We start from the raw sequence: 72,089 nt of genomic DNA, 5'->3' as shown, positions 1-72,089 counted from the left end.
AACTCTAATGTTTGGTTGATCTTCTCACACTTGTTCTTGCCTCCAAAAGTAGTTTTTAGAAAAACTTAGAACAATCTTGGGCGAGTTTCTAAAGCTTATAAGGGTTTACAAAAGTTTCCCCGAAATTACACTTTGGTCCTCAAACTTCCAGCAGCATGAACAGTGCACCGCGGTCGTAGCCAACCGCGGTCGACCGCGGTGAGAGCTGACCTTTCTGCCTCACGAGTTTAATCTATCGCGGTTCCACCGCAGTCGCGGTGGACTTCTTGCCCAGGCCATTTTCTGCTTCTTAGTGCTCGGGTACTTCTCGAGTGGGTGTTTTCTTCACATTATTACCTCCAAAACACTCCATGTTGCTTCCTCTCATATAATATTCCCTGCGAAACAAAAGAACACTATTCAGAGCAGTTTTGTTGGCAATTTATCTATAAAACAACAACGAAGTATGGTCATATTAAGGTGTAAATATCAACTATATAGCCTACTATCAAACGCTAAACAGAATTAATCAAGTTCTCGGAATACGGAAATGAAGGCAAAAACTCAAAATGACCTATTGGGTCATCACATTAAATTTTCTAGAAACTCACCGACCGCTGGCTATTAAACTCAAGCGTGGTTCATTATGAAACTCGATTTAGGAAAATCTCACTTTGGGATGGAAGGGAAAGCTTGGGGCTACATAACTACAGGTTCAGAATCATCTATCGATGCGTCTTTTGGATTAAAGCCTAAAAGCCTTGAGGTGGCCCAAATGAGTATTATATGAAATACTATGACTTTTGAGATGACTTTTTGTGGCGACGCATATAAGTTGCCACAAAATAAGAGATTTGCTAGTGACTCGAAAACATTGCCACAATAGTTGCCAAACACTCTAGGTCGCCAAAAATGTAGTACGTAATAATTTTTTTAATATGGCGGGAAAAGTATTTTTGGCTACCTTTAAGCAATTGCCACAAAAAAAGGTCGTGTCTTGCGGTTGAAGAAAACAACTAGGCAGTTGAAGCCTAGACCCTTGGCACATTTAATTTAGCGGTATAGGAACAAATATACCCCCTTCTCTCTGTCCGATGAGCTAGCTAGGCACAACTTGATCATGTGCTTGTCTTATTTAAGCTACCAAAAACTGAAAAGAAAGCATAAGACACCTCTATGCATCCAGGGGCGGATGTACGTACATCGAAGCGGTGTCACGTGACACCGCTTCGCCGGAAATTTTGATTAAAACTGTCGCTGTAAATGGCATGTGAATAGTAAATTTGTACATATTGTCTAAAGTGACACTACTTGACAAACATTTAGGTGTTAATTCAATGGTTAAGCCTTTGGTTAAGGTAGTAAAGGTCCAGGAATCGATTCCTGCATATGTTACCTTTTGTTTTTCTGAGCTTGCCTCTCTAAAAAAGAAGGGCTGGGGTTGCGAACCTCTGACGGTCTGACCTCCCCGATAAAATAAGGAGTACAAACCAAAGTAGAACAACAATAATAATTTTATTAACACCTTTTAAACGTTCAATTCAGAATAATTACTTCATGAATTTGTAATATTTATTTGTGCTAGCTTGTTATTACTGTACTCAGCTTCTTAATCTCGTCATCTCCCTGAACTCCTTTGGGTTATCGGCCATCAATTAATTGTGACACCGCTTACTGAAAGTTCTGTGTACGCTCCTGTATGCATCACGCTTTTCGGTTTAGAAACTTGTAAGAATTTCCTTGTGCGTCAAGTGTGAATACCACTTGACAGTCTGGGGATGAACGTTCATAGTGGTGGAGAATTGTCCTAAGTCTTAAATACTCTTTGTGTTTCAATTTATGTGACTTAATTTGACACAATATAAAGTTTAATAAAATAAAAAAATTAAAAATTGTGGTCTTAAAAGCTTAACGTGTAAAACTTGTGGGGCTACAACATTGTGTAGCTATAGAAACTTTTTATTAAAGGAAAAATAGGTAAATGAAAAATATAAATTAAAATGGAAAGAGTAATACATGTTTATTTATCTATAGGTATATTTAATTTATATAATTATAAGTTTGTTGAGCCATACAGTTTCTGAAAGAAATACTCCATATCATCAAGAAGAGCAGTCTGGGTAAACTTTCTTATATACAATGGCCAGGATTAGGGGTGTCAATAGTTCGGTTCGGACAGTTATTTTATAAAATTTGTACCATATCAATTTTTCGGTTATTCTATTATGTATAATCAAAATTAGGCTTTTCGAAACCATCCCAATCATGTCGGTTTCACTTCGGTATCGGTACGGTTCGGTTAATTTTCGGTATTTTTTTAAATATCATATAAAATTCACCAGTAGAAGTAGAATGCAATAACATATGTTTTTTTACAGGACTTAGCAAAACATTCTAGACTTTTTTATTATTTAAAGGTGATGAAGTAAAATAAACATGAAAGATAGCTGGAGTATATCAACTATTCGACAGCAACGTAAAAGAAATCAAGTAAAAGTAAAGAAAATATAAATCACACGAGTGGAAAGATATTAACCAAGCCGGGACTCAAGAATAATGTTTATATTAAATATTCAAAAAGATAAATCTAAATTGTATAAAAGGAAACATATTCAATACATTGTAGTTTGCTATTCATAATCGCTAGAACACTTTGTGTCTTGCTAATAAAGATACTTGAAATAACTTAGTCTAAGTATAAGTAGCACAATAGATTTTAGGAATTACTACTTTGAGTTTAATTACTTGTTGACTTGTAATAATTTTCATAATTCCAATACCCAATGAAAAATTTAATGCTTTATTAGTTTTAAACTTACTATATAAATATCTTTTCCACATATAAAATTATTCGGTACGGTTCGTTATTTTTTCGGTTTATTTTTATAAAATAAAAAACCTACCCTAATTATCGGTACGTTTATAGATTTATATAAAAATCTACGATTTCTTTAAAAGAAACTTAAAAATCGGTTCGGTGCGATATGGTTCGATCGGTTTAGTCGATTTTCGAATATCCATTGACACACCTAGCCGGCATTAATAATATTATATACAATAACTATTCATACACTACTAGAAAATGACTAAAATGACTAAATTCCGACTGATAATTTCGAAATGAAAAAAGAGGTCTGAAATTTATGACTGTTTCAGCCGGAAATAGCAAAAAAAAAATATTTAAAAAAAAAAAAACTATTTCAGACCTTGTTCCAACAATTTTGGTCTCTAATTTTGGCGCAAAATTACAGGAATTAAATTTTCGACCGATTTAGTAAGTCAGTAAAGTCAAAATTCCAGAGTTTAACTTGCTTTACTTTTTGGCAAAATAGCCTCCTGACCAATTAAACTTGCATCCAACTATTAACCCGGTAAATAAACTTATATTTTTCTCATTTGAACATCTTAACTTGATGGAATAAATACTACTTGATGGAATAAATACTAATAAATCACTTTAACCGTGGACTATACTTACGTGACAGTGAAATAGGTAATATGGACAAAATACCTACCAATCACGCAAAACAGGCGCGTGAGTACAATATTTGATTTTAAAAAAAAAAACATACTAAAATCAAAAGAAAAATTAAAAAATGAAAAAGAAAAGGGAAAGAGAACCCCAAGGCCACCCATCACTGCTCGCCTCTCATCTCTTCTTCTTTTCACCAGTAACCCCACCCAGTTATCCCCCATCAGTCCACTCCATTTTTTATCCAGTTTCTTTTCATTATCTTTCAAATATTTCTCATCTCGTTTTCTCATTCTTTCTCAAGTATAGTGAGTAGTTTGAGTAAAGAAATGCTATGACTTTTGAACTTAAGCGAGGACAGAGAGCAATTGAAAGTTTTCCGGCCAGATTCGATCTGAAGGTGTGTGGTTTTACTTATCTCTTATAATTTGGGACTTTTTAGAAAAGAGATGCGGTTCTGTGGTTGGTCGTCGGCGAACTGGAGATGGCAGCCATTGAGATTTTTTGGTTGTCAAAAAAACAAAATAAAATTTTGATAAATTAATTTTAAAAGTGGGGCCCACAAATAACACAAGTGAAGCAATAAATGGTCTAGCATATGCCGCGTTTGACATGTCAGCGCAATTGATATACACGCTCGGTTGGATGTGTTTATTAGTATTCATTCCGTCAAGTTAAGGTGTTCAAATGAAAAAATTGTAAGTCCATTTACCGGATTAACAACTGGCTGCAAGTTTAATTGGCCACGAGACCATTTTTCGTTACTTTTTTCGACTGACTAGCTATACTTTTTTAAGGTGAACTTATGCACGTGCAGTATAGGAACAAATATATGTCTTCTCTTTGTCCGTTGAGCTAGCTACTAGCTAGGCACAACTTTTTTTTGATCAATCAAAGTGACATATATTATATATTAAGTGACATTACAAGGAGCAATAGGTGGTGGTGTTACAGTATTACAAAAAAAATATTTGATCACTCCCACCAACGTGTACTACATTATCCATACAAGGGCTCATCAAACTTTCAAGACAAAAGAGATGGGTTCCACTTGCAGAGTTGTACATAGAGGGCGTCTGTGAAGCGTGCCCCATTGGTCTGCTAGGAATTCTTTCATTGCAAAAGGAGGTGGTTGCACAAAAACAGTTGTGGAGGCATTGTATGCTAATGTGGTCTCATATTTGGCAAGCGTGTCTGCTACTTGATTTTGCTCCCTGTAAGTGTGCATCACCCATGGTCTATCCAGCTCGTATAGTAGGTACCTGTATTCATGCAGTAAGGATGAGTATTGTGAATTTATGTAGCGGAATAGAGAAATTACCTCAGTGGAATCCACATTAACTTCCAATGGTGTGAGTTTGTATTGGAGAGCAAGTCATAAACCTTCTTGTAGGCCAGTGAGTTCCATGTAGTGATGATTTCCTGTTGGCCTTGTACCCGTATAACCTAGTAACCAATTGCCCATTGAATCTCTAATTACACCCCCAAACCTTCTTTTTTGGTCCGTTAAACTATAGTCTCCATCTAAATTTAATTTATAATACTTATTTGTAGGAGGATTCCACTTAACATCTATGTAAGTAGGATTGTGAGTGTGTGTGCTATGTTTAATACCCAAGTGAAAATACTCAGCATCTTGACTTAAGATGTGTTAAATATTTGGAGGATGATTGATGTTTTCAAATGCAAGGCGATTGCGACTTTTCCATATGTGTCATAAGGCATAAGGAATGATAGTATGAGAGTTTGTTAGAGTGGTAGCAGAGTTATTGTGGAGTATAAAACGTGAAAGTTTTAATTGAGTTTGTTCGTGGAATGTGTTGAGATTATATTGAGATACTGAATGCCTAGTTATTGTCATACTATTTGTGCTTGGTGGCATTCAAAAAACAGATGTGCAATAGTTTTTTCAGTGAGTTAGCAGACCGGGCACAATGAATTTTGGGCAACATCAATAGTGTAAAGATAACTAGTCGTTGGTAATCGATGATGGCACATTAGCCAAAGGAAATGTTTTATTTTGTGATGTAGTTATAGGTTCCATAACCATTGGAAAGAGGTGTTGTCTGAGTTGACACGTAATTGTCTATAGAGGAATTTTACTTTGAAAAGCCCGTTAGGTGTGAGACCCCAATAAATGTGACCATGTGATTGATGATTAGTGATGATAGGGATATATTGACTATTGATTTGGTCATGTAGATCTTGAGGGAGCTCGAAAGGTATTTTTAGAATATTTAGAAAGTTCCCTTATATATAGGACGCTAGAGTGGAGGAGTAGTCATTGTGGGGTAAAGGCCCTTCAATTAAGTTTCTAAGTATTAGGTTGGTTCCCACCCAAGTTTCTGTCCAAAATTTGATGTGATTTCCATTGACAACATGCCAGCGGATGCCAAATTGGCATGAAGCCCATCCTTGGTTGATGGCTTTCCAAGTGGAGGAAATATTAGTAGAAGTGGTGGTGTGTGAGTATTTTGAAAGGAGAATTGAAGCCCAGCGGGATGAAGATGATTGAAACAATCTCCAGGCTAAGGAGCCTAGTAAAGCTTTATTTTTATCGGCTAGATTATGTATTCCCGGGCCTCCACTAGGTTTTGGTTGTTGGATGGTTTCCCAGTTAATAAGGTGGAGTTTGTGTTTTTTAGTTGTGGATCCCAAAGAAAATTACGTTGATATCGTTCTAACTTATAGGTAATATGAGCGGGGAGCGTGACCATTTGCATTACATGATTTGGTAGGCAGTTTAGGGTTGCTTTTATAAGAGTTGTCCTGCCTACCATAGTAAGGCAATTTGTTTTCCATCCGACTAGTCTATTCTTAAAGTTATCAAGCAAGAATTGAAAGTCAGAAGTTTTAGGTTTCTTCGTGAAAATAGGATATCCTAAATATTTTCCAAAATTGGATCCTTGCTTCATGTTAAAAGAATTAATCATTGTTGCTTTAGTGATTGGGGAGTTGTTTTTTGAGAAGAAATTTTTTGATTTATTATAATTTATATTGAGGCCTGAAACTTGAGTAAAAAAGTTTAGGGTATCTATGATAGTATTAATGCTTTTTGTAGTGTTTTTAGAAAGTATAGTAATGTCATCGGCAAATAAAAGGTGAGAAAGTGGTGGTCCTTGTCTGGATAATTTGAGTGGTTGCCATTGTTGGTAGTCCACTTGCATGTGTATTTTACGTGAGAGCATTTCCATACATAGTATGAATATGTATGGTGATAGAGGATTCCCTTGGCGAACGTGATAAGTAGGGATTTTAACGAGTTTCATGCTCCTTCTTGCCTATGCTTTGATTATAAATTGTTACAAAATAGTCCAAAAGGCTCGTAAGTTGTGCTTGATTGCAGGTTTGATTGATAAAGTGACGAAATGTAAAAGATCGGCTCAAAAGGAGTGAAACCTGCTCAAGTATCAAAGACAAAGTAACCTGAGGGCAAACAAGCCTAGTGCGGACCGCACAAAGTCGAATGCGGCCGCACTAGGTGATTCATAGAGATGGCAAAACCAGGCTTCAGGCAACGCGGCCGCAGTACACGTTGCGCCATCCGCGGTGAAGGTTCCGCGGCCGCCGGAAGAGAGATTCAGAGAGATGGAAAATGCCAAAGTTCAAGCCATGCGGTCCGCGGTCATGATTGTGCGGACCGCACCAGCTGCCTCCGCGGCCGCGGTCCATTCTACGCGGTCCGCGGAGTCCAAGTTCAGAGAGCCCAAAATTGAAGTCCAAGAGCCTAGTGCGGCCGCGGTCCATTTTATGTGGCCCGCACTGACGCCGCAGGGGTATTTTTGTCCAGTTTTTCCAGCCTAGTATAAATAGAACATTTTATCATTTTTTAGGTTATCTGATATATCTAAAACTGAGCTGCGCTCGTGGGATCCTCATCTGTAGCCATTTTTGGCATCTTAGCTTCAAATTAACGATAGATTCTTGTATTTTAATTTAGCATTTAATTAATATGCCTTGTTCTTCATCTATTTCTCTATTTTCTCCTTCAAGCATGAGTAGCTAAACCCATTAGCTAGGGTTGTGGCTCAATCCTAGTGTGGGTAATTGATGGGTGTTGTCATCTATTGTTAGATTGACTATGGGTGTTTGTTATTTGGGTCAATTTTATGTTTTAATCTATGAATTGGTGATTGCAAACACTGGTTTGTGCTAAGTTGACTTGGCTCTTCTTGAGAAAGAGAGCCTAAGTCTCCAAAATTGAACCAACAAGGAATTGGGATGGACTCAAGAGAATTGATAGTCCCAATTAAAGAGTTAAACCTCTAGAGAGTAATTGCCCAACTTGAACCCTAGTTGTTTCAGCTAATTTGCCTACCATTTGGTCTCGAGAGAGTCAATTGGACAAAATCACTCTCTCTACCGAGAGGTATGAGAGTGGGTAAAATTGTGCAACAGTTATAGCATAAGCCCCAATTATGTCAATCAAACCTTAGTAACATCTACCCGTCAATTAGCCACTTAGGTAATGTCACAACCCTAGTGCCCTTCTTCCCATTAGATACAACTTAGCAATTATCCCGTAGCATAATCTAGTTTCAATTAATAGTTTGATAATAGTAGTTTATAATCAAAAACCCAAAAATGTATGGAAGTGACATTTGGAACAATTACACAACTCTAGTCTAGATAGATACTCGACTCCATTCTTAGCTTCCTGTGGAAATCGATCTGATCCTCATATCGAGTAAAAGCTATTGCGACCCTCTCTTCCTACTTTTTAGTAGTGTGGAGTTGGCAGTGATCACGTTTTGGCGCCGTTGCCGGGGAGCTAAGGTTTTGGCTATCTATTTAGTTAGTTTCATGTATTGTTCTTCTTTCCTTCTTTGTTACTTACTTGTTTGTGTCATTACTCAGGTACCGACATGGATTTAAACAATGCTAATGATCCTCTTGGAAACATGATAACGGGGGAGGAGGTAGATGATCTTGAGCAAGATGAGGTGCCTCTTGCACCTCAAGGTCAACGGAGAGGCCGGAATGCCAATGCTAATCCAAATGACAATATTCCAGACCCTCCCCGGTTCCTCCAAGAGTGGCTCCCAGAGTATTACCGAACCAGGGCTACGCAAGTGCTATTGTCCCACCCCGAATCCGGGCGGGCAACTTTCAGATAACCAATATGATGTTGACCTTACTTGAGTAGCGTGGGTACTTCACGGGCGCTGCAATCAAAATGCCTACAAACATCTCAAGGGGTTCGTAGATACATGCTGGGGGAGCAAACAGACGAATGTATCCAAGGATGCGTTGAGATTGAGACTTTTCTCGTTCTCACTTTGGGGAAAGGCATTGGATTGGCTCGAGAGACTCCCCAACCATTCCATCACAACTTGGGATGAGTTGGCGGATAGGTTTATTGCCAAATTCTTCTCTCCTAGTCATATGGCGTCACTTCGAGATGAAATATTAGCCTTCAAGCAAGAGCTAACGGAACCTTTGCATGAGATTTGGGAGCAGTATAGAACGATGGTGAAGGAGTGCACAAATAATGATATGACCGAGGTCATGATCCAACAAACCTTCTACCAGGGCATAAATACTACAAATTAATGCATTGTTAACCAATTGGCCGGGGGAAATTTTATGAAGCTTTCTTATGAGGAGGCATGTGATGTACTTGATGAAATGGCGGACACTTCTTCAGCATGGCAGAGTAGATCAAATGTGCCTCAAGGTGACCCTACAGTTATCCATCTGCACAAGGAATTACATGATCACGGGCAAGCAATAGCTGAGCTTACTACTACGATGAATCAATTGGCTAAGGCACAGTCGCAACAAGTTTAGAATCCTCACCAAGTGAATGTCATGGAGGGTGTTAATATGCTTGTCAACAAGAGAAGGCAAAGAAGGCAACAAAATCAACGAAATTCTAAGCAATTTGTTGATGAATATGATGGATGTCAAAATGATAGTTATGATGACCAAAGTGAAGAGGTACAATATGTCAACAACTATCAAGGCAATAGAGGCAACTCTTCAAACCAACAATGGCGACACCAAGGAAATTGGGGCAATCAACAACAAAGTGGTAGCAATTGGAACAACAACCAAAACAACAATTGGGGTAATCAGAACAACAACCAAGGGCAATTGGAATGGAAATAACAACAACTAGGGCAACAACAACAATCAAGGTGGGTGGAACAACAATGGAAACCAAGGCAACCGGGGGCAAGGCTTTCAAAGGCCCCCAATGTACCAACAACCGAACAATCCACCCCATTTCCCTTCTCAAGGTCCTAGTTCTTCTGGTAATGATATGGTAGAATTGAAATAATGTTCGAGCAGATGATGAAGAGGAATGCGGATTCGGATGCACAGTTAGCTTCTCACAACACCTCTATCCGAAACTTGGAGGTGCAATTAGGCCAAATCTCTCAGTCATTGAATACTCGCTCGAAGGGTACTCTACCAAGTGATACGGTAGTGAACCCAAAAGGTGGTAACAATTATGTTATGGCGGTCACAACAAGAAGTGGGAGAGGCGGTGATGTTAATGCCTCTAAGCAAAAACAAGTCGTGGATGATGATGTTGAGTTGCAAGATGACGAAGTACCTTTGGTAGTTGAAGATGTGGTTGATGAAAATGTAAACAATGAAGTGAGGATTGATATTCAAGAAGTCGAGGTGGAAACCCAAAATAATGTGAACCCGTTTAGGGAACACATAATTGACATGCCGGAGCCGGTTGTGCCAAATGCCAAGTCTCCTTTGCCAAGACCACCTCCACCTTATCCTCAAAGACTCGCGAAGCAAAGAAATGATAATCAGTTTAAAAAGTTCATTGACATGATGAAGAGCTTATCTATTAATGTACCTCTGGTGGAGGCACTTGAACAAATGCTGGGTTATGCAAAATTCATGAAAGACTTGGTTACAAAGAAGCGTTCTATGGACTATGAAACTATAAAGATGACTCACCAAGTTAGTGCTATAGTGCATTCAATGGACCCGAAGCTTGAAGATCCCGGCGCTTTCACCATTCCTTGCACCATTGGAAGTGCGGATTTTGCCAAAGCTCTTTGTGACTTGGGAGCTAGTATCAATTTGATGCCCTACTCGTTTTTTAAAACTTTGGGTATCGGGCAACCTAGGCCAACTTCAATGAGACTTCAAATGGCGGATCGATCGATGAAGCGACCTTTGGGAATTATTGATGATGTGCTTGTCCGGGTGGACAAATTCATATTGCCGGCCGACTTTGTGATTTTGGATTATGAGGTGGACTATAGGGTTCATATTATCTTGGGAAGACCTTCCCTTGCAACGTGGAAGGCATTGGTTGATGTTGAAGCGGGTGAGCTCACTTTCCGAGTGGGAGATGAAAAGGTCGTTTTCCATGTTTGCAAATCTATGAAGCAACCCAATAGCACCGAGGTGTGCTCATTTGTAGACCTTGTCACAAGAGTGATTGTGGATGATACCAGTGCTATGATCAACGTGGAAGATCCTCTTGAAGCAATGCTCTTGAACATGGATGTCAATGATGATGCTAGTAGAGTGGAATGTGCCAATGCCCTACATGGGATGGGCTCTTATTCTTATGAGCCGAGGAAGCTATCTTTGGATCTTGAAAATCGGAAAACTCCACCAACAAAACCATCAATTGAGGAGCCACCAGTGTTAGAGTTGAAGCCACTTCCTCCACACCTCAGGTATGAATTTTTGGGTTCAAATTCTACTTTACCAGTTATTCTTTCTTCTTGCCTTACAAACATGCAGGTTAAGGCCTCTTTGGCGGTGCTTCAAAAGCTAAAAAGGGCAATTAGATGGACTCTAGCTGACATTCGGGGAATACGCCCCGCATTTTGCATGCATAAAATCATCTTGGAGGAGGATGCAAAGCCTTCCTTGGAGCATCAAAGAAGATTAAATGAGGCGATGCAAGAAGTGGTGAAGAAAGAGGTTATCAAGTGGTTAGACGCCGGTGTGGTTTATCCTATTTCTGACAGTTCTTGGACTTCTCTGGTGCAATGTGTGCCGAAGAAGGGTGGTATTACTGTGGTGACCAATGACAACAATGAACTCATTCCTACTCGCACGGTCACCGGGTGGAAAGTATGTATGGATTACCGGAAGCTAAACAAGGTGACCCGAAAAGATCATTTCCCATTGCCATTCCTTGACCAAATGCTAGATCGTCTTGCGGGGCATGCTTTCTACTGCTTTTTGGATGGTTACTCAGGGTACAATCAAATTGTAATTACCCCGGAGGACCAAGAGAAGACAACTTTTACATGTCCTTATGGCACATTCGCTTTCTTTCGAATGCTGTTCGGATTGTATAATGCTCCGGCGACCTTCCAACATTGGATGATGGCTATTTTCACCGACATGGTGGAAGATATCTTGGAGGTTTTCATGGATGATTTTAGCGTGGTTGGGGATTCTTTTGATGAGTGTCTGAAAAATTTGGATAGAGTATTGGCCCGGTGTGAAGACACCAACCTTGTTCTCAATTAGGAAAAATGTCATTTCATGGTAGAAGAGGGTATAGTGTTGGGTCACAAAATCTCGAAGTGAGTAATTGAAGTGGATAAAGCCAAGATAGAGGTGATTTCGAGGCTTCCTCCCCCTACTTCTGTCAAAGGGATGAGGAGTTTTTCTTCGGCACGTGGGTTTTTACCGAAGGTTTATAAAAGATTTTTCAAAAGTGGTACACCCCTTGTGCAAGTTGCTAGAAAATGATGTAAAGTCCTTGTACGATGAGAGTTGTATGCAAGCATTCGAGCTTCTCAAGCTCAAGTTGACTTCTACCCCCATCATTACCGCACCAAATTGGAGCTTGCCTTTCGAGCTCATGTGCGATGCTAGTGACGTTGCTGTTGGGGCTGTTTTGGGCCAAAGGATCAACAAGATGTTTCAACCGGTGTACTATGCAAGCAAGACCATGAATGAGGGTCAAAGGAACTATACAGTCACCGAGAAAGAGTTGTTGGCTATTGTATTTGCTATGGAAAAATTCCGACCTTACCTTATGGGGGCCAAAGTTATAGTACACACCGATCATGTTGCCCTTAGGTATTTGATGAACAAGAAAGACTCCAAGGCGAGATTGATGAGATGGGTGTTACTTCTTCAAGAGTTTGATCTAGAAATTATAGACCAGAAAGGTAGTGAGAATCAAGTGGCGGACCACTTGTCCCGTTTGGAGGAGGAGGGGAGGCCTTGTGATGGCCTTGAAATCAATGATTCATTTCCCGACGAACAACTCCTTGCGGTGTCAATGAAGGATATGTCATGGTTTGCTGATGTTGCCAATTACCTTGTGACCGTAATAATCCCGAATGAGCTCTCTTCTAACCAAAGGAAGAAGCTTAAGCAGGATAGTTTGAATTTCTATTGGGATGAACCATACTTGTTCAAGATTTGCACGGATGGTGTGATTCGTAGATGTGTTTTGGAGGAAGAAAAATTGAGTATCTTAGAGGCTTGCCATTCTTCACCCTATGGTGGCCATCATGGTGGGGTGAGGACCGCCTCGAAAGTTCTTAATTGTGAATTATATTGGCCCACCTTGTTCAAAGATGCGGGGGATTTGGTGAAGAGGTGTGATGAGTGCCAAAGAGCGGGCGAAATTTCAAAAAGGGATGAGATGCCTCCCAATACGATTCTAGAAGTGGATATCTTTGATGTTTGGGGCATCGATTTCATGGGTCCATTTGTTAGCTCATGTGGGAACACTTACATTCTCGTGGCGGTTGATTACATCTCGAAATGGGTTGAAGCCGTGGCTTTTCCAAACAATGAAGCCCGGAGTGTTGTGGCATTTCCTAAAAAGAGCATCTTCACAAGGTTTGGCACTCCTCGTGCGATTATCAGTGATGGGGGGTCTCACTTTTGCAACAAGGCTTTCGACACGTTGCTTTCCAAGTACGGTATCAATCATAAGGTTTTTATCCCCTATCATCCTCAAGCTAGTGGTCAAGTGAAAGTCTACAACAGAGAAATTAAGAGCATCTTGTCAAAAACTGTCAATGCTAATAGGACCGATTGGTCGAAAAAGTTGGATGACGCTCTATGGGCTTATCGGACGGCTTACAAAACTCCGATCGGTATGTCTCCATATCGGTTGGTGTTTGGAAAAGCTTGTCATCTTCCGATTGAGTTAGAGCACAAGGCCATGTGGACTTTGAGGAAGTTGAATTTGGAATGGGATGTTGCGGCAGATCTTCGTGTTGAACAACTCAATGAGCTCGATGAGTTTAGATTCCATACCTACTCAAGTTCATCCTTATATAAGGACAAAATGAAGTACCTTCACGACAAATATTCTCGGGGTAAGGAGTTCAAGGTTGGAGATATGATTCTCTTGTTCAATTCCCGGTTACGTCTATTTCCGGGTAAGCCCAAGTCAAAGTGGAGTGGGCCATTTGAAGTTGTGTTCGTGACCCCATTTGGTTCTCTTGATCTAAGGAACAAAAATGGTGAAGTTTTCAGAGTTAATGGGCATCGGGTCAAGCATTACCTTGGGAAGTTTGATGGCAGCCACATGGTGGCGCTTCTTCATCTAAAGTGATGTAATGGTAACATGCGTCGTGCCGCGACGTTAAATCAGGCGCTTCTTGGGAGGCAACCCATGTCTTTTTCTTCTTGTTTTCTTTGATTTTCTTTGTAGTGTAGGATTGATTTTTGAGCTAATTGGTTGTGAGATATTGCAGGGATTGTGTTGATACAGTGCAAAACATGATGAACAAATTGAACAGTCTCTAAAGTTGCCAGTGCGGCCGCATTGCACTTTATGTGGTCCGCACTGGTATGAACCAAGTGAGGAACTCTCTGAAGTTTGCCACCGCGGCCGCATGCCATTTAGTGCGGACCGCGGTGGACCTCCGCGGTCGCGGTCTATTTTGTGTAGACCGCGGAGGTTGCCTTCTCAAACTTCTTCTAAACAAACCCAGCGCGGTCCGCGATCCGTTTTGTGCGGCCGCGCTAGTAGATAAGACTGGGTCCCACATATTTTTTTATAAATAGACCACAGGGGTCACCGGTTACCCTTTTCAAAAAAATTGATTCTTAGAGACCTAAAAATTACTATTCATCTTCCCTCTTCTTCGTACTAGCTTGTTTTCATTGTGTTTCTTCACTTCTTCTCAATATCTAGTAACAATTCAACCACTTCTTGTTATTTAATTATTTAATTTCATTTTATGTCCTTTTCTATTAACTGTGTAGTCTCCCCCCCCCCCGGTAATTCTTCAATTTTGATGTTAGTTTAGTTTAAGTGTTAAGTTTTGTGTGCCTGAGGAGTATTATTAACTGGTTAAATTGAGTAAGGACAAAGTTAGATGAAAACTTGAACATAAAGGCAAAACCCATGAACCCTGCCTCAGTGCCTTGACTAAGCACCCTCTGCGGACTGCGATCCCTTTTGTGCGGTCTGCGGTGCTCTGATGTGGTCCATGGTACCACTTTGTGCGGACCGCGGTGCTTATGTTCTGAAAGATTGACTTGTTGCCCAGCGCGGCCGCACTACATTTTGTGTGGTCCATGCTGGCCTACCGCGGCCGCAATGCTACTTTGTGCGGGCCGCGGTGGTTAGATTCAGAGAAGTGGATTTTTAGACCTTACCTCAATGCAGACCGCGGTTGCTTTTATGCGGTCCGCGGTGCCCCCAGTGCGGCCGCACTCCTTTTTGTGCGGTCCGCGGTGCATTATGTCTGCAACATTTTCTGCAACTTTTGGGCTTCTGTTCTGCAATTCATTTTCCACAACTGATTCACTGCCTGTGCTGATACTAACAAAGCTAGATATTTGTGCTTGCAGGCAATGGGCAAACAAAGAGGTAGAGGCGCAAAACAACCCGACCGAGGTGATTCCTCCCGGGGAGGCAAGGGCAAGAATATGATCCGACGCACTCCCTAAGTGAGAGAAAGTATTAAAAGGATGCGGAAAGCAATTAAAGCTGTTGATAGAGCTTGTGACCAGTCGGAGAGTGAGTACATGCCTTCCTAGGATATTTCCTCTAATTTTGTGCCTGAATATGTCCCTGACTGGCCCGGGAGAATGAGATTGACTGATGATACTCCTCCACTCACACCTACTGCCCAAGCAGCAGATCATGTCTCCATTGAGTCATCTGAGGGCTCAGCAGCCGGCAGTGGCGAGTACTCCACCTCCCTCACAACTTCATTATCCGGGAAGGATGCAGACGGAGGGGATGTAAGAGATGAGGAGGTACCTGGGGGTGGTGTTCCTCAGGTTGGGGGTGTTTACCGGACTAGAAATCCCGCAGTTTGGGAGGATAGATTTGTCAGTCAGGTGGCATTCCACAATTAGGGAATGGTGGCCACTACGGAAGTTGATTCTTGAGAGGAATTTTATTGACAAAGACCTGCTTCCCCTACACCCCAATGTGCATAGACAGTTTTGAGCTCGAGTGGGTTGGGAGCATTTTCGGGATGATTGTGTGAAGGCGAATGAGCACATGGTCAAGGAGTTCTATAGCAATGTGGCCCACATCTTGAAGGGCACTAAAGTGACCAAAGTTCGAAAGAAAAATGTGGTATTTACAGGGAAGGCACTAAATGAATACCTAGGGTTCAATGAAGAAGATGAGTCCCTTTACAATGAAAAGTTGGCAATGGGCGAGGAGGTTCGTCCGTGGTTAGCTTCATACCTGGCAATCCCGGGTACTGTTCTAGAGTGGTTGACAATAGGGGCCAAAATCCTTCGGAGGACCTTTAACTTTGAGGCTAGGGGTGGTTGACTTTTGTGTGCCGTCGGCTTGACCCCACTAACCATGATCAGACTATTCCACTTGCCCGGGCTTTTCTTGTTGCATCTATTATGGCGAGATACCCTATCAATGTGGGCAATATGATGTCCCGCGTCATTTCTTCAGTGGGGGTTGAGCATGACCGGAACTACCCTTTTCCCAACACCCTCACTATGTATTTCCGGGACCTGGAGGTGGAGAAGAGACCTTTTGACATCAAGGTCAAACCTGTGGCTCCGTTTTTCTGGTATAGTTTGAAGGGGTCAGACAACCCCAAGGACAAGAATTACAAGCCGCCTACCCCTGCCCCAACTAGCCAGTCTGAAGAGCCGGTTGCGGTAGAGCCCTCCCCTGAGCCTATCTCCACTGAGCCTGCCTCCACAGTTGCTGACATGCCTCCCGGACCTTCCACTACTGCTGGTCCCTCTACTTCAGCTGGCCCTGGGATTCCATCTTCCCGAGCCCATCCTATCACTGCCCACCAACTGAGCTAGACACTTCATAGCTTGAACAATTGGATGTCAGCTACGTCATCCAAGTTGTCCACCTTGACTTCTACCATTGCGGCTCATTCGGCACCGCAGCCAGCACAGATTCCACAGTCCATTGAGGATACATTGAAGAAGATCCTGGAGAACCAGGAAAAGATCATCAATACTCAGGGTGCCTTGGCTAAGGCAGTGGATTCACATGGTAATGCCCTGAAGGAGCTTGTCAGGGAGCATAAGAAGTTGCGCAAAACACGGGCTTCCAAGGAGTCTGTGAAGGAGCTTAGAGCGGATGTGGACAAACTGAAGGCAGACCAGCTGCCTTTAGATTTTCTATTTGAGGATCCAGCTCCAGCAGCAGAGTCACAGCAGGAGCAGACATAGAGGCTTCCAAAGAAGAAGAGGAAGCTCCCTAGTTCAGGTGAGGCGATCATCCAGTTGGCAGACCTACCGGAGGTTTCCTCCAGTCAGCCACAGAATGTTACTAATATTCAGCCCATCCAGGTCCAGGCCCCAGTCCTAGCAGCTGAACAGCAGGAGGTCGGGAACCAGTATGAGGTTCCCGCGCATACAGAGGCCCCGGGGACCACTGATGATCCCATGCAGACGGACACGGCTTAGGGAGTTCCCATATCCTTTCCTTATACTTTTTGGTGCTTATTTGTTTAGTTGGCATTGGAGACAATGCCAGCTTTTATTTGAGGGGGTGCGACCTACATTTTTGGATGACTGTATATATATTGTACATTTTATGTCTCCTTGATTTTCATCTTTGGTCTGTATATAATTTTACATTTAGTTGCTTTTATCGCACTTTTTATCTTTCATTTGGTCTGTATATAAAGTTACATTATTGTATATATTCATCACCCGATGTATATTCAAATCCCCTATTGTACATATTCATTCTATTTTCTATTTTCATAAAAAAAATTCGTTTTTAGCTTCTTATATAGGCTCGCAGCTTCTTGTTTCATTTTTGGCGCTTTCAATAAGCCTTTGGTTTTCTTAATGCCACGGTTCTTTCCAAAAGTGGAGTATTGTGTGAACCGGGTGGCTCTTCCCGATGATGGAGGGCGTGACAACCTTCTTAAGGGTTTGAGTACGTTTTTGTTTTTTTTATTTTTGGTAGCTTGTAGTTAAGGGTACCTCAAACAAAGCTTCACTTGGGCCTAATACATTAGGCCTAATACATTTGCCCCCGACTCTATGTCTTTAGCAATCCTTGAGCTTGTGTGGTGAAAAATTGAATTGTGAGTCTAAGTCCCGAGCCAATGGTCTAGAACTTGCCCTGAATGTCTGTTGAGGCGAAATCTTGAGTGAAATTTGTCTTGAGAAGTGATTATAGGCTCTCCTTGATCCAAATGATAGTTGAACAATTCCATAGCCCACCAATGATATAATCCCTAGTTAACCCTTTTGAGCCTTAAACCTTTTTCTTTCAAGAACCAATAATATAAGCCTATACCTGTTATAAAATATACCTTCTCTTGGCACCCGATCTTTCCTTGAGCAAGGGCAAAAGTCTAAGTTTGGGGGGAGAGACGAGAAAGAGAACAAAGTGGTAAAAGGTACAAAAAAAAGAAAGAAAGGCAATGAAAAAGAAAAGAAAAGAAAAAAAGACAAAAAGAAAGCCCAATGTGAAAAAGAATAAAAAGGGATTCAAGAAAAACAAAAGAGAAAAAGGTGTAGAAAAAATTGAGAAAGGAGAAACGCTTTGAAGTGCATAAGAAGGAGTGACATTATGTCTCTCTAACCCCTTAAAAAGAAGTGATATACTCAAAGAGTCAAGAGAATTGTGTCAAATGAATCAAAAGAAGTGCTTAAGGGAAGATGGAACCCATTTAGACCAAAAACTTTTCCTACCCTGAACCAAAAAAATTCACATTGACTTCTCAAAAGCCCTATATGATCTTGAGTCGAATGACGCTTACATTAGTGGATACTTACATGAGGGGCAAGCATATGGTATTTAGAGCCGGACTTGTGGCCTTTCCTTGAGAGAGATGAGTGAATTCCCATTAACCTCGGTTTGTGTGCTAATACTCTAAAAGGTGAGGTTTGCTTAGGGAGAGTTGAGGATGTGTGAGTTTGGGTCCACAATGACCAAAGTAATTGAGAGAGTTCTTTGATGTAATGAGTCAACTCTTGATGCTCTTGTGTCACACTTGATCCATAGTTTTTCAAAGTTTAAATTTTGTTAATGATTCATTCGTATTGAGGGAAATTGTTAGTCCCAATTGATGTTTGTTGAGGTTACTTTAGGATAGTTGAAAATACTTGGATTTTCCCTTAAGGGGTGGGTCTTATTTTGTTTGCTTGAGGACAAGCAAAGGCTTAAGTTTGGGGAGTTGATAAGTAGGGATTTTAATGAGTTTCATGCTTCTTCTTGCCTATGCTTTGATTATAAATTATTACAAAATAATCCCAAAAGGTTCATAAGTTGTGCTTGATTGTAGGTTTGATTGACAAAGTGACGAAATGTCAAAGAACGGCTCAAAAGGAGTGAAACCTGCTCAAGTATCAAAGACAAAGTAACTTGAGGGCAAACAAGCCTAGTGCGGACCGCACAAAGTCGAATGCGGCCGCACTAGGTGATTCAGAGAGATGGAAAAACTAGGCTTCAGGCAACGCGGCTGCAGTACACGTTGCGCGGTCCGCGGTGAAGGTTCCGCGGACGCACTACCTTTTTGTGCAGTCCACAGAAGAGAGATTCAGAGAGATGGAAAATGCCAAAGTTCAAGCCACGCGATCTGCGGTCATGATTGTGCGGACCGCGCCAGCTGCCTCCGCGGCCGCGGTCCATTCTACGCGGTCTGCGGAGCCCAAGATCAGAGAGCCCAGAATTGAAGTCCAAGAGCCTAGTGCGGTCGCGCTCCATTTTATGCGGCCCACACTGTCCCCGCAGGGGTATTTTTGTCTATTTTTTCTAGGCTAGTATAAATAGATTATTTTACCATTTTTTAGGTTATCTGATATATCTAGAACTAAGTTGCGCTCGTGGGATCCTCATCTGTAGCCATTTTTGGCATCTTAGCTTCAAATTAATGATAGATTCTTGTATTTCAATTTAGCATTTAATTAATATACTTGTTCTTCATCTATTTCTCTATTTTCTCCTTCAAGCATGAGTAGCTAAACCCATTAGCTAGGGTTGTGGCTCAACCCTAGTGTGGATAATTGATGGGTGTTGCCATCTATTGTTATATTGACTATGGGTGTTTGTTATTTGGGTCAATTTTATGGTTTAATCTATGAATTGGTGGTTACAAACACTGGTTTGTGCTAAGTTGACTTGGCTCTTCTTGAGAAAGAAAGCCTAAGTCTCCAAAATTGACCCAACAAGGAATTGGGATGGACTCAAGAGAATTGATAGTCCCAATTAAAGGGTTAAACCTCGAGAGAGTAATTGTCCAACTTGAACCCTAGTTGCTTGAGCTAATTTGCCTACCCATTTGGTCTCGAGAGAGTCAATTGGGCAAAATCACTCTCTCTACGAGAGGTGTGAGAGTGGGTAAAATTATGCAACGGTTATAGCATAAGCCTCAATTATGTCAATCGAACCTTAGTAACATTTACCCGTCAATTAGCCACCTAGGTAATGTCACGACCCTAGTGCCCTTCTTCCTATTAGATACAACTTAGCAATTATCTCGTAGCATAATCTAGTTTCAATTAATAGTTTAATAATAGTAATTTATAATCAAAAACTCAAAAATGTATGGAAGTGACATTTGGAACAATTACACAACTCTAGTCTAGATAGATACTCGACTCCATTCCTAGCTCCCTATGGAAACCGATCCCGACCCTCATATCGGGTAAAAGCTATTGCGACCCTCTCTTCCTACTTTTTAGTAGTGTGGAGTTGGCAGCAATCAGAATACCTCTTGAAGGGGAGAAAAAGGATGAGGGTTGTCCATTAATGAGGATGGATATTGAGGAAGTTGTTATACAAGACATGATTAATTTTATCAACTTAGGGGGAAAATTGAAGTAATGGAGGGGTTCGTGGATGAATCCCCATTCTAATTTATCAAAAGCCTTTTCGAGGTCCAATTTAAGTAAAAAATAAATCTAAGCACCTCTTTTTTTCTTGAAGTGGTGCATAATTTCTTGTACAATAAGCGCATTATCAGAAGACCTACGGTTAGGCAAGAAAGCTGATTGTTCCGGACTGATTATAGTAGATAAGATTGATTTGATAGGAAATACAATAATTTTAGTAATTAACTTATAAATAGTGTTACAAAGATTTATGAGCCGATATTGGGTGATGAGGGTAGGTTGTTGTGTTTTGGGGATGAGGCATAGATAAGTTTTATTTGTTTCAGGGGGTAATTGTTGTGTATTAAATATTTCCTTACAAAAAGAAATAACAGAGTGATTTATATGAGGCCAATAGATTTGGAAGAAATATGGGTGTAGTTCATCCGGTCTAGGGGCTTTAAACGGTTGGAAAGTTTTTATTGCATTAGTGATTCCTAAAGATGTAAGTGGTGAATCAAGTTTTGAATAGTCAGTAGGATTGATGGTATGATGTGTAGCTTTAAATTGAGTAAGAGTATTATGGGTGTGATTAGTGGTGAATAAATCATGGTAATGGTCCTCTATATAGTGGTTGATGTCGCATTGGTCTAATATCCAATTGCCTACTGAATCTTGAAGAATAGTATAATGCGGATACGCCTACGTCATTTTAAAGTTGTACGGTGAAAATTTTTGGTATTGGCATCTCCTTCTTGTAGCCAACTTATTCTAGACTTTAATTTCCAAAAATCCTCTTCAAGATTTAGTAGGTCATTGTATTGAGCTATTAGGTCAGTTTCTAGGTGTTGTAAAAATTGGCTATTGATGTACTTGGGAGAAGTTTGTATTCCTTGAAGTCGTGTGAGAAGGATTTTTTTTTATGAAAAATGTTTCCAAAGGTAGTTTTATTCCATTCTTGGATATGAGTGGTAAAATCTTTAATGGCAGTTAGTAGGGACTTATTTAGAGTGCAATTATGGGTAATTATTAAAGTGAATTGAGGGTGGGTGGTCCACATTGTTTCAAAACGAAATATTTTGTCATTAGGCACTTTGTGTTTTTTTAGATTTAGGAGTAACGGGCCATGATCGGAATGTGTTCATGAAAGATGATGAACTGAAGATTCAGGGAAGATGTTTAACCACTCGTAATTTGCTAAACATCTATGTAATCTTTCCAAGATACGATGAGAGATATGTCTATTATTGGACCAAGTATATTTACCACATGTATAGCCTAGATCAATTAAATTACAGTGATTAAGACAATCCTTATGAATTTGTCACTCCTCCTGTTATTAATATGTAGACCACCAATTTTTTTTGTTGAATTAGGAATTTCATTAAAATCTCCACCAATTAACCAATGTAAATTAATTTGAGCATGTAAAATATGGAGATTGTCCCAAGAACTATACGTGCATGAATATTATATTTTGCGTAAATAACATATAACAACCAAGGATTGTGGTGGGGTGTACTTGAACAATGGAGTGAATTTTTTGGCTCTTGGCAGCTACTTGGTCTAGTTGGAGTTCATCAGCCTTCCATAGTAAAGCAATACCTCCAGAAGCTCCTTGAGCTGGTGACTAATCCAAGTGTGAAAACAAAACTCATGTTTAAGTGACTCATGGTCTTGCATGTGAGTTTCTAGCAGTGCTACCAACGTAGGCTTATGATAGTTAAGCATGGAGCGGAAATTACGTTTGAAATCAAATGACTGTGCTCCTTTACAATTCCAAATGACAAATTGCATGGATTGATTAGTGAGTGGGTTGGTTGGAGAGTCCCTCTCCAATGTGGAGGATTGGTTCATCAGTGCTGGGAGTAGTACTATAGCAAATTTTCCCACCTTTGGGGTTTTTGTTGGACGGATGTTTAGTGAGACACTTAAGAGTTCTGGTGGACAAATGATGATCACCTTTCGTTCGTACTGTTCTTTTAGGACGTAAGTTTTGTTGCCATTGAGATAACATAGGATTGGGAGAGTTTTCCATATCTCCGCCATGGTGGCTGGCACCTCCAATTGAGCTATTTCGTCGAGTTCGTGTAAATGTGGACTAGGGGATTGGACTAGACTCGTTGGTGGGGTGAGAGGCTGATATGGTGAGGCATGGGCATGTAGTGGTATTATTGGAGCTATGGACGTGCGGGGTTGGATCCAGGGGACAAAGGCTTAAGGTGGTTGCTGGGGTGGGTAGAAGGGTAACTCTAGTATGTTGACTGCTGGTGGTGGTGGAGCATTCATTGTGGTGGTATTGGTATGGCCATTTATGGTTGTTGGTGGAGAGTTGATAGTAGGTGCATGGCCTAGAGAAATTGGTTGTATAGCATCACCCCCATGCACATCCCTTTTGTGACTATTTGTGCTATGTCCGTCGGATTCTGGATCATCACTATGACATCCTGGTTGTCGATTTCCATGGTGAAGGTCAATGCATGGTCTTGTAAACTCATCTCGAGCCAGGACTGTGGATACGTTTGTATGGGTAGGTATTGAGTTATGTATATGGGTGTGGGTTGGGGAGTGGGTTCGTTGGGTGGTGGCATGGTGATTGTGTTGAGGAATACTGGGTGTTGGAGAAGGTTGGTGTTTGTGAAGGAGATGGTTCTCCGATGACAGAAGTTGAGGTGTTATCTGTTCATGGGGATATTGTGTGTGTTGGGAAATAGTGTGATGTGTAGTAGTAGGGATATAAGGGGTTAATGTTGATGTTACTGGTTGTGCTTGTGCATGAGAGGGTGAGTGAGTCAGTTAATTTGATAGAGGAAATTGAGCATCATTAATTTCGTGTGAATTACTGTAGCGTGAAGGGCTAGGGTTGGTTTCTTGTATTGGGTGTTGGGCTGCACCAGACATTAGTGTAGTTGTTTGGGTGGAAATAGTGGTTATTAGGCCGGGGTGATGTAAGTTATTATGGGTTATTGGGGAGAGGTTATGTTCTGTAACATAAGCCTTTACTTGAGAGCCTATAGAAAGAGGTGAGGTGGTATTACATGGGTTGGGATTGGATGGAGTGTCAGGCATATCTGCCACATGGAGGGTAAGTGGGGAATGTAGAGTGGTTTCAGCAGATGAGTCATGAATTTTGGTCGGTGGTGTTGTGTTTTGGGTTTGCATGTGATTTGGGCTGGGTGCAGGCTGGGTAGTTTCAAGGGCCTTGTCATTTGGGCCTAATGAACTGCCCGGTTGGTCCATGAGGTGAGGATTCATTAATAGTTCAAAGGATGTTTCATTAAATAATTTTGGATTAGTATTACAACTAGAAGGGTTTAGTTTGTTAATTAATGATTTGTTATTGTTTGTGGCATGGTTAGCCGTGTGAGGGAGAGTAGGGTTAGAAGTCATAGCTGAGAATCCTCTGCTAGCGTATGTCTTGGTGGTTGATGATGCATGTTGTGGTAGGGGTGATTTCTCTTTTGATCTATTCTTGGATGGGAATGTGACTGTTTGCCATTCAGTGGTGACAACATCTGGATCAGAATTTATGGTAGAAGGTGGTTGTTTTGGTTGGAGGTTAGTGAGAGCTGTATGAGATGTAGTAGTGGTAGGATGTGCTGTTGGGGTAGTGGTTGCCATGGAAGACGGTGAGGAGGATGGGCAGAAGAGTTTTGTGTGATCAATACGACCACATAATGTGCAGAGCATATTAAGGCCCTCATACAGTATTTGTTGTCTATGTGTACCAATGTACACATGTATTTTAAGGGGCATTTCCAAAGGAACTTCTATGCATATTCATGCATAACATCCTCTGGTGGTGGCCGACTTGCAGGTATCCACCTTGAGTAAGGATCCAATCTTTTCCCCTACTCTTTGGAGTATTTCAAAATCATAAAACTCCATAGGTAGTTCTAGCAATCTTAACCAGATTGCTATGTATGTGAGTTGGGTGTTGGAGGCTATATTTGGGTTCCCATTTGCGAACGGATAAGAAATGGTTGAGAACGAACCAGGGCCCATTGTGTAAAGCATTAAGCATATTTTCTTCTTTTTGAAACTTGATTAAGTAAAAGTGGCATCCTAAATCTATTAATGGTAGGTCCTTTGTGGGTTTTCATAGTGCTTGGAGTTTAGCTCGGAGAGTTTGGTGCCCAACCTTCCTGCCAAACACTTTGATAATGACAGAGAATTTTCATAGTGAGTAAAGGCGGGATTTGTCTGCTGAGGTGATTGGTATGAAGGTGTCTTGATTGAAATTATTGTTGGATTCGTCTGAGAAATTTATGTGTGAGTGTGTTTGGTGACATGTATTTGGATAGGAGTTGAATTGGTTGTTAAATAGTAAGGTTTGGGCGAAGGGTAGGGAATCGATAGAGACAATGACAGTGCTGGAATTTGGAGATGGAGATATAGGGGGATCAAGATGCATGGAGCTGATATCCGATAGTTTCGATGGTGGTACGGCGAGGCGTTGTTCATATCTTATATTTCTAGAGAGAAACTTTTCCTTCCTGTGACAAGGCAGCTAGACACAACTTGATCATGTGCTTGTCTTATTCAAACCTGTACGAACGAATACTAAGACATTTATTTTCTTTTTTATTCATGGAAAGAAAAGACAAGACTATCTTAATTATTTAATCAACTTATATTACGCCAGAAATTCTCTAATTCATCAATCAAGGTAGACTTGAGACCTAAAGCAATTTTAGAACTACCTTTATCACTGTGATGAAAACTTCCCGTATATGACGGAGATTCAAAAGCTTTTATATATATATATAAGGGACAATGTAAAAAGTTTTGTAGTCCTTAGCTACATTGTAACTATTTTGTTAGCTTGCCAATCAAAAGGGTTTGCCCTTTCAAATATGTCTTTGTATTTGCTATTTATTACTTTATATACTAAAATATGTTCAATAAATCAAGATACTTTCAAACCCTTTTTGGTAATACATAGCTCCTTAACCTAACTTTTTGCGGGTGAAGTATGTACCATAAGTCTTTTGCCCCTACCTTTTTTTTTTGCTTAGGTTCCTATATTTAATTTGTAAATATATTAAACTTTGAGCCCTTCAAAAATGCTTGAAAAGTTGTGAATGATGATGAATAATTATGCATAAAGATAAATCAAACTGATAACAATAACCTTGAAGAACTCATTTGATACTGGGAGAGTATTCTGTTGATCAAATTTTCTTAGTAATTCTATAATTATAATTAAATATCTCTTTGATCTTATTTTGAAATATAAATTTAGTATAATTGAAAATAAATTTCAAAACTTTTTAAAAATTAATAGATTAGAATCTTGAAAATAAAATAAAAAATATTTAAATTTTATCCAATTTACTTAATTAAGTGGAGATAAAATAGAGGAAAAGGGAGAGATGCTTAGCAAGTGATCAACTTGTAATCTCATATTTATTAAATATGGTTGATGGTCACATGCTATTGAAACAAAGATAGTTTTTGTTTCTTAAAACAATTTAATTTGTCAAAAATCATATAATCTTTAATTGGTTGGGTAGCGGAATTTTCTTTTTAAAATAAAGCATTAATGAGTTAATGACAAACTAAGTTAATTCTTGGACTTTGTTTTAATGAATTTGGGTCTTTCTGAATTTCATCTAAACCTAGACTTTAATCACCATATTTTTTCTAGCATAAACTATGGTCATATGAAATTATGAGTAGTTAATCAATAAATACCAAACTAATCTATTAAAATATCTTCTTTATTTCTACCTCTAATTAGAAATTATATGCCCACAAATTCATCAAATATTAAAATATCTTCTTTGATTTATGATTATAGTCCATTTGGAATCATTTTGCATACTTTAAATTATGTTATTAAATATCAAGTTACCTTTTGTCCCTTTGATATCTGCTTATTTCTTAGTACATTTGTTTTCTTATAAATATTTCTTTTAATAAATTATCTAATGATATGATTAGAAAACATAAATAATGAATAATAAATGATTAAGCGGTGATTTTAAAAAAGTTATGCCTAAAAACGTAACACAAATTATTATTATTATTATTATTATTATTATTATTATTATTATTATTATTATTATTATTATTAACTTTATTGCCTTGATTTTCAGCCCGAATTTCGCACGGGCTTTGTAGAACTAGTATATATATATATAGGACGAAGAGAATAAAGATCTTCCAACAAAGAGGATTGAATTAAACTTCCTTCATAGGATGTGGCTCAGCCGTCCTTTCTTTTATTAAAATTCAAAACGTGCTCTTGTCAAATGTCAACTTATTAAGAATTACAATAAAAATTTATCTGATCTGTTTTATGTTGTAAATGAGCTGTATATCGGTTGTCGAATTAGCACTACTTCTAATAATTATGGATGCTTAAATTTCCAGTTTATCACTGGACATGACCTTTTTCCTTGGGGTTGCGTGTGAATACCACTTACGTTTAACAAAAAAGACTTTTAAAAATTGTGACATAAGTTTAAAGTGTAAAAATTTTGTAGGGCTATAACATTTTTGTGTGACTATAAGAACTTCTTATTAAGGATAAAATAGATAAAATAAAAGATATAAACTGAAACCGAATGAAGGAGTAATACGGACTGCCTAGAGTGTGCCTGTAGCTGTAGCAATGCATCCGTCATTAGAAAAAATGTTATCCATAGAAAAGATGTAGTTTCAGCTTTAAAATTTCTAAAATCGTTCTCCCTCTCCTAATCCTGTATTTTTAAAACATAGGTATATTCTTCAAAAAGTATTCCTGTATATTTTTTGGTATTATTATATTTCCTTCAAAAACTTACCTTCATTATATTGTCTACTGAAAAATGTCAACTATAATGGATTGCAACATCAGCAAAATTAACTTTTGATATAGCTAGATTTCAGTATGCAAATGATTCGGGGACGGCCTTTCAATGTGGAATACTTTGAAGCAAACTTTGTAGGCGTTTGGACATAAAAATTGTATATTTTAAAAAAAATAGTTTTTGGAGTTAAGTTGAAAAATGGTATTCGAAATTTGGAATTATGTTTGGACATGCATTTCACTTGAAAAAATATTGCAGTTTTGTGAGTGGGGAAAAAAGTTTTTCTGAAAATTTTGAAAAAATGGTCTTTAAAAATTTCCAAAAACTTGCAAAATTTCATAAGCAAACACATTTTTAAAAAAAGGAAAAAAAAACTTATGGACAAACGGGACCTTAATATACAGATCGAGAGTCAAGTATTTCGCTCAATAGATGTTATCCTAAAGCTAAAAAAGAAATTGACGACATTAAGTTTTAATAAAGCTTTTTTCTTATCAGTTTGATTTGCAAGTTTCATGTAGTATTGTTGTTTGACCAAAAAGTGTTTAGCTTTTTGTTAAACTAATTAATAAAGGAATAGAGGGTGAATCCTAGTTAAATACAATAAGTTCTAGATCTAAAATTGGAGAATATCATGGGATGAGATCATATTCAAGAATAAAAATATCTAATATATTACCAATGATTGTCAATGAATGTAGTAATAGAAGCATGCAATAAATGTAGATAATGGCAGCTAGCAAACGTAATAAGAAAGAATCTATCACCCAATGTTAGATGACTTGGATGATTTTCAACAACATGGGGTAATAGAGATTGGAGATGGATAAGGAATCTTTGGATCTTGTGAATGAACGACGTAAATCCAACAATACAATCAGTGAATTGACCATTGTTACTTATCCTACCGTTACTTTCATACGACCTATTATTCGACCTCGGCGCTAATCTCTCTTAAGACGACTCCTCGCCCTTATGCCGTGGTCGGTTTAATCCTCGACTACGTCCATTTGCAACTGTTAAGTTTAATCCAAATTTTGAGCAATACAATTGTGGGTTAATTGACCATTTCCTTACACCTAGTTTTTCTGTTTTTTATTCATTTATAGGTATATTTATGTAATTATATATTAGTTGAGCCATACAGTTTCTGAAAGAAACACTCCATATCATCAAGAAGACTTTCATACAATGGCCAGCACTAATATCAATATTATTTCTTCTTCAGAAAACGATAGCAAAATTAATGGCATCGAATTGTTGTTGTGGTGATGGTACCCTTTCCAGCACAAGGACATCTCAATCAACTCCTCCATCTCTGGCGCGTCGTTTCATCCTACAATATATATATCGGTTTTAGTACCAACATTAGCCAGGCCAAAGATCGCGTCCACGGCTGGGATCCTCTTACCACTCCTAACATCCATTTCCAAGAATTCCCAACAAATGCCTTGTGGTCATCTACGACTCTCTGATGGCTTGGGTTGTTCAGGACATAGTTACCATAACAAATGCCGAGGCCTATTGTTTTCATGCTTTTGCCACAAGTTCCATATATTGGCAAATCGCCCTAAAACGACTCCGATCCACCATTTCCCTGCATTTCTTGGCAAATATTTTGGTTCTGGGGCTGAATTTTTAAACCAAGCTAAGGCCTTCCATCCCTTCAATAAGCATTGGGAGGCAATACAATATGTCGTTGTATTTCATTGGGAGGCAATACAAGAAGCATAACATATAGGTTTTGCTCGATCAGGAAATCTATACGATGCGTGCAATATAGTCGAGGGGCCATACCTCAATGTGCTTGCAAAGTTGGATAGGTTACTAAGAAGAGGCAGGCAATGGGCGCTATTATATTGGTCCCATTAACCCAACGACATTACCAGAGAGCAAACAATCCACGTCACAAATTGGCTAGACAAACAAGAAGCAAACTCGGTACTATTAGTTTCATTCGGAACAACAGGTTCCTTATCTACTGAGCAAATCAAAGAGCTCGCAATAGGGTTGAAAATTAAAGAGTCTCAACAAAAGTTCATTTGGATAGTGAGAGACGCTTTGTTACCAGAAGGTGAAGAAATCCAAATTCCAAAAGATTACGAAGAGAAATTAGAAGGAAAAGGACTCCTAGTTAAAGATTGGGCACCCCAACTGGAAATCTTAGGGCACTCGTCGACGGGAGGTTTCATGAGTCATTGCGGGTGGAAGTAGTCTTGCATGGAAAATATAACTATGGGATCGTGCCATTAGCTACATGGCCCATGTTGTTTGACCAGCCAAGAAATGCACTACTTGTGACAAAAGCGCTGAAAATTGGCATCCCTGTGAAAGATTAATTGGGAACGACGCGATGAGTTAATTACATGCATCAACAATCAAATCAAATTTGGTGTCATTGGATCCTAAAAATAAATAATTCATATTTATGGAAAAACAATCAAATGTTGAGACAATGAATGACTCTTTTGATAAAACCTAACTCTTTTGCTACTACTTGGACTCTATTTGGTGTGTTGATATCTCTTAAAAATATTTCTTTCTTAAAATTTCAGTAATAATAATTATTTTATAATAATGTAATTGAAAATATTATTCTTAATTCAAAATTCATTTTAATTGGCTATCTAAAAATATAAAAAATTCTTTATCTAGTGAATTTTTTTACTCCATTTTGATATTTGACATTAACCATGTTAAATATCTGAGTTATTTGAATTATATGTAAATAACCTTACCATTTAAACTTTCTAAATAATAGATAATCGTCACATATTAATTAAGAAATACTACATGAAAAAAGACTAACATTTTCTCAATTCCCGTAATGATAATTTTTTTTTTGCACTATTCTCGTAGGTGTCTTTGGAACCTAAAAATAGTCACAAAGCGAAATAATAACTTATATTTATGGCAAAGCACAAAGGTTGACACGATATAAACGATTCTTTGATTACGACGTGACTCTTATACTACGACTTGAACTCTTATTTGGTATGATATTATCTTTCAAAAAATATTGCTTTTTTGAAATTTCAATTTCTAAAATTTAATATATATTATAATAATGATTATCTTTATAATGATGCAAGTGAAGATATTATCCTTAATTTAAAATTCACTTTAATAGGCTATCTAAAATTTAAATGATACTTTGGCCGGATTTATTTCAGTATGACTCCACTTTAAGTTTATCGATATCTCTAGCCCTAGAATTTGCTATATATACAAAAAATTTATTCTTTGAATCATTAAATGTTAAATTAGTTGATTATATTATAAAATATTGCATATATTGTCTTAAAATTATCAAGTAGCTTATTTTTCGACACCGTACTTGGCTTAACCTCAATGCAAACTACTCAAATTGCATTCCAATTCAAATTCAAATATCATATCAGTTTGTTAGTAATAGTGATTTTTTAAAAATAACACATAATGTAAATTAGAAAAAATATTCTAAGATATCCTTATCTTATAATCTATGTATTTGAATTGAAAAAAAAATATATTTGAAATCGATGCGATTAACTTTCAAATTTTTTATACTCAACAAAGATGAAACATAAGAAGAAATTTGTTGTCATCTTTTATTTCTGGTTTTTAGATCTTTCTAATATTTTTTTCAACATTTATTTTCTTTTATCTTATTTTTTATGTTTTTATTTCTTTTGTTACAAGAAATTAATTTATTTCACTATAAAAGGATGAGTTTTAATAAATATTGTCTACATATGAACTTTAATTATATTTTTAGTCTTTGGTTGAAATTATTTCATATTTTTCTTTTGGCTTTATCTAATCAGCCTAAATAGGTGCTCACCCGACCACCTAAATTAAAAAATTAAACGATGTGTAATTTATATATAATCCATATATAATATGTTTATAATCGTGTGTTGTTGGTATATCATCTATTTATATTAGCTATAAAAAGTAAACAATAAATATGGCCGAAAATTATGTAAATATTCCATAAAATTTCGATTTTTTGAATTTATCCATGATATAACTTCTATTATAATAATTTTAAAACTCTCTACTAATGTTCAAAAATATCTTATATTTTTATTATCTTTGAATTAAAAAAAGTAAAGAGTTTTTTCGAAATAATTTGTTTACATTTTTAAAAAAAATATTTCACGTCATACCAATTTTATCTTTATATATACTTTTTGTTACACTTAAAAGTTACTATAGAAACTATCAATTAGAAACTAATTTCCCTCTTATTGAGTTTGAAAAAAAAAACCTTTCACATAATCTAATGATTCAAAACTAATATTCTTCAACGAAAAAAATATTACACCCTTGCAATATTGGCTTGACTACAGCTAAATGTAGCTTATACCCTTCAATTCCTTGAATGTGCTAAATTGAAATTAATGATAGCAATTGTATAGCCAAAGTTTTGTTATTTGTTTGATGTTCATTATGCAAATTGACTCTTCAAACAAATATTTTTCAAGAAGAAAAAGGAAACAACTTTTTTTTTTTTAATATTGATTGATTTTGTGATGTTTCTTTCTCTAGCATGTATGTTTATTTTATTATATATGTAAGTAAACTTTTATTTGGTTTTGTAAACTCTTTTTTGTTATTTAGATAAACATAGACGTGTACTCTATATATTATATTTATTTTAAAAGAATTTCGTTTTATTCAAATCTAGCTACAGTGTTTCAAAGAACTATACTTATAGGATTTTAAATGTGAAAGAGTTTTATAGTTATATGGAATAGCTTTTTTTGTTGCTAGAGGCGAAGTAGTATTTAAATAATTTAAAAAAATAACAAAAGTTTCTAACATGATTGCATATGATCATTAACCGAAATAAGTATGATAACATGATAACAAAAATTTATTTTTAATTTAAATTCAAAATTTAGAACTTTATCTATAAATTCAAAATTATCTTTTAATTCAAATTCCGTATATATATATATATATATATATATATATATATATATATATATATATATATATATATATATATATTTAACTAAAATAGTCAAATATAGAATAAAATTACCATATACTATTGATATTTATTAGCTCCCCACTTGGCTTAACCATAATGTCATAATGTCAATTATATATAGTATATATATATTTCTAAATATATTAAACATAATTGAACAAGATTTAACGGAATCCAATAACAACTGCAAGCAAATACAGATACATATGACAATTATAAATTTATTTCAATAATATTATCAGTTTGTTGCACAGTTATTGAATAATATAGTCTAAAACTTTCCCAAAATAGAGGTCATTGTACCCCTGCCAGCACTTACATTCATCAAATTAACTAACTTTTTAAATAAAAAAAAAATACAAAGCAAAACTTATGTGCGGCTGTTGAGTTAGTATTTGATATGTTATTACACATCACGGATCAGCTAAATCATACTTACTTGTCATTCTTCCATACCAGTTCAATAATATATATGACAAAGCAGAACTTATGTGTCACTCGTTCAATTATATGTTTTTCTAGTCAAATAATTTAAAACTCAATCGTGCAAAGCATAATTTGACCTTTCGTGCTTCGTTATATATCTACTTCAAACAAATTAAAAGATACACCTTATTCTCAGCTTTGTTGGAGGAACAAATTAAAGATACAGATCATGAATATGGCTGAAAACATCAGATCAGAAGACCTAATTAAGGCAGAGGAAAAGAAAGAGACAAGCATTAACACCATTCCTTTCTACAAACTCTTCTCATTTGCTGATGCTACTGATAAAATATTGATGTTCTTTGGCACAGCAGGTGCTACAGGGAATGGACTTTGTCAGGTTCTTGTGGCTGTACTGTTTGGAGATTTGATTGATTCCTTTGGATTAAACAAAACTTCAGACGTGCTTCAAGCAGTTTCCAAGGTAAGTATCACAACTTCTTTTTTGGTTTTCCACCCGGACACTAGGGCCTGACTAAATTCGGATTCGCGCTGGAAAGTTTCACATTGGGGGTAAAGCGCTCCCTAATAAAGGCGTGTATCACAACTTCTATGTCTTGTTGATCGCCTATTGTCCTTTAGCTTCATTTTCGATTCTTGATTTATTGCTGATAGCTATTTAGGTTAATATTATGGCATGCATGTTTAAAGTTGCAAACTTTCAAAAGTTTTTAGTTCTTTCTTAAATTTCGTGTCAGTGACAACTATGTTACATAAACTGAAAATTTTATGTTGCATACTAGTTTGCATGAGCACAAACTTAAGAAAGAAATAAAAACTTTTGATGAAACTTTTGAGTGGTGGAAAATATATATGAAGAAAGAACACAAAAGATAAAAGGCTTGACAATATGAACTACGAACACAGAATTGAAGGCTTGAAACACGTCCGAAATGCTTTCCTAAAAAAGTATTTAATTGCTTATTGTCCTCAACAAGATTGCTATGGATTGTATACAAATAATTTAGTAGATAAGACAAGTCTTTATACACTAAGCAAATAGTGAAAAAATTCGTCTAGGAAAGTAAAAACTAAAATTTGATCAGCTTTGGACAAGAAAGAGAGAATAGAAACAACTAGGGATGGCAAACAGGTAGGCCAGGTCGGATATGGGCTGGTCAAAATTGGCTAATGCAAAAATGGATAAATTATCCGATCGACCCGGCCCATATTTAATATGGGTAAAAAATGGTTAACCAGCGGATAATATGGATATCCTTATTATCCATGACTTATTGAGTATGATCACTTTTGGGAGAATTCCTAGTCTTCCAAACTTGATGAACCCAAAATTTGAAGCTTTATAAATGTAAACTTTAAATCCATTGTTTATCCATTGGTTATCTATTTTCTAAGTGGATAATATGGTTCTTATCCATATTTAACCAGTTTTTAAATAGTTCATTATACAAACTATTTTTCTAATGAATAATATGACTGGATAATTGTTTTCTTTTAACCATTTTGCCACCACTAGAAACAATTGTGAAAATGAGAAGTTTTCCGGCCAAAAGTAACGTTACAACTAGAGGTGGCAATTTGAGCTCAAACCCATCTAACCCGCCCAACTCGCCTAGAGATTAATGGGTTTGGTTACAAACATTTTAGCTCATGGGTCAATTTGGGTTGAGCCCAAGTTAACCCATTATGTTTTATAGCTCATTCTGACTCATTAAGCAGCCCAAATACAACCCATGAAATTCATCCAAAACAAAAGGTATCTCAACCCAAATTATATAGAAATTTATTTACTTGCCCCAATTTTACTATTTTTTTGTATTTTTAATTTTATGTTCTTTTATTTTTCTGCACCATCCACCCACCCTGCCTCCCCCCCGGCAAAACCTGCCTCCCCTCAAAAAGAATTTTTTTACTTTTTTTTTTGTATTTTTAGTTTTCTGTTTTTTTTTCTGCACCACAAACCCCCCTCCCCCATCCCCTAAAATAAAAAAGAATTTACTTTTTTTTTGTATTTTCAATTTTTTGTTTTTTTTCTGCACCACCACTCCCCCTCCCCCCAAACCAAACCCCCCTCCCCCAAAAAAATTTACTTTTATTTTTTGTATTTTAAAAAAAATTACGTTTTTTTTTTAATTTTCTATTTTCTATTTTTTTTCGTTTTTCTGCATCACCCACTCGCCCCACCCGCCACTACCACCCCCACCCCCAAAATATTTTTCGACTTACACATTTTAAGGTAAAAGACTTTTTTATGCAAGATGAGCATGGTTCTAAAATATGGGTCAAGTTGGGCGGGTTGGGTTATGACCTATTGTTTATCCCATCTTGACCTAGCCCATCTTAGCTCAAGTACACTTTGGGCTGGGTTGGCCAATGACCCATTTTTGACCTACCTCATCTTGACCCGCCCATTTGCCACCCCTAGTTACAACTACTCGAAATGCAAGACTAGTTGTCTTTAATTTGACAAGGGAAGTTACAAAAGTTTGAGTTTACGCTTGTTTGCAACAAATTTGTGCAGAAATATAAATCTGCAATCACAAACAACTATAAAAAAAAGATTTTATTGATAAACTGTCACGACCCAAATCCCGAACCTGGCCGTGATGGCGCCTCTCGTGAAGACAAGGCCAGCCAGTCTAACCAAATTCGTCCTTTAAATAGTAAGTTAACACAAATAAAGTATAATCATGGTTTAAGAATACCAAGTAGCGGAAAGTATAGATAAAATGCGGAAATCCAAACCCGACACAGCCCTAACCGGGGTGTCACAAGTCATGAGCAACTAATGAATCCTGATACAAGTCTACTAAATACGAAATCTGATACAATAGTTCGATTAACATGGAAATGATAAGATAAGGGAGGCACGGGGCTGCGGACGCCAGCAGCTACCTCGTAGTCTCCGAATCTGCACACACGGTGCAGGGAGTAATGTGAGTACTCTGACCTAGTGAGTAACAAATATAAATAACGGCTGAAAGTAAGAAAACACGTGAAGGCACAAAACATTCTATACAGAAGCAGTAAATCACTTAAAATAGTAAATCAGTGAAATATCAATCTAAATCTCTTTTAAAACAAGTAAAACAGGTAATTTGGCGGTAAATAACAAGTAGAAATCCGCCCCTCGGGCACAGTATCAATCACTCAGTATAGTATCAGCCCCTCGGGCTCACTCTCAGAACAGTATCAGCCCCTCGGGCACAGTATCAATCACTCAGTATAGTATCAGCCCCTCAGGCTACCTCACAATCACTCATATCAGCCCCTCGGGCTCAGAATAGTATCAATCACTCAGAACAATGGGTACCCGCGCTCACTGTGGGTGTGCAGACTCCAGAGGGGCCCCTTACGGCCCAAGTGTTATATCAAGTCACCTCGTGGCATCACCACTTAGCATATCCTGACATCTCTCAAGCCACTGAAAATAGTGATAATTGGCACGAAGCCCAAATATAGCAATCAGCCCAAATCATGATGATAACAAATCAATTTCAGTCAAATATACAGTAAAATCATCAATCGGGACGGGCCAAGTCACAATCCCCAGTAGTAAAAGACCCAGCACTCATTATCCAGCGCGTGTCTCACCTCAATATAGCACTACGATATGCAATCCGGGGTTTCAAACCCTCAGGACATCATTTACAATCATTACTCACCTCAATCCGAGCAAAATACTACTCCACAATGCCTTTGTCTCTCAAATCGGCCTCCGAATGTCTCGAATCTAGTCACAATAATTCGATTCAGTTAATAAAAATTATAGGAATTAACTCCATATAAATTTCTACATTTTCCATTAAAAGATCTGAAATTGTACTCAAAATTCGCTCGTGGGGCCCACATCTTGGAACCCGACAAAAACTACGAAATATTAAACCTCACCCAACCACGAATCCAACCATATAAATTTTTCCAAACTTTCCAGATCACTCCTATAATTCATTATTTAAATTCTGGAGGTCTCGAAATCAAATTTCAATCTCTAGAACTAAAAAATGGACCTTTGGATCATTACATGCTTATGCTCAAAACGGCAAAAATCTTCCAAAAACTCTTCCAAAACTTATCCGAGCCTCATGGGACCCCGACCAAATATGCAACACACCCCATAACATAATTCAAACTTGTTCCAACCTTCGAAATGCTCAAAGCAACATCAAATCACTCTCGGATTCAAGCCTAAGAATTCCAAAACTTTCGAATTCGGAATTTGATCAAAAGGTCTATCAAACCTCGTCCGAATGACCTGAACTTTTGCACACATATCACAAATGATACAACGAAGCTACATCAACTCTTGAAATTCCATTCTGACCCTCGGATCAAAATCTCACCTATCAACAGGAATTTGTCAAAATACTAACTTCGCCAATTCAAGCCTAATTCTACACTGGACCTCCAAAACCACTTCCGATAACACTCCTAAGCCACAAATCACCTCTCAAAGCTAACCGAACCATCGGAACTCACATCCGAGCCCTCTAACTCATAAGTCAATATCCGGTTGACTTTTCCAACCTAACCCTTCTTAAAAGAGATTTAGCATCCCATTTCTTACCAAATTCCACTCCAACGCAAACCAAATCAACACGACCACATAAAACACGGATAACGAAGCATAAAGAAGTAGAAATGGGTAAAACGGAGCGGTAACTCATGAGACGACGAGTCAGGTCGTTACATCTTCCCCAACTTAAACAAACGCTCGTCCTCGAGCGAGTCAAGAAACATACCTGAAGCCTCAAACAGGTGAGGATATATGCTCCGCATCTCCCGCTCGGTCTCCCAGGTAGCCTCCTCCACTAGCCGACCTCTTCACTGCACTTTCACTGAAGCTATATCCTTCGACCTCAACTTTCGAACCTGACGACCCAAAATAGCCACTGGCTCTACCTCAAAGGTCAAATCATCATCCATCTGAACCGTGTTGAAGTCCAAAACATGAAACGGGTCCCCAGCATACTTTCAGAGCATAGAAACATGAAATACCGGATGCACACTCGACAAGCTGGGTGGCAAAGCAATCATATAAGCCACCTCCTCAATCCTCTGAAGCACCTCAAAAGGCCCAATGAATCGCAGACTCAACTTCCCTTTTTTCCGAATCTCATAAAACCCTTCGTGGGCGAAACCTTCAACAGGACTTTCTCACCAACCACATAGGACACATCTCGAACCTTCTGGTCCGCATAACTCTTCTGCCTCGACTGCGCCGTATGAAGTGTCTCCTGAATTACCTTCACTTTATCTAAGGCATCCTGAACCAAATCTGTCCCCAATAGCCTAGCCTCACCGGGCTCGAACCAACCAACTGGAGATCTACACCGCCTCCCGTACAACGCCTCATATGGGGCCATCTGAATACTCGACTGGTAGTTGTTGTTATAAGCAAACTCTGCAAGCGGTAGAAATTGATCTCATGACCCTCCGAAATCAATAATACAGCCGCGTAGCATATCCTCCAATATCTGAATAGTGTGCTCGGACTGCCCGTCCGTCTGAAGGTGAAAGGTTGTGCTCAACTGCACCTGAGTACCCAACTCTCACTGAACAGACTTCCAAAATTGGGGAGTAAACTGAGTGCCCTAATCTGATATGATTGAAACTGGGACGCCATGCAACTGAACAATCTCCCGAATATATAACTCTGCCAACCACTCTACAGAATGAGTAGTACATATAGGAATGAAGTGCGCGGACTTGGTCAGCCTGTCTACAATCACCCAAATAACATCGAACTTCTTCAAAGTCCGAGGAAGTCCCACAACAAAATCCATAGTGATCCTCTCCCACTTCCACTCGGGAATAACCATCTGCTGAAGCAATCCACCCGGTCTCTGATGTTCATATTTCACCTGCTAACAATTGAGACACCGAGCTACAAACTCCACAATATCTTTCTTCATTCTCCGCCACCAATAATATTGTCTAAGATCCTAATACATCTTCGCGGCACCCGGATGAATGGAATACCGCGAGCTATGGGCCTCCTCCAATATCAACTCCCGAAGCCCACCCATATTGGGCACGCAAATCCGGCCCTGCATCTTCAACACTCCATTATCACCAATGGTCACCTCTCTGGCATCATCATGCTGACTCTATCCTTAAGGACAAGCAAATGTGGATCATCATACTGGCACTCTCTGATGCGATCATATAAAGAAGATCGAGAAACCACGCAGGACAACACCGGACTGGGCTCCGAAATATCTAATCTCACGAACCGATTGGCCAAGGCCTGAACATCAACTGCAAAAGGTCTCTCCCCAACTGGAATATACGCCAAACACCCCATACTCACTGCCTTTCGGCTCAGAGCATCGGCCACTACATTGGCCTTTCCTGGATGATACAGAATAGTAATATAATAATCCTTAAACAACTCTAGCCATCTCCGCTGCCTCAAATTAAGATCTTTCTGCTTGAACAAATGCTGAAGACTGCGATGATCAGTGAATACCTCACAAGATACGCCATACAAGTAGTGCCTCCAAATCTTCAATGCATGAACTATGGCAACCAACTCCAAATCGTGAACATGGTAGTTCTTCTCATGGGGCTTCAATTGACGAGAAGCATAAGCAATAACTCTACCCTTCAGCATCAATACACAACCAATCCCAACTCTTGAAGCATCACAATATACGGTATAGGAACCTGAAGCTAATGGCAAAACCAATACTAGAGCTGTGGTCAAAGCTGTCTTGAGCTTCTGAAAGCTCTCCTCGCACTCGTCCAACCATACAAATGGAGCACCCTTCTAAGTCAACTTGGTCAAGGGCGATGCGATAGATGAAAATCCCTAAACAAACCGACGATAATAGTCTACTAACCAAGAAAACTGCGAATCTCTATGGCTGAGGATGGTCTAGGCCAACTCTAAACCGCCTCTATCTTCTTTGGATCAACCTGAATACCCTCGCTCGACACCACGTGCCCCAAGAAAGCCACTAAACTAAGCCAGAACTCACATTTAGAGAATTTAACATAAAGTTTCTCCTCCCTCAATCTCTGCAACACAACTCTCAAATGCTCCGTGTGCTCCTCCTGACTACGCGAATACACCAGAATATCATCAATGAAGACTACGACAAATGAATCGAGATAAGGCCGGAACACATTGTTCATCAGATGCATGAACGCTGCTAGGGCATTGGTTAGCACAAAAGGCATAACAAGAAACTCATAATGACCGTATCTGGTCCTGAAAGCTGTCTTAAGAATATCTGAATCCCTGATCTTCAACTGGTGATAGCCTGAATGACGGTCAATCTTGGAAAACACATTCGTTCCCTGAAGCTGATCAAATAAATCATCAATGCGAGGCAAAGGATACTTGTTCTTCACTGTTACTTTATTCAACTGCCTGTAATCAATGCACATTCTCATTGTGCCATCCTTCTTCTTCACAAATAAAATTGGCGCACCCTAAGGTGACACACTAGGCCGAATGAATCCCTTTTCTAGGAGTTCCTGAAGCTGCTCTTTCAATTCCTTCAACTCTGCTGGTGCCATACGACACGATGGAATAGAAATGGGTTGAGTGCCTGGCACCAAGTCGATACTAAAATCAATATCCCTGTCCGGTGGCATGCCCGGTAGGTCTGCAGGAAATACATCGGGAAAATCCCGCACAACTGGGACATAATCAATACTAGGAGTCTCAGCTCCAATATCCCTCACAAATGCAAGATATGAAAGACAACCTTTCCCAACCATACGCTGGGCTTTCAGGAAAGAAATCACTCTACTGGGAACATAATCAATCATACCACGCAACTCGATCCGCGGTGCACCCGGCATAGCCAATATAACTGTCTTAGCATGACAGTCTAGAATAGTATGACACGGAGATAACCAATCCATGCCCAAAATAACATCAAAGTCCACCATGCTCAATAGCAATAGATCAATTTGGGTCTCCAGACCCCCAATAGTCACAACACATGACCGGTACACACAGTCCACAATAACAGTATTGCCCATCGGGGTAGATACATGAACAGGTAAGGAAAGAAACTCCCGGGGCGTACCCAAATAATGAGCAAAATATGAAGACACATAAGAATAGGTGGAACCGGGATCGAATAATACAGAGGCATCTCTGTGGCAGACTGGAACAATACCTATAATGACAGCATCTGAAGCAATAGCATCTGTCCTGCCTGGAATAGCATAGAAACGAGCCTGGCCACCGCCTGATCGACCTCCCCCTCTGGGGCAACCCTTGGATGCCTGACCTCCACCCCTGGCTGGCTAGGCGAGTGGTGAAGTAACTGGAGCAGAAGTCGAGGGCTGACCCCTCTGCTGGGACAAACTAGCAACACGACGAGGACATTGCCTCCACACATGCCCAAACTCTCCACACTCAAAACAACTCCCAGGTGTGGAGAAGGCTGAAGGGAACCCCTCACACCAGAGTGACTAGCTGATACACTCGGCATAGAAGAACCCTGAGCTGACGGAGCACGAGATGAGGTCTAAGATGGAAGGGCGCTAAGTAAAGGCTGACCCTACTGAGAACCATGATAACCACGACCTGAAGATCCCCGTGATACTCTGGACGGGCCGATTGAGCAGGCCTGAAAGAATGACCTCTACCATGCTGGAACTGGCTCCTCGAAGGAGAAGCACTGTAACTGCCTAGACCTCAAGGCCTTTTAGCCTCCCTCTCCTCTCTATCCTGGCGGCGAGCCGTCTCAATCTCACGAGCGATATATACCACCTCCTCAAATGAAATACCCAATACTCTCTCTCTAGTCATCAGAATACGGAGATAGTAATTAAGGCCATCCACAAACCTCTTGATCCTTTCACGATCTTTCGGAACCATCCACCCGGCATGACGAGCCAACTCAGAATTCCTTGCCTCATACTACGATACAGTCATATCTCCATACTTCAGCACTGTCTACGTAGCTCCTCCCCGCGGGACTGCAGTACATAATTCTCCAAGAAGAGAGTGGAGAACTCCTGCCAAGTAAGGGGCGCTGCACCAACCGGCCTACGTCTTTCATACGCCTCCCACCAAGTGACGGCAGCCCCAGTAAACTGGAAGGTGGTAAATGATACACCACTAGTCTCAAGTATCCCTACTGTACAAAGCATCCGCTGACACTTGTCAAGAAAACCCTGGGCATCCTCGCCCTCAGCACCACTGAATGATGGAGGCTGGAGTCTACCAAACCTCTCAAGTTGACGCTGCTCATCATCTGGCATAACTGGTACTATAAACCACTGAGCTGGTGCAACTGGCTGGGCTGGAGGTGCCTCTGGGGTCTGAAGTCCCTACACTACCTGCTCAGGTGCGCGATTAACAGGAGTCCGGGTGCCTTCCCTGACCTGTGAAGTAGTTGCGGCTGTAGTGGCTGAAACCGCCTGAGCCAAGCTAGTGCAAACTGATAAGATCTGTGCCAAAGCCTCCTGAAAACTCGGAATCACAATGGGCACAGCTGGTGTCTGATCTTGGGCTAGGGCAGCTGGTGGATCAATAGGTGCTGCTCCCGCTGCCCTACCCCTACCACGACCGCGTCCTCGACCTCTGGTGGTCGCAGCTAGTGGCACTGGTGGTCGTCCACCTCATCCGGTAGCACGAGTCCTCACCATCTGCGAGAGAATAGAATACAGAAGTTTAGTTCTCGGATCAAAAAAGTCGCACGACAAGAATTTCAAGAATATGATTTTTTTTCCTAAAGGTTCTGCAGCCTCTCGAGGATAAATACAGACGTCTCCGTACCGATCCGCGAGACTCTACTAAACCTGCTCATGACTCGCGAGACCTATGTAACCTAGGTTCTGATACCAACTTGTCACGATCCCGAACCTGATCGTGATCGCACCTCTCGTGAAGACAAGGCCAGCCAGTCTAACCCAATTCGTTCTTTAAAACAGTAAGTTAACACAAATAAAGTATAATCATGGTTTAAGAATATCAAGTAGCGTAAAGTATAAATAAAATGCGGAAATCTAAACCCGACACAGCCCTAACCAGGGTGTCACAAGTCATGAGCAACTAATGAATCCTGATACAAGTCTACTAAATACGAAATCTGATACAATAGTTCGATTAACATGGAAATGATAAGATAAGGGAGGCACGGGGCTGCGGACGCCAGCAGCTACCTCGTAGTCTCCGAAACACCACCTGGACCGGAAGGATCAGCTCTCAGGAGTGGAAATCTGCTATGCCTGAATCTGCACACACGGTGCAGGGAGTAATGTGAGTATTCTGACCTAGTGAGTAACAAATATAAATAATGGCTGAAAGCAAGAAAACACGTGAAGGCACAAAGCATTCTATACAGAAGCAGTAAATCACTTAAAACAATAAATCAGTGAAATATCAATCTAAATCTCTTTTAAAACAAGTAAAACAGGTAATTTGGCGGTAAATAACAAGTAGAAATCCGCCCCTCGGGCACAATGTCAATTACTTAGTATAGTATCAGCCCCTCGGGCACAGTATCAATCACTTAGTATAGTATCAGCCCCTCGGGCTACCTTACAATCACTCATATCAGCCCCTCGGGCTCAGAATAGTATCAATCACTCAGAACAATGGGTACCCGCGCTCACCGTGGGTGTACAGACTCCGGAGGGGCCCCTTACGGCCCAAGCGCTATATCAAGCCACCTCGTGGCATCATCACTCAGCATATCCTCACATCACTCAAGCCACCACGTGGCATAAATAGTAACTCAGGCCCTCGGCCTCACTCAGTCCGAAATCATCATAAGCCCCTCGGGCATTTGTAAAACAGTAGTTCTCAGCCCAAAATATCATTTAGTAATGTCATTTGAGTTTCAAATCTGTATAAAATCAGCTGAGTTTGTAAAACAATAATTATCAACAGGACTGAGTTTAAATATAAGTCAAAACAGTGAGGAAATAGTGATAAAAATCTCCGAAGGGTTCAAATAATTGGCACGAAGCCCAAATATAGCAATCAGCCCAAATCATGATGATAACAAATCAATTTCAGTCAAATATGCAGTAAAATCATCAATCGGGACGGACCAAGTCACAATCCCCAGTAGTAAAAGACCTCGCACTCATCATCCAGCGCGTGTCTCACCTCAATATAGCACTACGATGTGCAATCCGGGGTTTCAAATCCTTAGGACATCTATTACAATCATTACTCACCTCAATCCGAGCAAAATACTACTCCACAATGCATTTGTATCTCAAATCGACCTCCGAATGTCTCGAATCTAGTCACAATAATTCGATTCAGTTAATAAAAATTATAGGAATTAATTCCATATGAAATTCTACATTTTTCATTAAAAAAACCGAAATTGTACTCAAAAGTTCGCCTGTGGGTCCCACATCTCGGAACCCGACAAAAATTACGAAATATGAAACCTCACCCAACCACGAGTCCAACCATACAAATTTTTCCAAACTCCGACAACAATTTGGCCTCCAAACCATCAAATCTTATTTTCAAATCTCTAGGCCTAAATTTCCGATTTACACCTCAAAAACACGTAATATAGCCAGAATATTCAATGATAATTCAATAATATTGACTAACAATGATCATAAGGGACTTACCTCAAGAATTTCCGTGATTTTTCGCTCAAAATTGCCCAAAATCCGAGCTTGGAACTAAGAAAAAAATGGAAAAAAATGGACTGCCCCTTTAACTGCTCAAAAATTTTCGGGGTACTGTTCACGCGTCACTGTTTAAGCTGCTAAAAAAATCCAGCAGTTGTCTAAGGCAATTGCTACAGCTTATCTTTTCACTAAAAAGGCTTTAACTCCATCATACGAACCCGGAATTCGATGATTCTTGTTCCTATGAGTCACAAATAATAATACGAACATAGTTCTTCAATCAAAACTCAATTCGGAGTTCATTTGCTCAATTCAATACTCATTTCGCTCGTTAAACAATTAACTCATGTTTCATGTCAAAAACTCAATCGCGACTAGATGAAATTAGACCAAACTTTCTAGATCACTCCTATAATTCATTATTTAAATTCTGGAGGTCTCAAAATCAAATTCCGATCTCTAGACTAAAAATGGACCTTTGGATCATTACATGCTTATGCTCAAAACGGCAAAAATCTTCCAAAAACTCTTCCAAAACTTATCTGAGCCTCATGGGACTCCAACCAAATATGCCAACACACCCCATAACATAATTCAAACTTGTTCCAACCTTCGGAATGCTCAAAGCAATATCAAAACATCAAATCACCCTCGGATTCAAGCCTAAGAATTCCAAAACTTCCGAATTCAGAATTAGATCAAAGTCTATCAAATATCAAGAAATTTCTATGTTAATACTCTCTTTAGTCTACTTTAAGTGATTTTTTGGCTTTTTTTTTTTGTGGTCCACAATATTTGATTTTTTCAAATATCAAGAAGGAATTAACTTTTTCTTTCCAAAGTTGCCCTTGGAGTAAAGAGCTCAGGAGTAGTCTGTTATATATTTAATGAGCAAATTAAGGTTAATATGGTCAATTTCATTGTTAATTAATGCTAAAAGATAAATTTTTTAATATGCGTGAAAAAAGCCAAAAAATCATTTAAAGAGGACCGGAGAGAGTAAATCTTAGCGTGAATTCGAATTAATCAGACAAGTAGGTATAGGAGCAATACGTACTTACATATATATACCAATTAATAAAATGAGTTAATTAGGATGTAGTTGTTTGATTCTTGAAATAATGAACAGGAAATGATGAACAAGATGGGGATATATCTAATTCAATATGATCGATCTGGATATGGGGAAAGTGATCCAAACCCAAAACGATCCCTAAGGAGTGAAGCATCTGACATTGAGGAATTGGCTGATAACTTGCAATTAGGATCAAAGTTCTATATTATTTGTAGCTCAATGGGATGTTACCCAACTTGGGGTTGCATCAAACACATTCCCCACAGGTAAGATTAACTCTTTTGCATTCTTAACCAGAGGTTTCATGAAATTCAAGAATATACCATAAAAACGAAAGTGCCGTTGGAAAGATGTAGTAGGCGTTTGGACATAAAAATTGTAATTTTTGGATAAAAAATAGTAATTGGAGTTAAGTTGAAAAAATGACATTTGGAATTTGAAATTATATTTTGACATGCTTTTCACTTGAAAAAATGTTACAGTTTTACGAGTGGGACAAAAAAAATCTGAATTTTTTTTCTCATTTTCAATTTTTTTCAAGAACTTGCAAAATTTCATGGACAAACATATTTTTAAAATTTCTTTTTTAGAAAAAAAAAAAAGAAAAAAAATTATGGACAGTAGACGATAGGACTTGAACTTGGAGATATTTGAATAAAGTAATATTTAAGTTAAGTTGAAAAAAAGTATTTGAAAATTGAGATTCACTACCTATAAGGTGACACCTACGATCCAAGATTTAAACATACGGGTTCAACTTTTAAGGTTTTTAGCATCGAACTCATTATATTTTAAAGTTATGGGTTCATATCTACTTTTTTACAATTTAATGAATTTTTATGTATAAATTGTTACTCCGCATTGAATCCGTCGCTAAAACACTACAACCCCTAGACACCTACTATCCAACTTGATATTTGTGTATATGTGTATATATACCTACATACATACACACCTAAGTTTTACTTTGTAACACTAACTTCGCATTATAATTTATAAATATTACGCTTACATTCCTTGTTTTAATTTCTTTGTGACCGTTCATTTTTCTATAATATAAAACTATTTTTTCCTTTTAATATTTTAATGTTACAGGTTAGCCGGGGTAGCGTTTGTTGTTCCCATTGTGAATTACCAATGGCCATCCCTTCCTCACAATCTCACAAAGGATGATCAAAGGAAGAAAGACTATTGGTTGATGACTATGACTGCTAAATATATTCCTAAATTATTACAGTGGTGGGCCATTCGAAAAACTTCTACCAATGATCCAAAAACTACATACTTTACTTCCAAGGATTTAGAGATTATAAAGAATCTACCAGGATTTCAAGGTTTTAGTCCGGTAAAATTTAATTCAAATTCGCAGTTATCTCAATGTTTTATGTACTAGTTTTTATATATGTCCAAATTGTCTTTTGCATTGTGAAGGGGGGCCCTTGGACGTTATCTTCGTGGCCACTAATACCTGCATTAGGTTAGGTTGTCTACATCACACCCCTTGGGATGCGATGACCCTTCCTCAAACCCTTTAAGGTGTTGCATTAGGTTAGGTTGTCTACATCATACCCTTTGGGATGCTGCATTAGGTTAGATTGCCTACATCATACCCCTTAAGGTGGGACGGCCCTTCCTCGGTCCCGTTAAGGTGCTACATTAGGTTAGGTTGTCTACATCATACCCCTTGGGATGCTGCATTAGGTTGTCTACATCACACCCCTTAAGATGCGACTGCCATTCCCCGGACCCCTTAAGGTGTTGCATCTGCATTAGGTTAGGTTGTCTACATCACACCCTTAAGGTGCGACTGCCCTTCCCCAGACCCCTTAAGTGTTGCATCTGCATTAGGTTAGGCTGTCTACATCATACCCCTTGGGGTGCTGCATTAGGTTAGGTTGTCTACATCATACCCCTTGGGGTGCTGCATTAGGTTAGCTGTCTACATCACACCCCTTAAAGTGCGATTGCTCTTCCGTGGACCCCTTAAGGTGCTGCATTAGGTTAGGTTGTCTACATAATATCCCTTGGGATGCTGCATTAGGTTAGGCTGTTTACATCACGCCCCTTAAGGTGTGATTGTCCTTCCCCGGATCCTGCGTGAATGCGGGATGGTTTGTGTACCGGCTGCATTTTTAATGCCAAATTGGACTTAGATACATAAATCATCTTAAATATAACTTCTTGAGAGTAAGGTGGGATTTTCTACTTGCCATGGTACAGGAAAAACTAAGGAACAGAAGTATTTTCAACAACCTTTGCAGTGATTTCCTTGTGGCTTTTAGTAGTTGGGATTTTGATCCTTCGGAGCTAAGCAATCCTTTTCCTGAAAATGGTCAGAGTTGTGTTCACATTTGGCAAGGCAGTGAGGATAAAGTTATTAATCTGAAAATACAAAGGCATATTGCAGAAAGGTTACCTTGGATTCAATATCATGAAGTTCCTAATAATGGACATCTATTGATCTATGATACTACAGTTTGTGAAGCCATTTTAAGGTCTCTTTTGATTGGGTAAACTCCACCATACAAACCTATATTATCCAATTAAGTCATAGCTTATAGTCATCACTTTCACATAACAATGTTCAGATGTTACATATTGAATTTCCTTTTTTCCCCTTTTTTTGTACTTATTGGATGATGTATTTCATAGTGCCGGGCCTTATTTACTGGTTATTGTTTTTGTTTTTCATCTATTTTCTGATTCTTATGATGTTGTTATTATTTCTATAGTTTCTGTTGATGGTACTGATATATTGTCTCTTTTCGTCTTCTCGAGCCGAGTGTCTATCGGAAATAGCCTTGACATGTTACAAAAATTAAAACAAAACTCTGTTATTAGCATATAATAGCACTTGAAAGCCAATGTTCCTATGGCATGATACCAATATATGTAATAATGTTCCTTCCTAATGTACCTAAAACATGTTAATTGTTTTACAGAACAACCAGAAATTGAACACAATAATCTAAGAGCAAAGCTCAAGGGTGGATAAGAGAGCCTTAGCTGAAACAGTACATAATGGTAAACTTTTACCTAAGATTTATTACAAAAGCTAATAAAGTTCACAATTATTGCTTAAGCTGCTAATCACAGGTTCGCTCGTGGAAGTTACCATCTTACTCACAAATACATGACGCTAAACTTACATCATACAGTTTCTCACTCAACTAGTCAAAAGTTTCCTCAAGATGGTTTCACAAAAACTAGCATTGTAAATTAACAAATGTCCAGCATTAGGAACCTCATGATATTGAATCCACGGAAGCTTCTCTGCCAGATAACGGTTGAGTTCACGTGGGATAATTCTGTCATCGTGGCCTTGCCAAAGATGGACAGAACCTTCGTTATTTGGAAAAGGATTTGTGATCTCTGTTGGAGCAAAGTCCCAGTTTCCAAATGCTATTATCATGTCCCGATACAAACATTCAAACTCGCCCTGCTGTCGAACCTTTTCCTGGAAAAATATAGTTCCAGAATTATGACAACCTTAACAGTAAGCAAATAGCTAGTACAGCATTACATGTCTTCCTCACTTATTTCATCAACAACATCATCCGTTAAGAATAGACTAGAGAAAAATTAGCATTATGACGGTTTCTGCCAATGGAAGAGCATAACTATCAAAATGTTAATCTTTTCATAAATACCTAGAGAAGAGAACACGCAACCAAAGACCACATCTTGATATGATCTCATCGAAATGTTTATTTGGCTAGGTATTTAAAAACTTCGCTGATATTTTCATATCACCGTGATGTTACTTGAAAGGAAGGAACACAACAGCTTCCCGAATAGGAAACATCATGATGTTTCTTCGTTTACTTTTGGCATAAGTATTGGGATCCCTATATCTGTAGACAACGTCTTTTGTAGAAAGGACTAAGTTTATATAGCTCTTTGCATTGTATACTTCTTTTATAACGGGGAAATTCTCTTTCTTTAATTAATATAATCTTCTCTCTCATCGAAAACGAAAGTGAGAATCATTTACCTGACCAGGACTAGGGGCACCTGATAACTTTTTCACTATTTCTAGATCTGGAGGACTAAATATGGCCATATTCCCTTCGGTAATACTTAAAGCACGGAACCACTTTTGGTTCATCCACCAATGAACCAGCCATGGGGCATAATGTACAACCCGAAATGTTCGCTGATCTTGAGGAAGCATCTTTCCCAAGGCTTCTTTTGATAGTTTTGCAGGATAACAGGACCACCAGTAATTTACAAATGGAACAACAAGGGCAACTCCAGCCAGCCTGCGTGGACATTCAATTTGTCGAATAAAAGGACTGAAAATGGAAATTCTCCGAGTTTCTAATTTTAAAAATTAGGAAAATCAAAGGAACGTAAAAAGATGAAAATGATACCTATGTGGTATGTACTTTAGGCAACTCCACAGAGGATAGGCTCCCATGGACAAGCCAAGCACATAGAACTTGGGTCCTAGTTGCAACTTATCAGCTAGCTCCTCAATGTCAAATGCTTCACTCTTTACTGAGCGCTTTGGATGTGGATCACTCTCTCCATAACCAGCACGATCATATTGTAGGAGATATATTTGGAGCTCTTGTATGAGGTCCTGGGTACTTAAAAACAGAATCAGCAAAATGAAACACAAAGTTCAAGTACCAAAGGTTTATTAAAGACGATCTCCAATTCTAAGGATAGAGAGAAAAACTATATTGATGTTTCAAATCCAAATCCCATCAGAAGTTTATAAGTTTCTCCATCTTCTCAACATGAGGTATAAGAAATAATAGACGAACTCTTCTTCTCATATGTAATAGCTACTAAAATGAAAACGCTAAATATTCAGTTTTATAAACTTTCATCTGCTAAATTTCATATATACCTGAGAAATAGGTAACTTCAAGTCTTTAGAACTATCAAAGCCATGAACAATAATGATCTTGTACTTTGCCTTCTCCTTGTCAATGCCCTCCTCTTTGTAGGCTAAATATCGCCCATCGCTGAGTTGGACCCTTGGCGAAGTCACCGGAGGGCCACCCGGTGAGCCACAAACTTTTGGAGGAGGAGGCTTAAGTAAGGCCAAATAAGCCCATCCCAACACTCCAACTGTTGTTGCTACTGCTATTTGTGCAATCATAACTGAAATGAGAAGGACTGAATAAGTGAATAGAGGAACAGGATGCAAAAACTAATGTAGACAAAAAATAGTAGCAATACTAATGAGGAGACTCAAATACAGATGACATTGGAATAGTGATAACACATGACAGGTAATGGCCACAGCTTTCCCATTACCATACTTAGCATCTAAGTTGCTCCGACATGGCAGTTTAGGTGCCGTACCCCTGTCGACACAACACTAGCATGAGTGTGGGAATGGGATCCTACCGGATCTGGTCAAACAATTTCGGGTACTTTCACCACGACGGACGGAAAATTCGAAACGAGATACAATTTGGTTCCTGAAATCAGAATCCTAATAATTAGGGTAAAGTTGAAGAAAATAACATACATTATCTAAGAAATCAATTATTTACTTATCTACAACTTGAGAATAAAAAAGAAATCCACACTTTACAATCTATAGTTAAGTATTTCACATAATTTCTCATAATTCAGAGACATGTTTTATATTTTTGTTTTTTTGAATTATTTTTAGCCGGATTCCCGCACCCGTATCCGTACTAGGATCCGTATCCCCGAATCTTATACATCTCGAAGGATCCGACCTATAGATCCGTACCCATGTCGGACACCCGTACCCGTGTCCGAGCAACTTAGCTTAGCATAACCACAGCCAATAATCTATCCTGTTTTATAAAACATATCAAACAATTTTTTGACAGTAGAATTCAAAGCTCTAATCAGAACTTTGTAAGGCACTTGCCATTAAAAGGTACACAACAAGAACAGACATGAGAAAAGTGTATAGGTAGCTAAAGCAGAAATGCAGCTTGGCCGCGATAAGGCATCAAAACTTCAACACAAAAAAGCCATGTTGCAATTTTTGTGACAGGTCTTCGTGTTCACTGTCATGCTCGAAAAACTTCACAAAGACACTTCAAATACTCCCATCTTACAAGATCCTATGACACTAACAAATAATAATTTATCACCTAATGAAATCTGGAATGCAATCTTGGTACCATCTTCTCATGTCAAAAACCGCTCCTTACTCTATGTTCTAGAAGTACAACAGAAAAGGCACACATCAAAACATCCCAGGTTTTGGTGTGACATAAAAACTGAGTTTCAAATTTCAGTAAGCTACACGATGGCTTTCCTTCTTCTTAAGAAGTACTGAATGATCCAAAGTCAGTAAGATATTTCGGAGGAGTTATATTACATGAATTCACAGTAATTAGCAGGTAGACATCCAAAAAAAAAAGGTAAGTATACATTCGTTGTACCTGAGTTGTGGAAAAGATCCTTCATTGAGAAAGGTAGCCTTCTAAGAACAAAGATGAATCACAAAAAATTAGCACGGAATTGAGAATTCTCATTCTCCTGTACCTATTTTTGTGTTTTATTGCAGATTAGATAACAAAGAAAGGGTATTCCTGTTGTTCACCAAATGACCGGAGAAAGTAGGTGTTAAGGTACTCGTCCAGTTGTCTACAATTTTACATGTTATTGCTAATAACCTCATTGCCACTTGGGCAACATAGATCAAGTCAGGAGAAGAACTTTATGCATTTTATTCTACAATCCTTTCTAAAACTACTACCACTGGTTTCAAACAATTAACTGCAACCCATGCCATGCTATACATTTTGTTACATAAATGGAATTTCCTACTGGAGTTTGGAGCTTTATATTTCTAACAATTGTTCAGTATGCGGACGCATTTGGAATTGCTTGTAATCCAAAGCTCTTTAGCTTTTCCAGCTTGCCCTGCATTTCGTATTTTAGAGCAACCTGGTGTGACACACACTAAAGGGATCTTTCTTCAATATATGTCTGAGTTGTGATTATTATCATTCATTTATTGGAATCTGCTTGGTTGTGTTTAACAGTTTTATGCATCAGCTCCTCCCTACACAACTATGTTATAGTACATCTTAACCTTTGCAAGTCAACTCTAGTCAGCAGAATTTCCACCTCCCCTCTTTTGCTAGTGGTTGCTACAGTTCCAAATAGGAACTCCTAGAGCTTTATGTTCAATCTTAGGTTTCTTCATAAGGAAGTCTGAGGTTACTTTTCCTCAAGATTTTTACTTTTTAACTCCTAGCTGTAAACTGTGCTCGAGTCACTGCCTGACATATATTCAATGGAAATTGCGCCTTAACTCTAACCATCTGGAACCGAATCTCTAAATGCACAATTAAAGGACTCAATGCGGATGGAATGGATCTTAAATCTAATCCCAAGCTGCAAGGATTGAATCTGTTGTACATAGAGATAAAATTAACCCAATAATCAATAATCCGAGGACTTATGAATTAATAGTCATTGATCATTAGTTCTGCATCTAAGCAGAATTCTGTTCATTTCTCCAAAGCAGCACACTGAAAGCAAACATCAGATTAGTAGCAACTACAGTAAAAAAATTCAGCTGAAAAGGTATAACATAACACTTAAGATTGAAATCAGCAGACCAATCCCAAATTTCAATGATTCAAGAAAACAACAAAAAAAAGGCAAAAATTGTTGAAAAAAAGATCAAAATTTGAAAGGAAAGAAAGGGAACCCACTTGAAGAAAGACGAAATGGGGTGTTATTCTTGGATTTTCTGGTGTGAGCTCTAGCAGATGCAGCAGTTACTCTTTTACCACTTTGATTTACAGCCATTATTAGAACAAAGTATATGTATAAATGAGAGAATGAACAGTGGGTAATTCTGTGGAAGGAATTATGCTGCCAATCTACTTCAAAAGAGCAGTAAGATAAAACGTGCTGTCTGACTTGAAGAGGAGGAAGAGCCCACAAGGATTAGTAACGATACTATGTCAGCATCTAATCTAGCACATATGAGAATGTAAAGTTAGGACGACATTGTTGTCTTGTCTTAGATTTGATTTGATTTGATGTTGTCTTGTCCCAACGTACAATGAATTTTTCACCCAAATACCGAACCTTACAAAGCCTACCTAATTCTCTGTCTCTCGTAGATTATTGTCCCTTATTTTTTTTAGGGTATATCTATTTTGGTTCCTCAAGTATAATTCGGAATATATTTAATCCCTTAAGTATGCTAAAGTGGAGCACCTATAGTCTCACTGATAGAATATGTTCAAAAACTAACAATGTTAATCAACTCTGATTCATGAAGCAAATCTTCTACTCTGAAGCAAAACATTGGATAACGCAAATTATCACTTTAATTCCTTATTTTTAGATAGTGTCTTCTAAAATTTTGACCTTGAAAATATCCCTGTATGTGCCAGTTTTCAATGAGGATATGACACTGTATAGCCGCTGTAAAAATAATATCGAAATAAATATATAAAATTTGTATATTATTTTGTATATATATACATTTCATATTTTAATATACAACAATTATACAAATTTTATATACTTTTTTCGCCTATTAGATATAAATAGTTTTTGGCGCATGCTAAAAGTGATAATACAATTTGGTTATTTGTTTTCTTCAATAGTATGCCTAGAAGTGATCTTGGCAGCTCTATTTTTTTTTCAAATTTTAACTTTTCTTTTTGAAAAAATCAACTTTTGACACATTTCTTATCCCTCGTACCAAACAAGCTCTTAAGAGAAAGGCTTTTGACACATTTCAGGATATTTTAATAATTATAAAGTATGTTAAATTGCTTATGGAGTCTAATAAGAGGCGGAGCTAAAGGTATACTAAAAAAAATAGGATAAAAATATTTTTTTGGCTATATGTGAAATGTTGAAAAAGTTTTAGGATAATGGTAACTTGGTATTAAAAAAATTGCCTTGGGTTATAAGTTTTATTGTACTTTTCTGAATCCCTTGTTTGAATTTGCTCCGCCATTGAGTCTAGTGATCTTTTAGACTAATGTGTTTAGGAGTAAATATCATCAAAATCAAAACTATCATATTGGCTACTTAAGCAAAATGCTTCTCATTTTTTTTTTAAAGTCTTATGAAAGCTAAATTTGTTTAAATTAAGGGGGTAAAGTAGAATTTAGGTCATGAAGGATTAATAAATTGTTGGCCAATTGGTGGTGTAATAAGGGGCCAGTAATCAACAAAATTAATGCTGATATTTATCGAGTTAACATTTCTATTAAAGTATTTGGTGTTGTTAGATGGAAAATGAAATATTTCATTTATAGCTCATTTTCTTGATTCATCTGAAATAAAAATTAATTTGTCTCGTTTTATAGTTAATAATGTTCTTTTGCAGATAACATCACTTGCATTGGAACATCTAATGGAAATTTAGCACCAAATTAGCATAGAGATTGCTTGTGATTATGAAATAACCCCAATGAGGACAGGAGATTGACTAATATATAAAACAATTATATTCCTGAAAAGATAAACTACTTTATATGGCTAGTAAGACATAATCAACTTATTTTAAATGAGCTTAGATGCACAATTAAGAAAGATTATTGAGTCACTCAAATGTGAATTAATGTCATTGTCATATGGAGGATTCTTCACATATTATCATGGCATGTCCAAAGTTCAAAGAGATGCTATATGTCATATGGAAAATGTAGTTTCTTCTCCTATTCGGTTTTAGCTATATGGCTTATGAAATATTATAAGAAATTTGGTTAGTTAAATTTTTAATATACTTAAGGATAAAATGAGAAGTTTAAAATATAAAAATATTCAAATATAAACGGTTAATGTTTTTTCTAAACAGGCTTAAAAAGAATGTGTCATATAAAATGAAAAAAATAAAGTACTAGCATAGCTCTTTCCACCTTTTTTGTCAAAAGGAAAAAAAAAAAGAAGAAGCTACCTTACTACTTATCTAATTTTTAATCTAATAACTAAGACTTCTTCGTATATTTATGCTCAAAACATTATTCTTTTTTTTTTTCTTGTTATAGCGGAGATGGTCAAACTTAATCTTATAACTCATTATTGGCAACTGGAATTCGGGATGGAGAAGAAAGGGGAGAAATAAAATGAGGAAAAGGAATAAAGGAAAAATCTACTCTAAAGGTATCTATAAGTGAAAAGTTTTCTCCACTAGTGTTCGGTTGAATTTCTTTTTGACAAATCAAAAAGTATCTCAAAAAAAAAAAACTTTTTGGGAACCAAAGGCAAGTCTAAAACAAAATTTTCCAAGAAGACTTTTAATTCTTGCAAATATCGAAAAAACAAATCGCATTGAATATTTTTCAGAATTTTTAAAATAGCCACCAAAATAATAAAAGGAGGAAGAAAGAAAAAAAAATTCAAATATGGCCACGTCGGAGAAATTCAATATTATGTTTCTTTCCCAGTTATATAGATAGGAAATTACCCTCAATGACTTTGAAAGTGTATGATTTTGAACTTTTGAACCCACTTGTTCCATGGGTAAATTTTCAAGGTAAAAAATTAAGAGTTTTCCTCGTGCGGCAAAATAAGTAAAGTTTTACCCATGAAGCAAGCAGGTCAAAAATTCAAGACTATCCACAGCCAAAGTCATTGAAATTTTTACATGCCTAATCCTTTATTTAATATTATTTTCATTAATAATATTATTCTTTATTTATTCCATAAATGACAATTTCTTTTACCATTCTAGCATATTTCTTAGATTAAGGAGTTAGTTTTATTCTAATAATATTGATATCATTTCTCTATCATGAAGAACTGTTCAATTTAAGTTATTTTGTTGTTAGGCTAAAATGTTTTTAGCCCAATCCATTAATCTATAAGCAGGTTGAGCGGGTTTGAATTCAAATTGTCACCTCTAGGCGGCGAAATGTACATATAAGGAAAGGAAAAATAAGGGAAAGATTTTATAAAGTACTAGAGATAGATTGAAATTGAACGTTGCAAACTTTGCATTGCGTGCTTAACTGTCTCCCAGTTGAAATATGAGAACTCAGAAAATGTTTGGTTTATATTAAGGAAAACAAAGATAAACAAGAGTATGTTGAATTATTAGATATACTCAAAAAATTAAATGATTTGGGAAAAATAAAATAGGTGGACCCGCAGACAAGACTAGCAGCAGAGGAAAAAAATAGGTTATTACTTATAATTACGGCGAGACAGAAATAAAAAATAAATTGGTCCCAAACATCCGTTATAATTACAGTCAAACCTCTCTATAAAAACCTCATTTGTTCCGAATATTTTTGTATATTATAGCGAAGTGTTGTTATAGAGAAACTATATTATATCATAACATAAAAATTGGTTATGAAAAAGTTTGATTTTTATAGTGAAGTGTTGTTATATAGGGATACATTTATAAAAAGGTTTGACTCTAGTAGATTAGTTTAGGTTTTACCCATTTGAAATATATTTTATTAAGAATGAGTGACACCTTGTAAGACAATAATCTTAACCTCAAGATTTTTTTGTAAAATTTTTTTTATTAAAAAAATTACACAGACCTAAAATAGTTAAAAGAACCGAAAACATCAGATTGCTTCTGACTTTCCCTTATATAACTTTTTTTTACTCTCCTGAAATTTTACAACTATTAACCAGAACCAGAATATCAATTCTAGAAAACCAATCATTTTTCATGGGAAATTAAATAATCTTCAAAAACCCAAATACAATTGAAATTCTTATATTAGTAAAAAATATTTAAAAGCAAATGAAAAAATTGTAGGAGGCTATTATGTGCACTAACAAGAGAGTATTAATCTTCGCAAAGACAGAAACTGAAAAAGAAAACTTTTTAATTATCCTTTGAGCAAAACATGAGCTTTTATGAATTTCTTCTTTTGCTGTGTATTTCGGGGGGTTTGGGGGGGGGGGTGAATTCAGCATATTCTTTTTCTTTTACTTTATTTTCTTCTTTTTATTCTTCCGCTCGTTGTTTTAGATATAGAAGATAAAGTTTTACCTAAATATAAAAGGGTTGGTCTGGAAAAAAAAATTTGTAAATTTTGAGGAACAAATATGAGCCAGTCTATTCATGATAAGGGTATATATATTTGGTACCATAGTCAAACGAATGACAAATTTATTCTATTTCTCATAGTTTACAGATAAATCTGAGTTAATCCATTAATGATAAATATAATGTTTGTGACCAAATTCATGATAACGACAAATTTACTCTATTTCCATAGTTGAAGGACATTTTTGACCTCTGCTCTTATTTTATATATGTAGTGTTGAAAATGTTAAAAGTCCCACATCGGTGGGTGACATATTTGGTTGGGATTTTCCCTATAAAAGGAGGCTTAATGTTTAGGATTTATATACACCTCTCATTTGCCTTCTTATCTTCTTAAGGCATTTGTATTTTCTCTCTTTAGTATTATTTCACTTGTATTTTTGGAGTGGAATAAAATATTGGTTGTGCCCGAGGAAGTAGGCAAAATTGGCCGAACCTCATAAATTCTGGTGTTCCTTTTATTATTGCTTTATTGTCTTATTTATTATTTGGTGGCTATCATAATTTTTGGTATAGTAGTTGTGACTCCTATATACATTTGATTTCCGCAACAATTGGTATCAGAGCCAAGGTACTGTCTAAGTATGCTATGTGGTTGCAGCATAGTTTGATCTTCCACATCAGAAAAGATTTATCTTGGTAACTGAGTCAAGGTTCTGTTTGAGTATGCTCTGTGGTTGCAGCTTAGTCTAATCTTCCACACCAGAAAGGAAATAATCTTGATTTGTGTCGTCAGCTATTAAATAATATTTATGTCAAAGATGGGAGACAATAAACAAGAAGAATCTACGTCAAGTGTCAACAATGTGTCATCATTGGCATCTTCGCTTATGACAAGAATTGTGTCAAATGCGAAATTTGCGGTAGAAATTTTGACGGGTCAGGATATTTTGGGATGTGGCAAGGCGAGATTCTAGATATCCTTTTTCAACAAGGGCTAGATCTTGCCATTGATGAAAAAAGACCAGATGTTATTGGAGAAGAAGATTGGATAATTATCAATCGTGTTGCTTGCGGTACCATTCAATCCTACCTTGCTAGAGAGCAGAAATATCCATACACAAAGGAAACTTCTGCAAGTAAATTATGGAAAGCACTGGAGGATAAATTTTCGAAGAAAAACAGTCAAAATAAATTGTACATAAAGAAGAGACTGTTTCGCTTCACCTATGTTCCTGGTACCACGATGAATGAACATATCACCAGTTTCAATAAGTTGGTCACAGATTTGCAAAATATGGATGCAACTTTTGATGATGGTGACTTGACCTTGATGTTGTTGGGGTCACTTCCTGATGAGTACGAGCACCTTTAAACTACTCTACTCCATGGGAATGACGAAATTTCTCTTAGAGAAGTTTGTTCGGCTTTGTAGACGAAATTTCTCTTAGAGAAGTTTGTTCGGCTTTATACAGCTATGAACAAAGAAAGGGAGAAAAATAGAAGGGCGAAGAAGGAGAAGCACTGGTTGTGAGGGGCCGTTGTCAAAATCAAACGAGGACAAAGAAAGAAAGATCCAAGTCAAGATCTAGACCCAGCAAAGATGAATGTACCTTTTGTCGAGAAAAGGGACACTGGAAGAAAGACTGTCCGAAGTTGAAGAATAAGGCCAAACATAACAATGGAAAGGCCATTATGGATTCAAATGTAGCTGATGGTGATGATTCAAACTTCTCATTGGTTACAACAGAGCCATCAACATCATCAGACATATGGTTGATGGACTCGGCTTGTAGCTATCATATGTATCCCAACAGGGACTGGTTCGTGGATTTTTAAGAAGGAGAATATGGAGTCGTCCACATACCGGATAACAGCCCTCTTACCTCATATGACATTGGTTCAATACGATTAAGGAACCATGATGGAATGATCAGAACATTAACAGATGTTCGATATGTACCGGGTTTGAAGAAAAATCTCATCTTTGTGGCTGCCCTAGAATTAAAAGGGTTCAAAATCATTGTAGAAATAATAGTATGCTCCGGTGCACTAGTGGTAATGAAGGCCAATCGGAAGAACAATAACATTTACCGTTATCGCGGTAGTACAGTTATTGGGACAGCGACAGTAACATCCAGTGACGACAAAGAGGCAGAAGCAACCAAGCTATGGCACATGCGCTTGGGACATGCTGGAGGAAAATCCTTGAAAACTCTATCAGATCAAGGATTGTTAAAAGGAGTAAAGGCTTGCAACTTGGAGTTTTGTGAGCATTGTGTCAAAGGGAAACAGACAAGGGTTAAATTTGGTACAGCGATCCATAATACTAAAGGCATTTTGGATTATGTACACTCTGATGTTTGGGGTCCTTCCAAAACACCTTCATTGGGTGGGAAGCACTATTTTGTAACCTTTGTTGATGATTTTTCCCGAAGAGTATGGGTGTATACAATGAAGAGCAAAGATGAAGTGTTGGGAATTTTTCTCAAATGGAAGACGATGGTGGAGAATCAGACAGGCAGGAGAATCAAGTGTATTCGCACAGACAATGGAGGTGAATACAAAAATGATCATTTCAATAAGGTCTGTGAAAATGATGGCATCGTCCGACACTTCACTGTTAGACATACACCACAACAGAATGGAGTGGCAGAACGTATGAACCGGACCTTGCTGGAGAAGGTACGGTGTATGTTGTCCAATGCTGGCTTGGGCAAAGAATTTTGGGCTGAGGCAATTACATATGCATGCCACCTCATTAATCGTCTACCATCTGCTGCTATTGATGGCAAAACACCATTTGAAAAATGGTACGGAAAACCTGCTGTAGATTATAACTCTTTGCACGTGTTTGGCTCAACTGCATATTATCATGTGACAGAGTCAAAATTGGATCCAAGGGCAAAGAAGGCTATTTTTATGGGAATTACTTCTGGAGTCAAAGGATATCGCTTATGGTGTCCTATGACAAAGAAAGTAATATTCAGCAGGGATGTTACCTTTGATGAATCTGCTATGGTAAATAAGGTAACAGAAGATACCAAACAAAATGAGGGTGCTTCTAAGCAGGTGGAGTTTGAGGGAAAATTTATTTTTCCTACACAAGAAGCAGAGGAGGAAACAAATGAAGATTATCCTCTGGAAGAAGAGCCAGTAGAGAGGGACATTCCAACTCAGGAACCTCAACAACAACTTGAATCAATTGTAACCTGTAGGCCAAAAAGGACAATAACAAAACCTGTTCGTCTTATAGAGACGGTTGTTTCATGTTTGTGCCGCCTCAATTGTAGCTGATGATGTTCCTACCACTTACAAAGACGCAATTCAAAGTTCAGAAGAAGATAAGTGGAAGATTGCCACGAATGATGAAATACAATCCCTTCATCAGAATCATACATGGAGATTGGCCAATCTCCCGAAGGGAAAGAAAGCAATTGGGTGCAAATGGGTGTCACACCTCTTTTTACCCCTCCAAAAGATAATGTGGGTTATGGATTGTGGGTTAAAGAGTTTTTCCAATTAAAGTGACAATTTTGAAATAGGGATTATTTTATTTACAGAGTCGCCAATTGTAATTGATTTTTACTGGTGTTCCAAGTCACCTTTTATTTGAATCCCTATTCAAAGGAAGGTTTGACTCTATTATTATTGGTCTGCAAAAATAAAGTCCGGGTAAGGAATTCTGTTGACCGGGGAGAAGGTGTAAGGCATTCCCTGAGTCCCGTGGTTCTAGCACGGTCGCTTTATTGACTACATTTGGCTTGAATTAAACTTGGATAAACGGTGATTTATTTGATTTTTATGCTTTTCTTATGTCCGCTTTTACTTATTTGATAAAAAAATAATAATAATAAAATGTCATAATCACACTACGCTAACGAATGTGTAATCTAGACAAAATTTATTGGCTTAGTCATAATAGCACTACGCAAGCGAATCCACTCATGACAAAGAATTATTAACACGTTATTACTTTCAGAAAAATTACTATATTTGTGCATTGAAAAAATTATTTATTAAGAGTTACTATCGCGCTACGCAAGCGAATCCGCGAGTTTAGCAAAGAGTTTATTAAATTAGAAAAATAATTAAAGCTAGTAGAAATAGTATGAGATTACTGAATTAAAATATTAAGAGTTAATATCACGCTACGCAAGCGAGTCCGTGAAATAATAATAATAAAAAGTTAAAACGGACCTACTGGCTGCCTAGCGTTTAAATTAATTGAAGGTACTTAAGTTATTGGATTATTATTACACGTCATGAAAATTAACTAATTCTTAATAAGTTTATTCAACTAATCTAGTAAGTATTATTTTGAAGATAGATCATATTATTTATTGAGAAAGTGGGACAATTTGCTTACTTAGTTATGGTATTGGGCCAACATCTATGAAATAAATGGACAAAACATTTATAGACTTCTTAAAAGCATTGGGCCTATTGGACAGAATCTACCTTGGCCAATTATTGGGCTCCGAAATGGGCACAAGCTGAAAGCCCAATAGATTTCAAATGTTGGCTTACTACGATAGCCCACCTGGGCTAAATTGCGAGTCTGGCCTCTTTTGCTCTAAGCCATTAACCTTTATTTTTAACTAGCAATTTCAAAACCTATTTAGGATCTAGCCACTTTCTACCAAAAAAAAAATCTAAAATCCTAGCAGAGGTGGTCATATATAAAATCTGTAAAAATAAATAAAGGTTTCAAGCATGTCTCTTTTGTTATTTTTCATAAACTGGCCAGAACTGCAAAGGTGCAAAAGGAGTCTTTAAGCACATTGCAACCTACTTGGAACATCTCAATTTTATATGCATCAATACTATAATAGATAGTAAATACAAATAACACATGAATAAAAAAATGTTTGATCGACCAAGGATACGAACTGGATCCCCCTAGGAGAAATAGTTCTACCTGGGTTAAGCTACGTAAAACACCCTGAGCGAAGAGTACTTCTACCTGAAAACTATGAGAAGGATCCCCCTAGGCGAAACAGTTCTACCTGAGTTAAGCTACATAAAACAAACTGAGAGAAGAGTACTTTTACCTGGAAATATGAGCTGGATCCCCAAGGCGAAAGGATTCTACCTGCGTTAAACTTGCGTAAAACACCTTGAGCGAAGAGTACTTTTACCTGAAAATATGAGCTGAATCCCTCTAGACGAAACGGTTCTACTTGAGTTAAGCTCCGTAAAACAACCTGAGCGAAGAGTACTTCTACCCGGAACTATGAGCTGGATCCCCCTAGGCGAAGCAGTTCTACCTGAGTTAAGCTGCGCAAAACAACTTGAGCGAAAAGTACTTCTACCCGGAACTATGGATTGGATCCCTCTAGGCGAAATAATTCTACCTGAGTTAAGCTACGTAAAACACCATGAGCGAAGAATACTTCTACCCGGAACTATGAATTGGATCACCCTAGGCGAAAAGGTTCTACCTGGGTTAAGCTAATATAAAACAACATGAGCGAAGAGTACTTCTACCCGGAACTATGAGTTGGATCCCCCTAAGCGAAACAGTTCTACCTGAGTTAAGCTGCGCAAAATAGCCTGAGCGAAGAGTACTTCTACCCGGAATTATGAGCTGGATCCGCCTAGGCGAAAAAGTTCCACCTGGGTTAAGCTACGTAAAAACAACCTGAGCGAAGAGTACTTCTACCCGAACTATGAGCTTGATTCCCCTAGGCGAAACGGTTATACCTGAGTTAAGCTGCGTAAAATAGCCTGAGCGAAGAGTACTTCTACCCGAAATTATGAGCTGGATCCCCCTAGGCAAAAAGGTTCTACCTGGATTAAGCTACATAAAAACAACCTGAGCGAAGAGTACTTCTACCCGGAAACTATGAGCTGGATCCCCCTAGGAGAAACGGTTCTACCTGGGTTAAGTTACGTAAAACACCCTGAGCGAAGAATACTTCTACCCGAAAACTATGAGCTAGATCCCCCTAGGTGAAAATGTTCTACCTGGGTTAAGCTATGTAAAACAACCTGAGCGAAGAGTACTTCTACCCGGAAATATGGAGTTGGATCTTCCTAGGTGAAAATGTTCTACCTGGGTTAAGCTATGTAAAACAACCTGAGCGAAGAGTACTTCTACCCGAAAATATAGAGCTGGATCCCCCTAGGCGAAAAGGTTCTACCTGGGTTAAGCTATGTAAAAATAGGAGGTGTGAACAATAGTGATGTATGCCGAAAGTAAAAGAAAATGGAGATTTTAAGGAGCTTACGTTTGGTGACATTCCTTCTTTTAGAATCACCATTCTGCATGCTTTATTCCTGCTTCAAACAAAGAATAATTTGTGAGTTTTTAAAGTGGTGGTTGGTTTTGTGGCCTTGATTGTTTTGATCACTTGATCTCGTCCCTTTCAACTGAAACTGGTTGCTTCCTGAATACCGATTGTCTTTCTGACTCTGGAGAAACTCTAACTTATCTAGACTTTGTCATGATGATTGGTTGGTGGAACTCAACCTTTTCGACTTTATCTTGCCTTCGTAGGCCTTTTCCTTCTGATTTCTCTTTATTTTTATATTATTTTTTTTCTTTTCTTTTCTTTGGAGCATTGGGGAACTTTCGGCTCCTCAAACTTTGCTGCAACGGCTAGTCGCGTAGGTCTTAACCTTTTTCAATTTTATTTCGCCTTCGTTGGCCTTTCTTTTCTGGCTTCTTTCTCCCAACTTCAAATTCAGAGCATTTGGGGTACCTTGGCTTTTTCAACTCTTTGCCGAGACGGTTAGCCACATGGGACTCAACCTTTTCAACTTCATTTGCCTTTATAGGCTCTCCATTTAATTTTCTCTTTCCAAAAGTTTTGATTTTGAAGCATCGGCCGCCATGGCTCGTCGGGATCGACTTGATGCCCGTGACAAGGCTGGGTTCCTTTTTACACATTAGCTCGCGCCAAATGAGAACCTTGAAAATCAGTCTTGTCATCCTTCCTTTGTCTTAGTTTCGGAACAGTGTTAGGCTGAAAGGGATTAAAAGAAACAAACAATGGAATGGAGAATGAGTTTAAAACAAGAAGTGTCCCTTTCGGGGAAAGGAAAGAAGGACTTATCTGGAGTACATGCGGACTTCAATGAACATGACATGCCTTTTGGACTGGATGCCTGATCTATGTAAACCGCCCGACTCTCAGAAATTCATCACAATTTTCTGCCTCAAAATCGAGAAACCTTGCCAGGACTCTGTCTGTGCCGATGGCTGTGAGGATCCTCTTTTCGATCGGGGGTGCCCTTTGTCGGTTTTCACGAGCTGACCTCTCTTATTTCTCTACTCACCATTGCCTTATAGTGCTCTTTGCGAGTTTTCACTAACAAGACTCTCTCATTTTGATTTCTTTGCTTACTGTCGCCTCACGGTACCCGTGTAGGTTTTCACCAATAAGACTTTCTCATTTTATTTCTTTGCTTAATGTCACCTCACGGTGCCCATGTGAGTTTCACCAATAATACTCTCTTATTTTATTTCTCTCATTTGATTGCATCGGACCCAAGTAGATGTATCCTCCAATTTTGGACATCTTTACTGATTGATCGGAAGGACTTGAACAGGACAAAGGGTTTGCAAAGGGTTGATAGTTTTTGGGTAGCGAGAATGAAAGCCTTCGTCATCCCAATTGGAGAATATTAGTACTATATAGAGGATCCAACATAGTACTTTTTGACTGCATTTGCATTGACAGTTATTTCAGGGACATTTCCTTCGATGTGTCCCAAGTGCAACGCACTCTTTTGGCAGTACTCTTGTTGCAATGTACGAACCTTTCCAATCCGAGAACCAACTTTCCTTCAGTTGTTCCAACTCTTTGTTTTATTTCCTTAAACTTTATCTTCATTGCGATCTAATCCTTGATTCATTATTTCGAGGCCTAACAACTTTCAGGATCTGGGCATGAAGTCCGCAAGCATGTCATGTTATTGAAATCTGCATTTAACAGAACTTAAAAGAGAATAAGAAAGAAAAATGACAAGATTAAGAAAAGAGACATTCCTGGAAAATGAAATATTAATTTCATTTGATTTTTTGATTTTTGATTTTTTTTTTTTCAATTTCTTGAAGATAGAAGGGTTTGCATCAGAAAGTACTACAATAAGGTAAAACATCCGGATCACACCCTGAGATAATCCGGATACAGAAAGGATAGCAAGACTGGCCACTAAGACTCCCGTTTGATGGGGAACTTTCATGTTTGGCGACCATTTTTGGCTTTTCTTCTATCTCGGCAAAGGCTGCAACGGCCTTCGGTGTCGGATGAAATTCCTCAGCTTCATAAATCATTCTGACCATTGGCCTAATGTTGTGGGTAGGCAACAGATTGTTCATCACATCAGAAGCTTCTTCATCCCGAAAAACGATTCTTTCAGTTTCAATCAAATCTTCAACTATCCTTTTGAGGGTCCAACGGTCCTCTGTACTGTGTCCCACTGCTCTAGAGTGGTATTCACATCTAGCATCAGCTCGGTGCGAGGGGGACTCGGGGTTCGGTCATTTCGGGGCCACTGCTGCAATAGATCTAGCCTTATTAGCTTTTGGAACAAGCTTGAATACGATTCACCAATAGGGGTGAACTGATTCTTTCTGAAAGGCTCTCTTAGGCGAGGATTGTATCGGAGATCATTTGGTTGGGGATTATATGGAGCTGGGTAAGGATGTGCATTTCTGGGAGGTGGAACTCGATTTTGTGTATAATGTTGTGGCCGCGTGTAAGCTTGCGCGTTCATCACTGCATACCAACAAAACCAACCACCTGAACAGAACCTGACTAATTTGCTCACACCACAACCTCGTTAGTTTTGAGACATTTAACACATAGGAAATCGCATGTTGGGGATGCAATGCACTTAATAGTTAAACATTTCTACCATGTGTTTGAACGGTTGCATGTTTCATCCCGGCCTTAACTATCCCTTTAAGTATGTACCTCTTTTCTTTTATTTCTACCTCTATTTAATCACTCTTGATTTTTTCGTCTCTGTCGCTTTTTATTTTTTTGGCATTCTCCTTTTTTTTGTCACTCTTTTATTTTTTTTTCACTCTCTTTTTTTCTTTTTTTTTTCTTTTAATTTATTTTTTCCTCAGTTAATTCTACAGTTATGATAGAATTCGATGGGGATTGCCTACGTATCATGACGCCACATGAATCAGATCATTACGTAGTTCAGAAAAAATTAGGAATAAAGTACACAAACTAACTCTCGTTTTTTACTCATATACAAATAACTCCACGAAAGCTCCTAACAAGGAAAATAATTTTGGATTTTTTTTTGGTAGAAAGAAAGGATTCAAAAGAAGAAAGATTTTTTTTTTTAGATTTCAATTTTTTTTATTAAATTGTTGAAAGTGAGACTTCTAAAGAAGAGCGATTTTTTTTTGAAATTCAATTTTTTTTAATTTTGTTTTTGGAATTGTTGAAAGAAAGAATTAAAAAAAAGATTTGTTTTTCATTTTTAAAGTTTCTTTTTTTATTTGAATTTTTGTTTGGAATTTTTTTGAAATAAACACTTCTAAAGAAGAAATAAAATATTTTTGAATTTTGAATATTTATTTTTTCAATTTTTGAAAGAAAAACTTCTGAAGCAGAAAAAAAAAATATTTTGGAATTTTCGATTTTTTTTCTTTTTCATTTATTTATTTTTTGTGATTTTTGAAGAAAAAAATCTGATTTTGATTTTGTGGATAAAAGACTTATAAAAGAAAAAAGAAGAAAATATTTTTGAATTTTTTTTTGATTTTTTTAAAATTGGGGTCTCTAAGAAATTATTTTCTAAAGAAGGAAGTAAAGGGAAATATATCTGAATTTTTTTTTCAAAAATTGGGGGCCGGAACCGATGAGGTTTGCCTACGTCTCGCATTCGATGAGAATCAAACCCTCGTAGTTCGGTAAAACTGGGTATCTTTTTTTTAATAATTCCGCTACACTAATTTTCTAAAGCCGGTCGACAAATGCAAGCAAGCCTTCCAAATGATGCAACAAGTAGCACATAAGTGAACATGATGGTCTCAAAAAGGATACCTGTCTTATACGGACTCGGCCCCTGTGCCGAGCTTCGCTAAGTCAAATGCATATGATGTAACAAAACGATCCTACTAGGGATAACCAGTCATGTGGCTTGTTCTTCTATATTTTAAAACTCCTAGGGGATGAGGCGTATCTAGACTGACCATAAAACGAGCGAACAACTCTAGTTGGGAAGGGGTAGCATACCGGGAGCAATACTTCTCCGGCTTAACTACTGGACCCTCCCCGTTCTTAAATATGGGTGACTAATAATCCTTCACCGGGAGCCCAGGCCCACCGGCTTTATCTCAACAAAGAATGGGGCGCGTATCCGCGATTCCCGAGGTTGTACTCAGAAGACTCAAAGAGGGTCACAAGAAGACAATTTATAAAACAGTTCAACAATATCAAAGCGGTAAATAGCAAGCAAGTAGCACATTATGCCCAAATAGATCACAGTTATATACAAAAAATTAATAAAGCCAAATAAAGTCAATGTACAAGCTCGAATTCTTGATTACCTCCCCAGCAAAGTCGCCAGAGCTGTCACACCCCTTTTTACCCCTCCAAAAGATAATGTGGGTTATGGATTGTAGGTTAAAGAGTTTTTCCAATTAAAGTGACAATTTTGAAATAGGGATTATTTTATTTATAGAGTCATCACTTGGAATTGATTTTTACTGGTGTTCCAAGTCACCTTTTATTTGAATCTCTATTCAAAGGAAGATTTGACTCTATTATTATTGGTCTGCAAAAATAAAGTTCGGGTAAGGAATTCTGTTGACCGGGGAGAAGGTGTAAGGCATTTCCTGAGTCCCGTGGTTCTAGCACGGTCGCTTTATTGACTACATTTGGCTTGAATTAAACTTGGATAAACGGTGATTTATTTGATTTTTATGCTTTTCTTATGTCCGCTTTTACTTATTTGATAAAATAATAATAATAATAATAAAATGTCATAATCACACTACGCTAACGAATGTGTAATCTAGACAAATTTTATTGGCTTAGTCATAACAGCACTACGCAAGCGAATCCACAGTCATGACAAAGAATTATTAACACGTTATTACTTTCAGAAAAATTACTATATTTGTGCATTGAAAAAATTATTTATTAAGAGTTACTATCGCGCTACGCAAGTGAATCCGCGAGTTTAGCAAAGAGTTTATTAAATTAGAAAATAATTAAAGCTAGTAGAAATAGTATGAGATTACTGAATTAAAATATTAAGAGTTAATATCACGCTACGCAAGCGAGTCCGTGAAATAATAATAATAAAAAGTCAAAACGGACCTACTGGTTGCCTAGCGTTTAAACTAATTAAAGGTACTTAAGTTATTAGATTATTATTACACATCATGAAAATTAACTAATTCTTAATAAGTCTATTCAACTAATCTAGTAAGTATTATTTTGAAGATAGATCATATTATTTATTGAGAAAGTGGGCCAATTTGCTTACTTAGTTATGGCATTGGGCCAACATCTATGAAGTAAATGGACAAAATATTTACAGACTTCTTAAAAGCATTGGGCCTATTGGACAGAATCTGCTTTGACCAATTATTGGGCTCTGAAATGGGCACAAACTGAAAGCCCAATAGATTTCAAATGCTGGCTTACTACGACAGCCTACCTGGGCTAAATTGTGAGTCTGACCTCTTTTGCTCTAAGCCATTAACCCTTATTTTTAACTAGCAATTTCAAAACCTATTTAGGATCTAGCCACTTTCTACCAAAAAAAAAACTAAAATCCTAGCAGAGATGCTCATATATAAAATCTGTAAAAATAAATAAAGGTTTCAAGCATGTCTCTTTTGTTATTTTTCATAAACTGGCCAGAACTGCAAAGGTGCAAAAGGAGTCTTTAAGCACATTGCAACCTACTTGGAACATCTCAATTTTATATGCATCAATGCTATAATAGATAGTAAATACAAATAACACATGAATAAAAAAGTGTTTGATCAACCAAGGATTTATTTTACATATGAACTACAACAAGATATATTTAAACAATAAAGAAATTTAGCTAAACACTCATTTATTTAAATGGACATGCTCCCAACAATCAAGATGAGTTCTTCTTGTTAATGTGAAAACATCTGCAACATAAGATTAAAGAGTTACCTGAGTCGCAGAATAATAAATACAGCAACAAAGAATGGAAGCTCAGCAACTAAAGCAGCATTAAAATAGCAGCACAACAACAGCAAAACCAACAACAAATCCGTGTTAAAACAGCTCGAAAACTCAGAGAAGAAACCCAGAAGCAAACTCTAAAGAGGACTTATACTTTTCTAAAAAAAGGTTTGCACTTTAAGATTCACTCTTAAGACTTACAATTTCAGCTTACTAAAGGATGCTTCAGCTGCTAATTTTTTTTGTTATATGTTCAAAAGCAGAAAAAAAATCCCTTCCCTAAATGTGATGCAGTCCCCTCTATATATCAAAACAACCACCTATTTCAAAAAAAAAAAAATCAATCTTTTTGACAGATTTTTCTACAAAATCTGCTCTTAAATTTAAAAAGCAAGACTTTCTAGTTCAAATCTTATCAAGTATTTCAAACAAAATCTGCTCTCCACTATTCAAAGATAGACTTTATTCAAATAATGTCCAAAGGTCTACATTTTCTTACCAAACAATTTGACTTTTGAGTGTTGTACTCAAAGAGTCTTGAAGCAGTAAACAAACAACCAAACAAGTACCATATACTCTTAAGTATTTTTCATTACCTCACTTTTATCAATACAAAACTATTTTACTACTTCAACAAGTGCAAAAACAGAAAATTTAACATTTCAAACTTCAAAAACTAATGCTAAAATAATTAATAATAGACAAAAATAAAATCTGAAAATTAAAAAAAAAAATTAGCCATGAAAAAAAATAGTATTTTACCATTTTACACATCAAAAGGCCGAAAAATGGTGGTATGCCAAAGAGGGTGTTCCAGGAGGTCGCCGGAATTAGGCCGGATTTTGGTCGCCAGATTTTTGGGGTAGAATTGACATCAATAGCTAGGTCTTGAGGAGATTTATCCATTGATGTAGGTATTTTGGGGTGGTAGTGGTTGGGGCTTCAAGAATTTGGGCAAAAAAGTGACGGGAAAGTTTCCTAGATCTAAGATTCAAGGAGTTTGAGGGATTTTTTTAGGATTTGGTTTGGAGATATGGAAAGAGGAAGTTGTGGAGATTACGTGGCGTGAATTTGGAGGTGTTTGGAGGTGGTCCGCCGGCGGCGGCAATTTCCGGCAGGCGGCGATAGGCGGAGCTGGGGCGGCGTAGAGAGAGTGAAGAGACAGAGAAAAGAGAAGAAGGAGAGGGAAAGAAGAGAGAGGAAATAAGGGGGAAATGGGGCAAATTTTGGGGGATTTTAGGCTTTAAATACCTAGGATGAAGATCAAACTAGGACCGTTGGATTAAATCAAGATGGGTGGATGATATTGAATCTTGTCACTTAACCAAAACGACGTAGTTTCAAGACAAAACTACGTCATTTTAAGCTCTTCTTGGCAACCCCCTTTTGGACCGGATTTGGGTTCTTTGGGCTCAAATTTTGGACCAATTTTGGCACAATTTTAATTAAATTATACTAGCTCAATTTGTACCCCGTTTATCAAACCATTACTCAATTCTTAAAACCTATACATACTTAAATAAGAACAAACACATACACACACATACATATATATATATATATACAAGGCAAAAATTAGGCATTTACAATGGGTATTTGCAAAGAAAGAAGGATTTCCTAACCAAGAAGATATTCGCTACAAAGCAAGATTGGTGGCCAAAGGATATGCTCAAAATGAGGGAATTGATTACAATGAAGTGTTTTTTTCAGTTGTAAAACATTCCTCCATTAGAATTATGTTGGTTTTGGTAGCACAGTTGGATCTGGAACTAGTTCAGATGGATGTAAAAACTGCGTTTTTACATGGAAACTTGGAGGAGGAAATCTACATGACTCAGCCAGAAGGATTCAAAGTTGCTGGAAAAGAAAATATGGTGTGCAAACTTGAAAAATCATTGTACGGATTGAAACAATCTTCTAGACAATGGTACAAGCGATTTGACGAGTTTATGTTGCGGCAAGGGTACAAGAGAAGCAAATACGATCATTGTGTGTATTTGCACAAGCTTAAAGATGGTTCCTTTGTATATCTTCTCCTATATGTTGATGATATGTTGATAGCTTCCAAGAATTCGGAAGAAATTGATAAGTTGAAGATTCAACTGAAGAAGGAGTTCGAGATGAAGGATTTGGGTGAGGCAAAGAAAATTCTTGGCATGGAGATAATTAGAGATAGACGTTCAAAGAAACTCTGTTTATCTCAAAAGGAATATTTGAAGAGAGTACTTCAACGTTTTGGCATAGATGACAAGACTAAGCCAGTTAGTACTCCACTTGCTTCCCATTTTAAGCTAAGTACTACTATGTCGCCAATGGATGAAGCTGAACGAGAGTATATGTCAAAGGTACCATACGCAAATGTTGTTGGTAGCTTGATGTATGCAATGGTTTGCACAAGGCCTGACATTTCACAAGCTGTTGGAGTTATTAGCAGATATATGCACAATCCAGGGAAGGAGCATTGGCAAGCTGTGAAGT

General features: G+C 37.8%; 2 protein-coding genes, 1 long non-coding RNA gene and 1 pseudogene across 7 annotated transcripts; 2 read left to right on the top strand and 2 right to left on the bottom strand.

Moving 5' to 3' along the window:
- Window positions 1-28,638: 28,638 nt before the first annotated feature.
- On the top strand, window positions 28,639-29,801 carry LOC138881589 (zeatin O-glucosyltransferase-like; annotated as a pseudogene).
- A 3,267-nt stretch (window positions 29,802-33,068) lies between these two features.
- LOC104246110 (uncharacterized) lies at window positions 33,069-48,183 on the top strand. The gene is made up of 4 exons (XM_009801855.2): window positions 33,069-33,338; window positions 45,579-45,790; window positions 46,620-46,869; window positions 47,745-48,183. The coding sequence occupies exons 1-4, from the start codon at window positions 33,084-33,086 to the stop codon at window positions 48,036-48,038; spliced, it is 1,011 nt and encodes a 336-aa protein (XP_009800157.1). The 5' UTR covers window positions 33,069-33,083; the 3' UTR covers window positions 48,039-48,183.
- Window positions 48,184-48,493: 310 nt separating this feature from the next.
- LOC104246111 (uncharacterized) lies at window positions 48,494-53,468 on the bottom strand. 5 transcript variants are annotated; one of them, XM_009801858.2, is made up of 6 exons: window positions 53,195-53,336; window positions 50,889-50,962; window positions 50,383-50,639; window positions 49,898-50,109; window positions 49,519-49,786; window positions 48,494-48,981 (listed from the first exon to the last, which is right to left on the bottom strand). In XM_009801858.2, the coding sequence occupies exons 3-6, from the start codon at window positions 50,635-50,637 to the stop codon at window positions 48,691-48,693; spliced, it is 1,026 nt and encodes a 341-aa protein (XP_009800160.1). In that variant the 5' UTR covers window positions 50,638-50,639; window positions 50,889-50,962; window positions 53,195-53,336; the 3' UTR covers window positions 48,494-48,690. The 5 variants fall into 5 exon arrangements, with proteins under 5 accessions (XP_009800160.1, XP_009800159.1, XP_009800161.1 ...); XM_009801857.2 differs by having other exon boundaries at window positions 50,796-50,962; window positions 53,195-53,285; XM_009801859.2 differs by having other exon boundaries at window positions 50,844-50,962; window positions 53,195-53,285.
- Window positions 53,469-69,353: 15,885 nt separating this feature from the next.
- On the bottom strand, window positions 69,354-70,827 carry LOC138882324 (uncharacterized). The gene is made up of 2 exons (XR_011403873.1): window positions 70,374-70,827; window positions 69,354-69,574 (listed from the first exon to the last, which is right to left on the bottom strand). It is a non-coding gene; the product is annotated as an uncharacterized lncRNA (long non-coding RNA).
- Between the last annotated feature and the right edge of the window lie 1,262 nt (window positions 70,828-72,089).

Source organism: Nicotiana sylvestris, chromosome 11 (genome assembly GCF_000393655.2).
Source record: "Nicotiana sylvestris chromosome 11, ASM39365v2, whole genome shotgun sequence".
NCBI classification, from domain to species: domain Eukaryota; kingdom Viridiplantae; phylum Streptophyta; class Magnoliopsida; order Solanales; family Solanaceae; genus Nicotiana; species Nicotiana sylvestris.
This window is presented reverse-complemented; position numbering and strand designations above follow the sequence as displayed.

Bases quoted from the DNA above. Each gene is read 5' to 3' on its own strand.
- LOC104246110 (XM_009801855.2), top strand. From the start codon at position 33,084: ATGAATATGGCTGAAAACATCAGATCAGAAGACCTAATTAAGGCAGAG. The intron at 33,339-45,578 runs GTAAGTATCACA...AATAATGAACAG, and splicing joins TGCTTCAAGCAGTTTCCAAG to GAAATGATGAACAAGATGGG. The intron at 45,791-46,619 runs GTAAGATTAACT...TTAATGTTACAG, and splicing joins ATCAAACACATTCCCCACAG to GTTAGCCGGGGTAGCGTTTG.
- LOC104246111 (XM_009801856.2), bottom strand. From the start codon at position 53,291: ATGGCTGTAAATCAAAGTGGTAAAAGAGTAACTGCTGCATCTGCTAGA. The intron at 49,787-49,897 runs GTATCATTTTCA...ATGTCCACGCAG, and splicing joins CTAAAGTACATACCACATAG to GCTGGCTGGAGTTGCCCTTG. The intron at 48,982-49,518 runs GTAAATGATTCT...ATATTTTTCCAG, and splicing joins GTGCCCCTAGTCCTGGTCAG to GAAAAGGTTCGACAGCAGGG.